At 41.2% G+C, this 69360-nt stretch overlaps 6 protein-coding genes and 1 pseudogene across 6 annotated transcripts; 1 reads left to right on the plus strand and 6 right to left on the minus strand.

Annotated features, from left to right (window-relative positions):
- Window positions 1–3116: 3116 nt before the first annotated feature.
- LOC102701412 lies at window positions 3117–5913 on the minus strand (annotated as a pseudogene).
- A 12553-nt stretch (window positions 5914–18466) lies between these two features.
- On the plus strand, window positions 18467–20033 carry LOC102707075 (probable WRKY transcription factor 70). The gene is made up of 2 exons (XM_006644853.3): window positions 18467–18753; window positions 18864–20033. The coding sequence occupies exons 1-2, from the start codon at window positions 18467–18469 to the stop codon at window positions 19414–19416; spliced, it is 840 nt and encodes a 279-aa protein (XP_006644916.1). The 3' UTR covers window positions 19417–20033.
- Window positions 20034–20146: 113 nt separating this feature from the next.
- Window positions 20147–23601, minus strand: LOC102707353 (protein FATTY ACID EXPORT 3, chloroplastic). Its single transcript, XM_006644854.3, has 7 exons — window positions 23204–23601; window positions 22378–22765; window positions 22033–22203; window positions 21704–21750; window positions 21582–21619; window positions 20713–20799; window positions 20147–20536 (listed from the first exon to the last, which is right to left on the minus strand). Exons 1-6 carry the CDS (start codon window positions 23459–23461, stop codon window positions 20715–20717), a joined length of 987 nt encoding a protein of 328 aa, XP_006644917.3. The 5' UTR covers window positions 23462–23601; the 3' UTR covers window positions 20147–20536; window positions 20713–20714.
- Window positions 23602–26912: 3311 nt separating this feature from the next.
- Window positions 26913–32530, minus strand: LOC102707628 (methionine--tRNA ligase, cytoplasmic). The gene is made up of 12 exons (XM_006644855.3): window positions 32389–32530; window positions 31158–31238; window positions 30906–31076; window positions 30751–30816; window positions 30374–30442; window positions 29864–29980; window positions 29343–29557; window positions 29158–29248; window positions 28968–29036; window positions 28299–28390; window positions 27559–27622; window positions 26913–27292 (listed from the first exon to the last, which is right to left on the minus strand). Exons 1-12 carry the CDS (start codon window positions 32470–32472, stop codon window positions 27188–27190), a joined length of 1224 nt encoding a protein of 407 aa, XP_006644918.1. The 5' UTR covers window positions 32473–32530; the 3' UTR covers window positions 26913–27187.
- Window positions 32531–38895: 6365 nt separating this feature from the next.
- LOC102707912 (probable LRR receptor-like serine/threonine-protein kinase IRK) lies at window positions 38896–42577 on the minus strand. The gene is made up of 2 exons (XM_006644856.2): window positions 41019–42577; window positions 38896–40569 (listed from the first exon to the last, which is right to left on the minus strand). The coding sequence occupies exons 1-2, from the start codon at window positions 42395–42397 to the stop codon at window positions 39108–39110; spliced, it is 2841 nt and encodes a 946-aa protein (XP_006644919.2). The 5' UTR covers window positions 42398–42577; the 3' UTR covers window positions 38896–39107.
- A 10323-nt stretch (window positions 42578–52900) lies between these two features.
- Window positions 52901–57199, minus strand: LOC102708195 (probable serine/threonine-protein kinase PBL1). The gene is made up of 5 exons (XM_006644857.3): window positions 56937–57199; window positions 55230–55893; window positions 54198–54455; window positions 53952–54071; window positions 52901–53739 (listed from the first exon to the last, which is right to left on the minus strand). Exons 2-5 carry the CDS (start codon window positions 55863–55865, stop codon window positions 53122–53124), a joined length of 1632 nt encoding a protein of 543 aa, XP_006644920.1. The 5' UTR covers window positions 55866–55893; window positions 56937–57199; the 3' UTR covers window positions 52901–53121.
- An 8737-nt stretch (window positions 57200–65936) lies between these two features.
- On the minus strand, window positions 65937–67225 carry LOC121055351 (RING-H2 finger protein ATL74-like). Its single transcript, XM_040527734.1, is given in 2 exon segments — window positions 65937–66579; window positions 66581–67225. Coding segments are annotated over 2 exon segments (639 nt in total). The 5' UTR covers window positions 66872–67225; the 3' UTR covers window positions 65937–66231.
- Between the last annotated feature and the right edge of the window lie 2135 nt (window positions 67226–69360).

Raw genomic sequence — 69360 nt, forward strand, 5'->3', positions numbered from 1 at the left:
GGACGACGGTGGCGGCAGTCCCCAGCACTTGCGGTAGCTAGGGCGGCCTGTCCCCAACCCGAGTGGCGGCAACGGCGGCCCCCAGCACGGGCGGCAGCGGCGGCGGCAGTCCCCAAGGCCCCAACATGGGCAACGGCGGTGGTCCCTAGCCCGGGCGGCTAGCGTCCTCTCCCCAGCCCAGGCGGTGGTCCCCAGCACGGGAGACGGCGACGGCAGTCCCCAGCACTAGTGCTGCCTCTCCCAACCCGGGTGGCGGCGGCGGCGCCCCCAGGCGGCCGCGGTAGCCTCTCCCCAGCCTTGGCGGTGGCGGCAGCAGTTGTTCCCAGCCCAGGAGGCCTCTCCCCACACCACGGTTGCACCATTTCTTCAGAAGAACGATCCCTTTATAGCAGCACTAAAAAAGGTCTGTAATTGTATGCCTTCTATCAAATATTGCATCTAGTTTGCCTACTTCATACTAGTTTTCTTGCAAGCCAGGACATTGCATGCTCTGTTGCAGGAACTGACTAATGAATATAGATTTGTTTCCATACAACAAAAAATCTGCCACCTCTGCACTTATTTTCATATTCTCCCTTCTCAATGGGCACAATGGACATTTCAAAGCAAAGTAACACTAAAACTAAGGGAGACCTGACAGGAGGGGTATGCAAGAGTTCGAAATAAAATTTTGAGGACACATAAGGAATTGGACATTTTGAGGTACATATAAGGGATTGGCTGAGTTTGGAGGTGCACACAAGGAATTTTCCCTTCATTTAGTGTTGCTTTAGATTTATACCGTCCGTATACCGTGCATGGTACAATGTAGTATAACATTTTCAAATTTTTATTTATAAGTTATTTTCCATTTTTAAATATATCATTTGGTTTTTTTAAAAAGCCCAAAAGAATGAAATTTTGAGTAAAAGTGAAAAGACGAGAGTGTACATAGATGTAAATTTACCCATCAGTCCATACTCATATGACTATTCGGCGATGAGCCGATCGCTGAATTGCCTGACCGGCCGGTCGGCGGCGCGATAGACCGATTTGCTTACAGTAGAATTTTCAAAAGCGCATTCATAACCTTTCATAAATAAAAAATACATCCTTGACATCCAACATAAGTACCAAGGAACAAGGCTGAAGGGGAGTACCATTGTACAATTGGTTCAAAATTAGTTACCACCTCCGTCATATAATAATTATATGGGATCTTACTATTAACTTATAACTTTTCACTATTCGTCTTATTTAAAAATTTAGTGTAAATATAAAATTTTATTAGTAATACTTAAACTACTTTTAATAATAATAAATAATAAATAAAATAAATAATATTTTTATTTTTTTAATAAAACGAGTAGTCAAATCTAGTACAATCGGTCACGTGCGATTCACGCGTTGTTCTCACGCCCTCCAACATGGAATCTGAGCCGACGGGGCGACGCCCTCACGCCCATGGCCGGCATCCGCCGCGCGCAGGTCGACTTTTTTAGCGGCTCGGGACGGAAGCGGAAGCGGAACATGCACCAGCCGATCGCCTCCTCGCCCCCGTCATCCGTCGTCGCTTCGGGCGCGCGGTGCGATCCGCGGACTTCGCCATCGGCAAAGCTCCAGCGCGGCACGGCAGGTGGGGAACTCGCCCCCCGACGCACACACGGGTGACGTAATTGCCCACAGCGGCGCAGCGTGACGTGCGCGTCCTGATGTCACCGTCAAGGCCAATCCCAGCCACAGCACAGCCACGCAGGCGGCGGTAATAATGGCGGCACGGAAAGGACGTGTACCCCGGCTCATTGAGATCGGGAATCTGGCATACGCTGTTTACTCATAGACATGATAAGTATATATTTTATATATATATCATGAATTCATTATTAAATTAACTATAGGTAAATTAGATTTATTAGTTGCCTATACTATTGAACTTGCTCTTCGATCGTACTAAAATCAAAATAAAAGATGATATGTGTAGCACTTTTCATTCACCTCTCTGGTTAGTTAGGTTACTCCGCAAATACACTAAACTTAGTGAAAAAATATTTTTCGTTATTTTAATAATTAATTTAAAGCTGTTTAGATTTCTCCCTCAATCATATATTCTTTAATAATGAGAATGTTTGGCATCTTCGGTCTCTATCATAACACCCACCACCGATAAGCATCCCATTATTATTAGCTATGGTACGATTAAAATGATAAAGATAATGAAAACTAGGTTAGATTGTGATATAAAAGTTGTTTATATTTTCTTGGGATGGAGGTATTACTGGCGAGCAGTTTTGCCCAGCTTTTGGGAGGTTTCCGCTAGCATTTTGTTGGTTAGTGCTAGTAGTACTATTAGCGAGATACATTAGTACGTGTACTGTATTCCGGCATCCCGGGGAGTGATTGAAGCGTGGGTTCACACACATTGATCACACCTATCCGTGTCGCGTTTCCTGCCCGCTTCGGTCCACCCTCCCCTTTTTTTTTTCCTTTTGGCGTAGTAACGACTAGCTCCAGTAGAGGTTTTTTAGTAGTGCGATCTGCGATGCTAGCGAAATTACTCTCGGTCAAACCGATAAGGGGCACTGTGGCAATCGTCGCGGTCGTTGTCATCGGGGGAAATTCTGTCTTCAGGCCATGCATCTGTAGTTACAATCTGACCCGTCAACCTATCATGTCAGAAGACACTCTGGTTTTGGTGGTGGACTGGTTTTCCTGCTTTTGCTTTCAAGTAGTACTATTTTGATGAAACACAGGTCTGGATCCAAAACACCTTTTTTTTTTCTCAGGATAGAAAAGAGAGTTTTATTTTGGTGCACTGGTTTTACTGCTTTGCTTTCTAGTAGTACTATTTTTCTCAGGAATTAAACTTGTTTTTTCTGAAATTTCTATAAAATTTTTTAGAAACGAAGAGACTCTCAGAGTTGATGTTTGCTGAACAAATATGGAAAGCTAGCCTTAGTTGGTAACGTTGATTTTCTTTATACATTTGATTATTCATTTTATTTTAAAAACTTACATAAATTATTTGTAATTAGATTTATCAGTAAATGTATTTTAATTATAATTTATAATTTCTCGTATTTGCATTTTTTAGAACTGATGATAATACAACATTGGGGCATTTTGTTAATTGTGCACGAATCACTGAGCAAGCCGTATATATGGTGTGTGCATACAAAATTCACGACGATCGGGCCAAACTTAATTTTAACCACAGAACGCAACCGATAGTCTAGTGCAAACAGGGTTGATTAATTTTACAACACACAAGGTACGTACGTGGTACGTATGTATACTCGCTCATACGCAGTACGTACTCATGTACGTATATATGATTCGTAGTAGTAATAATATATCCGAATCCAACCTATATGGAGTATAGAGAGGGCCGTACGTGGACACATGCACCACGATTACTCATGTACGTATATATGGTTAGTATACGTACGTACGTACGTTTGCGTCCGGTTTGGTCTCCTCTGATCATCTCAACACAGGCGCGCGGTCGGTCTCACGCGAGACCTCAAAACAGCGTGTCGACGTCAGGTGCTGTCCCGTACGAGTTGCTGTCGACTGTGCCGCCGAAAGGCCCCCAAAGCAGCGCGTCCGTCACGTCGTAGTCCTTGACGTCCAGCTCCTCGCCGTGGTCGGGCCGCACCGGCAGCTCGGACGACGACGCGGAGACCGGCGCCGCAACAGGGGCGTGTACCACCGCAGCGACGACGACGCCGTGGGACTCGTCGTCGTAGCACTGCTGCCCCTGCAGCACGCGGGCGAGGGACGAGACGAGCACCTGGCGCTCGCGCTCCTCCATGGCGGCGCGCTCGTCCACCAGCTGGGGCGGCGGCCGGCCGACCAGTACTTGCGCGGCGCCCCAGCGCCGCAGCGACGACGGCGACGTCTCCCCTGCCGGGAAGTAGCCCGGCGCGGCGGCGCCTCCTCCGCTGCTGTTCGCCGCGTCGGGCAGCTCGCCGAGCGCCGCCTGGCACGTGTGCTCGTGGATGTAGACGACGACGTACATCGCCGGCACGTCGTCGCCGTTGCGCTGCTGCACATGCTTCTGGGCCGGGCATCTGCGCTCACGGTAGTAACTGCACCTGTAGTAGCTCCTGCACGTGTACGAATCAAACAGTAAATAATGGTATAGACTAGCAACTAGCCATTAAAATTTAACGAGCAACTAAGATTTAATAAGATTCTCCGCGCAAAAACAAGATTTAATAAGATTACTAGTGTACTGTACATAATTAGGTAACCTAATCCAAGAACATGGCGGCTAGCTCGCTGCTGACGTCACTTCACTGGAAATAATTAATAGATGATGACGTAGGAAGATGCTTCTGATATAATATATATAACCGGATATTACCCAAACTCCAGCAGTTTCAACTTACTGCTTCGCAAAGTTCATAGTGATTACATACATACAGTGATACAGATAATCAGAGGAGTATTCACTCGCGCTACACAACGTGACACCCAAGCATAAAAGGATTACGTGAAGATAACAAAACAGTTTTCCACGTGACAGAGAAAAAAAAGCCATTAGCGAGTGCAATAACTTTGGTTTTCCCATCCGATAAGGTTTAACTTTATGGGTGATTTCAAACATGTGGCGATCAGTTCGCCCGTGAAGCTGCTCAAAAGAATCTATAAAGTTGCACACGTTGGGTGCGTGCCAAGCGACATTTTCCATTTGTCCCTTCCCGTCCCCCCAGTGCCACGCCTTCGCTATCCAACCAATTCCAATCAAATACATCACGAATAACACCTTTTCCCCTTGTACGCTGTCTCTAGCTAGCTGCTACCCTTTCCCAAAATAACATTATTTTTTAGTTTTTAGATATAATGTTTTGATTCTTCGTCTTATTTAATTTTTTTGCGATTAATATTTTTATTATTATTAGATGATAAAATATGAATAGTATTTTATGTGTGACTAATTTTTTAAAGTTTTTTTACATATTTTTCAAATAAGACAAATGATCAAAGTATTAGGCATAAAAATCGAAAAATGACGTTATCATGGGACGGAGGTAGTAGAAGCGTCACGGTCCGAAAGTACTCACATTTGGTTTTTGATTTACAACGACATGGTAACTTATTACCTCACCTGTTCTATATAATATTATAAAACATTTTTATATGTGTCTAAATTTATTGTTATACATATAGCTTTCTTGCTTTAAGAAAGGTGGTTAGAAAATCTTATAATTTAAAACAGTGGTAATACTTTTTTTGTCGAATTTTAGAATGAGCTGGGTTGCTAATTAATTAATCACAATGATTAAGGTATATCTAGACAGGCACATGTGAGGGAAATTAAATTGAACCTTGGGAAGTTGGTGTTGTTGATCTTTTTCTGGCCGTACTTCCTCCACTGGTACCCGTCGTCGAGAGGAGAGGGTGTCAGTATTTTCCTGTGGGAACAATGCACGGGGGTGAATCAGATCAACCGCACTTGATTCTCTGGCCAATTTAGCCATTTGATTAACGAAATTGATCAGCGAGTTATGTGGCTGGAAGCTATAGGCATTTATGTATGCTTCTGGCCAGTACGTGGACAACTCACTTTCTTGGGACGCTGTCCTCTCTCGCGCGCAGTGGCGGCGGCGGCGGTAGCGCCGGCGCTGTGCCCTGCGAGTCCGGCGGCGTGTCCGGCCGCGGCGAGGGCGACGCGGGGGCGGGCGCGGAGGCCATGATATTGAGGCAGACCGTGAAGGCGCGGGACACCTCCCCGAGGATGAACGTGGCCGTGGCCTCGGCCTGGCCCTGCCCGCGCAGCGCGCGCAGCGCCTCCGCCTGCAGCCGCGCGGTCAGCTGGTGGCCGCGCGTCAGCTCCCGCACCACCGCCTCGCGCTCCTCCGCGGGGGCCGCGGCCGCGGGCGCGGCACCAATGCCGCCGCTCGCGGCGAGCCGGGACGGCTGCGCCTGCATGGCCGGTGGTCGATCGAATCGTGGCCGCGCGCACGTACGGCCGAATCGAAGTTGCGTTGCTGGGTAGCGTGGCGTCCGGTCGGGTTCGATTGGCGCGATGGAGGCGGGAGGAGTTGGTGGCGCGGCAGAAGTGGATGTGCTGGTGTTGGGGCGGGCTCTTATATATAGCGGAGCGCAGCGCGCGGATGGATGGGCCGGGGGACCGGGATGAAGGCTCGTGGGAGCTGCACAGCTCAGCCCGTGCTGTTAAACGGCTTTAACGCGGGATGGTGGACTTAGCTATGGCCGTACAGCGAGTCCTTTCTTAATGCTGCTGGCAGCGCTAGCTACGTGAGGCGACTGAAACCCAAGGTGTATTTGCATCTATGCACTCCCAACTCGAAAATAATCGCATTAATCTCTCTTGACGTACAGTTGTTTTTACCGGCAATTGCATTTCTGGTGCAATTGTTTTAAGAGCAAGTTCAATACTACAGCCAACTACTAGCTCTAATTCATCTATAGTCAATTCATACAATAGTTAGCAACAAAACATCAATACTTAGTCACACATGTCATACACACATTTTGTATTAGAGTCCGTATACAGCTGGCTATAAATTAGTAGTCCACCTTTCTTCTGTCTTTTCTCTCCCCTCTTATCTCTTTAAAATATGCTTATAACTGGCTTATAGTCTGCTATGGTACCTGCTCTAATGGTTTTTTTATTCGCTACAAAATTCGAGCAAAATGCTGGTGTACCTTTACGATCGAGTGATATTTACCGAACAAACAAATTAATCTGTATGGCTGTGTCAATGGACAAAATTACCTTTCTATATAAATAAAAATAATATATATTGGTCGAACATGTTATGCTCACTAACAGTGGTGGATCCAAAAACACACGCACAAAAAAAATCCTAGTTGGATGGGGCCAGTAATGCTATTTTTCTTAATACTTTCTTAGAGCTGCAATAATTCGTGTGTGAAATTTGAAGCCATGGTGGGCCAAGCCACTCCTCGCCTCTCCCTGTCTCCTCCCGTGCCCACTAAATACTTTCAACGGTTCTCTCCTTTCGAATGTTACGTGTGTGTAAAGATGTCATAGCAACAAAAATCATGCAATCTTTACAGCTGAAATGGAATAAACTCTGCAGTTCAATTGGTTAAAAGATTGCCAACGGTCTGCCTTTTGAATTCTTTGTTCACAATTAGAGCATGTTGATCATATCCAATTTTGTGGTCTTGTGGAACAAATTTTGTTATGGTGCGTGTGTTTGACAGGACTTACATATTTCATCTAATTTTATTCAATTTTTCACTGAAACAGTTGAAAAACTGGGTTGTAATACATATAGAGTTTTCATTTCTCTACGAACAGTCACAGATGGGACCATAGGCTTGCAAATAAATGACATGATTTTTGGGGATAAATTGTTGTCAATGGCATTAGTTTTGGCTCTTTGTTTCATGTCTTTCGTAGTACTTCTCTTATTTTTTTTATTTGGTGTCATTAACTTTTGGGTATTTGTTTGATCATTTATTTTATTAAAAAAATTACATAATTATTAATTATTTTATTATGATTTTATTTATCCCTAAAAGTACTTTAAAATGACATATAATCTTATATGTTTGCCAAAAAAAAATTAAGAAGAACGGTTAAACATAGAAAAAATAAACTGCTTCAAATAAAAAAAATATAAAGGAAGTAACATTTTCATGCTATGTCTTCCTTGCACAAGTAGTGGGACCCTTTTTGCGGGGAAGTGGTGGTCATTCCGGAAGCCTATTGACGAGCCTACATGTTCAGAAGCAGGACAGTACATAATTCGGTTAGAGCACTCCCGATGCACATCAAGAATAGTTTCTATCTGTATTTATTGCTATGTCATATAAGCAATTTGCTGATGTGATAACTTATTTACTGAAAAGAGAGACATAGAAATAAAGAAACTGGTTCTAAATTAAGACACAATATCTTCACGTAAAACATGACTGACTGTGAGAGAGACAAGTGGGTCATATGATAACAAGATACAAAAGTCGTATTGTGTAAGATAGTTTCTTGATACGATATCCTAGAGTATAGAAACTACCATGACCTCTATATTCTAGGACATCGTCTCAAGAACCTATATATCTTTCATAATGTAACTTTTGTATCTTGTTATCATATGACCAACCTATCTCTCTCACAATCAGTCTTGTTTTACGTGAAGACACTAGTTTTTAATCTAAACTAGTTGATTTATTTTTGCTTCTTTCTTTAATAAATAACCTGTCATATCACCAAATTGCTTATGTGGTATAGCAATAAATACAGATAGAGACTACCCATCGGTCGTTGGAGGCTGTGTTTTTGGCTGACTTTTTCATCTCTGTAATGAACTTTATAGTTTGTTGCAGTTTTTGCAAGATCCTTGCTTGGTCATTTTCCGTGCCTTGTGAGAAATGTTAGGGCAATAACTTGTTGTTTCATATATTCTAGCTGGTAACCACAGTATTAGCTCTATTATATTTACCTTGACTTTCAACATAAGCTCTTCCATCTTGGGAGGGGGGGGGGGGGGGGGGAGGATAAAATGCGTGTGCGACAGGAGTAACGTGGGAAGGGGGTTACGATGAAAAGCCACGAGATTTTTGAGCATTTTCAAAATACGATTACAATGGCAAAAATACACTACTTGCATCATTTTGTGATTAGGGCTTTTTTGCCATGCTTGAAAAGTATCTTGAGATACCAAAAGTTTTATTATCTCAAGCTACTTGGTACCTCGATGTACTCATTTTTACGCTAAAATATATGGTATCTTAGATGTATTTTTTTTAGAATGTTAAAAAGCTCTTGGGATTATGCTGTAGACATTTTGTGGTATTTATGGATCTGTTCCCTATTTTTACTCCTTGGATCATAGCATTGATTAACTACACTGGGTGTGCTGCATGGAATGGAGAAGTTTGTTTCTGGATTTAGCTATGTACCAACTACTTGGTTGGACAAACCATTGTTGAGTAACCAATATTCCTTCCATTTCATACTATAAATTATTTTAGGTTATCCTAATTTGAACATCTTTAAGATTAATAAAGTTTATATAAAATGCACTCACATCCACAACACCAAATTAATTTAATTAAATCCGCCGTTGAATATATTGTGTAGCATATTTATTTTGCGTGAGAAATGTTGTTATTTTTTTTACTTTAAACTTGGTCAAACTTAAAAGACATTTGACTTAGAACACAACCACCTGTCACAAATTGTTAACATTCTAGATTTGTTGAGAAATATTTTGGGAATTTATAATTTGACGAGCTTTAAAAAGATTCCATGATAACAATTAGCTGTCAGAACTCAAATAGTTACAAAGAAAATTTGAAACTACATAGAGCACATCTGTACAATATTTATATTAATTGGTTACTCCGAAAGAGCTCTCACGTAAACTAGAAAGATCCGAGCATAAATTTAGTAGATTGTATTATCATTGTACATATGTTGACTGATATGAAGGTGTAAAAGATAGGGCAAGAGCCAAGGACGCATAGATTTTTGTACAAGTTCTAGTCAAAGGTTGGTGCTTTCTAGTATATCAATAGCATAATCAACATATGAGTTCAATATAAAATTATAATTTTACTTTCTTTATATTTAATGATAAGATCATTAACTTTTTTGACACAGGTTTAACCATTTGTCTTATTCAAAATATTTAATTATCATTTATTTTGTTGTTGTTGGATTTATTACTATGTATATTTTAATTATAAAATACACTTTTGCATATTAGCATAAAATTTTTAAATAAGATGAATTATCAAATATATAGCAAAAGTCAACTGCATCATTTATTAAAATACCGAGGAAGAAATATTTACAGAATCAGAAACACAGTGCGACGCAATTGAGATAGCATAGGACCATAATTGAGACACCGTGCACCTAGCCACATATGTCTCCTGGTTACAAAATAGACCCCCTAACCATCTTATTATTATTTGAAGACTTGCTGCTCCCTGCCCAGTACTGTGAATAATACTACTCACTCCATTTCTTTCTTTTTATTTGAAGACCTTGCTGCATGCTCCCCTGCCTTGCGTTGGCCGACTCCCTACAGGTTGCGTTGAGATTTGACCAAGACTACCCCTTTCTCCTCGAAGTAATTTGAAGTGTTCAACGTACGAACGCAATCTTTTATATCCCAAAGTACCAAACAAGACATCACTCCACACATCCTGCTACGTGTAATCGGTTAATTTGTCACGTCTCCACCATTCTCCCAGTAAAGCTAGCCTGATGATTGCCTGCCCTGTCCAGCTAGTGGGAGAGAATTTGCTGAACCGGTCCCCCGTCGAACGAAACCATACGTGCAGCAACAGCTATTTCGTAACTCGGCTAATCGTGCTACACGTGCCGATCGGTGCACGCTGGTGGCCGTGCCCGCGAAACGGACCACCCGACAGTTCAGCGACAGGTGCATGCATTCCTCGCCCCACACACACACACGTTTTGCTTTCAATTCCTTGCAAAATGTGTGCTGCTGCTGCCGCCGCCTCCTGCTAATAACCAATTCATCTCTCTCGTCTCTTATCTCTTTAAAATATATTTATAGCTTGCTCATAGCCTACTATTGTACCTGCTCTTGAACGAAGGGTACGATTATTTGGTTTTCTCATAAAAAACTAGATTATGTGTTTACGAATAAAAATAATTTTTTATATATGTGTTCATAACGATCTGAAAGTAAAGGTCAGAAGATAAGCTACGATAAAATAAAGATCACATAATGAACTATAAATTTAAATTTAAAATTTAAAATTATAAACCAGAGCGAAAAATACGAGGGTGGAATTGTCCCTTCAGTTACTGCAGCGCCGGGCGCCGGCCAAGGCTGAGAATGGCCACTGGTTGAGTTTCCATGTTTGTGATGGAGATATCTGGTGGCCGTACCCGTACGTGGTGTGATGCATGCACCCGGGATGAATCGTGCAGCCATTTCATTTCACTAATCAAGAGAGGTGTCCAAAAGTTCCCTTGAGAGAATCTCTCGAGTTACCAGGCTGGTTACACCTCCATATTTCGCGTCGTCGCCCCGTCTACCTCCATGGGCCATGGGCGGGCATGTGTCGAAACTGAAACCGAACGCACGCTAGATCCATTGGTCTGGTCACAAGAAGAACTCACCAAGTTGGCGTTTGATTAAGAAAGAGAGGGAATTTTGCCCAAATCAATGACTTGCCGACCACGATTGCAGTTTCTTTTTCCGTACATGCTCGTGGCTCGTTCGCTAATTAAGTCGGCATCCATTTGGACAATTTGGACGAATTCAAAGACGCTACATTTGACATAAGTACAGAATGGTATATATACAAACAGCAGAAACAGCACCATGTGTCCTTGAGTAACATCATTTTTTTTTGTCCGGTAATTACCAAGTGCTTGATTTTAGTGACCAAAGCGCGTGCTTAAAAAAACACATTAAGCTATGCCATGCCAGGCCAGGCCAATTATGATCATCTGGGAGTCGCTAAATTTCCGCGTGCCATTGCGCAAGCATCACTAGCAACTCTGAGAATGCCGCACCGTCCATGGAAGCCATTTTTTCCAGGTAAAAATCAACAGATCCAAGGATCTGCGTCAGATTATTGATAAGGAGGAGAAATTCTGATTGGCCAGTAGAACGTCGTCAGTGCGTGTTTGCAGTTTTTTTATAATCCCAGAAGGGAGATTTAATTTCTTCGTTTGGATTTCGGTCAAACACACGTAGGTGTGTAACAGAACAAATTTTCTCGCAGAGACCTCCAGCTACAGCGACTTGCAAAAACAGTTTATAAAAAAGCAGAGATTTTGAGCGTACTTTTGTATCCTTGCGTGAAAGTAACCGCACGCATGCGTGGATTTATGGAACGTTCTAAAATATGATGAGCTCGTCATGCAATCTGCTCGAGATGTCAGAGAAAGAAACTGGCGGGTCAAATGCGTTTGCCGGTCTAGGCCGTAGAAAAATTAAAAAACAGAGCGTGCACGGGTCTTTATTTATTCAGCTTGGCTATGCATATGCGTCGTCTTCTACGATCAGACGGAGCCAGCCGGGCCGTCAGATACTTCAGAGCACGAATCGTGGTCGGCAAGTCATTGATTTGGGCATTTGATCGAGTAAGACCCTTATTTAGCTCAGTCACATTTGTAGCAAAATTCGTAATCAATTATCGTGATCCCACATGCCATCAAGAAATTTAAGATTTTGTCATTGCTTAATGTTGATTTTAATATTATGTCATTTTATAAATGAGCTTCGATAAATAGTCGCGCTTAACTGGGTGGGTTTCGATATTTTGTTATTTTAGTCCATTTATAAAATTTAAATATATTCTCAGTGAAATTAATTGATTTTGTGACCGTTTTGCCCCTGTCTCCTTTTTTATAACATGCGGGCTGCTGGTAATGTTTCAATCTATACAGGTAATGTTTCAATCTGTAAACTAATTCCAGTGGCCACAAAGACAAATTATTACGTTGCTAAGGAGTACTAAGTACTAATACTCCAGCACATTTAAAGAGACAGGCCATAAGATTAGTTCTCGTTCTTTAAGTCTCATTTTCTGAAAATCATTTTGACATGTTTTCATATATCCATGTCTGAGAACCATATTTCTCTCTAGTCTAGTCTAAGTACTTATCTAATGCAGGCATGCAGCCACGCTCTCTAAATTCTCAGTTTTTTTTCATGCTAGCCCACCCAAAATATCGAAGACAGGCGCAAAACGGTCACAAAATCAATTAATTTCACCGAGAATATATCTAAATTGTATAAATAGGCTAAAATGATAAAATATCGAAACCAACCCAGTTAAGCGCGACTTTTTATCAAAACTCATTTGTGGGATGGCATAACATCAAAACCAACATTAAGCAGTGCAAAATCTCAAATTTCTCCATGCCATCAACCGAAAAAAGGTGACACTATTTTCTTCTGGTGGCTGAAATATGATTTACTCTTTGTTAGCCGCAACTTAATTAGTTAAAGGTAGCACAAAATTATGGTAAATTATGATAACTTTAGTATAGCATCCAAACAGCCTCTAGGAGCCAATACAATAAGTGACGTAAATAAGTTCTAAAAATTATCACATTATATTTATACTTATATGAAGGGAGAGGAGAGAGAAGAATTACATGCTATATATTTATATAGTCAGTTATAGTACCAACTTCAAATGATCGTATGCATAAGAAGTGTGACATATATTGATAATGTATTATATAAGAAGCAATTTTATAATCCTTGAGAAGGTATCGAGAAGTACCAAATTTTAAAATAATGTAAAATTCCTCTTATATAATATGTGCCAGTATTATATAAGTTGGCTTTTATGTTATCTTTTGATAATATTAAAATAAATGAAACTAGCAGCTAACAGCTAGCTCTTACATTAGCCTTGCTCTAACTATGCTAGGGGAAAAAAGGACTATATTAACCCTGAGTAATTAGCCGAACTTGATGCATTGTTGTTATAGTTTCGTGTATACATCCGGGGTAACGTGTGGTGTGGGAGAGCATCAAGTTATCATCAGCATCACTGCATCAGCAACTTGTTAGGCGCGTTAGAGTGATCGTTTGGTTGAATCGAATCTAATAAACCTGAATTCAAGTTGCGCAGATGCCCAACCCCTGCCATTATTCCAAGGTCAACATGGAGATCCAACATGTAGAATATATTTCACCAGCTACATGCCAAAAAAGAGGTACTGATCATTCAAGTTGTTTACTCACTAGTACTACTAACCAGTAGCTTGCTAATCCAGCCCCTTCAACGGAAGAACAGGATGCTAACTATAATTCCAGAAGAATAATCAGGTTAGCGTTGCCGCACATGTCCGTAGACCGTAATCCTTGATTCCTTGTGAGAAAGCATCGTTATCTCTATAGCTATTTTATAGAAGGATTTTTTAAAGGTATCTACGTTACCTTTTGATTCACCGATCTAATTCTGTTATACTATACCGCTATTATACGAGTAGAAATTCTATAAGAATAAAAGTTGGAACTAAAATATATAACTCTGCGATAAAATTTTGTATCATATATCATTTTAAAATAGATAAATTGATAAATATATTTTATCAAAGTTTGGAATATAATATTTAATATACTTATAAAAATAAATAGCTAGGTATAAATTCTACTATACTACTGCCACTATACCACTATAAGTAAAACTACCGTAACATTGTCTTTATAGAATGGGAGTTATTGTTTGGCTTTTCAAGGTATTAAGCCAAATAACATATTTATAAATAGAAAATAATTTATGAATAAAAATTTTATATGCGTGTATTTACTGACCTAAAAAACAAATCTGAAAAAATAAACTACGATAAAAAACTCTAAAATCTATATTAAATTTAAAATTAAATATTTAAATTTTGTCATATAAACATAAGCATGAGCGAAAACATAGCGATAAGCCAAAATTTAAATTTTTAATCTTAAATTTAAGACTGATTTTTAGTTTTTTTTATCGTAATTTATTTTTTCAGCTTTAGTTTTTAGATGATTATGAACACGCATATCAAAAACTTTGTTTAGAAATTATTTTTTTATTTACAACTATATCATTTGAATTTTTTTCACCCACGAGGTAAGAGATGACCCACTGGGCGAAAGTTTTTTTTAAGACCTTCCAAGTCATTGTTCTCGCGTCCCAACGAGAGTCGTCACCTTACGTTACGAAACAGGGCCTGTCAACTCGGCGAGCAAAAGAGATTAGACGACCCCAATCACTCCGGATCGACCTGTAAATTAGCATGCCAATGCAAGACATAAAGCTGAAATTAAGAAGAGTTTTTTCTATCAAAGAGGTATCGCTGTTTTTTATATAAAATTTGGTATCTCTTAATGCTTTAGGTACCAGAAGATATTAAACATTTTTTAAAAAAAGAGATACCTCTTTTAAGGATGGGAAAATTGAAACATCCCCTCGTAATCGCACGAACGACGACTGAAATGACAAATGAGATGCAGTGTACCTGGCACAAAGATTTGCATACTGGGAGACAGAGGTGCATCGAATGATTAAATTTTGAGGTTTATGAGGTTATGTACGTTGAATGGTTCCAGTTTTTGGGAGGAGACGACCCCCAAAAAAAACCAAAACTCATCTGCCTAAAAGTTCATCGCAGCAAATTAAGTTAGCTAAAAAGGTTAAGCATCTTGGTACACTGAACTCGAATCTGAATCATTTTTGGAGCCACGCTGACCGGATCGAATCTGAATCATTACTCGCGTTGTTATTTCGGCCGTGTTGTCTCCTAATCTGCACGCCTGTGCATGTGATTGATCGGTCGTAATAAGCTCTGCTACCGGCTGTGTGATCGTAATCTTTCGGTTAGTAAAGAAGGAGATTTAGGCTTTGAACATAATGTAGAAAAATGGATTTAGGAGGTTGATCATATCTTAAAAAGGTTAGGCGTTGCCAACGACGAATCGTGGAATGGATCGCCCGTGTCTCTCCCAAGAAAGATTTCAAAGATTTTTTTAGACTTGTTTAGATATATGGCATCCATCTCTTAGAGCAGGTACAATAGTAGGCTATAAGCCAGCTATAAACATATTTTAAAAAGACAAGAGGAGAAAAAAAAAGAGAGATGGACTACTAATTTATAGCCAGCTGCACACGGGCTCCAAAACAAAATGTATGTATGACATACGGAACCATGTATTAATATTTTTAGCTAACTATTATATACATTAGCTATTAAAATTGGAACTAGTAATTGGTTATGCTATTGAATTTGCTCTTACGTACGGATACGGATCTGGATGCTCTGCCTTCTAGGACATTCTAGGACAAGTCAGAGATGCACAGTAAAATACGTGTAGAGCTGCTGCTGTCATTTCCCGTGCCTAATCACTACTAATTATTTACAGTAGTTTACTGTAACAAACAATCTCGTTTGTGTTTAATGTAAACCAGACGATTGAAAATACCCTAAAGCCACGGCATTGTGTGTCTCTGCCTTCAGAGGCCACAGGTAGAGGATTCAGACCTTAGAGGCCTAAGTGTTGTTTCAACAATTGCAACCAATGTTTCATGTGTTCTGTACAAACGTTTTAATTAGAAATATATATATTTCATCCGTTCTCTATTATAAAACCTTTTAGCATTCTCTATATTTATATCTATACTAATAAATCTAGACACATATATACAAATGGTTTTTTTACCATCCTTGAAAAGTATTTCAAGGTACCAAGAATTTTAGTATAAATTTTTGGTACCTCGAGTTACAATGTACGTCAGTATATCACACCTTTTATACTAAAGAGTATGGTACCTTGAGGTACTATTTTAAGGATGATAAAAAAAATTATACATAAAACATATATATTGATATATTGATGAATTTAGACAAACATAAAAAGTCTTATAATATGAAATAGAGGAGTATTGGTTATTTGAAATATAATCATATAAGAACTTACAGTAAAGATTTAATTATAAAGAATACACCGATATAACTGGATGATCATAGATTAAATAAGCACTACTTCATTCCACCACGTAATATTTTATAGCATTACTTATATTTACGTAGATGTTAGTAATTTTTATATAAATATAAATAATATGTATTGATTAATAAATAAATCTATATATATTTAAAATATCTTACAATATAAAACGAAAGTAGTACTTCGGATAAATAATTAAAATTTACAGATGAACCTCATGTCTACATTCATGTACAGCCGCGGGGAGAGAAAATGTACACATCATATAGACAAAAGAGAAGGGCAGGTGCGTACTCCGTAGTGTTTGTGTAGGGCGTCCGATTTTCGCCGTTTTATCAGACGCCTGATCCCTAGTTGATACAGTTTCCTCCTTAACCCGTTTGAATTAGAGGGTGTGCAGCAGAGCTTATTACCGGAACATAAAATTGATGCCAGTCATTAGTGTAGATTAACTAAGTGTTTAACTATTATAAAAATCATAAATCAATTCACTTGATTTCTAAAGAAATTATAACATATATTTTTCTAAATACATACCATTTAGCGGTTCAAAGTACCTGCTTATAATAAACCAACAAGTAGCTCTCCGTCACGTTGAGATTCAGTATAGTACCCTTCTTTTTTAAGGACACTTCGATCAGTGAGATCCATATAACCCCGAGCTGACATATACTGGACCGAACCGAACCCATGTGATGATGCAGCGACAAGGCGCGTGATTAAACAACAGGGGCGTGACACGTTTTGGCAACGTGACTCTTGCCATAGTTTCATCAGTCATCAGGGGAACGAGTAGCCGAGTAGAGTGGCTCCTCGCTCCTTTGATGGGCTGGTCAGTCTGATGGTGATGATGGTAGTAGCAGGAGACAAGTGCCACAACGGCGACACCCAACATACACTTGATGCCGTACTTCACTCGGTAGGAGCAGTAGCGGAAGCGGAAATCACGTTTCGCCCGGCGGTTTCTTTTAACCAGATTATTCTCGGGTTTTTATTCTTCTTCTTATTTTTTTTCACGTACACTTTGTAAATATGTTTCTTATGATTTTTAACTTTGTAATGATTAATTTTATTGTTTACGACATTCGATAGCTGTCATAAAAAAACAGATACTATTTTACTCTCCCATTGTCTCATATAAGTATAGTACTATCTCCGTTTCATAACGTAAGATGTTTAACTTTTTTTTTAACATTTGACCATTCGTTTTATTTAAAAATTTAGTACAAATATAAAAAATGACAAGTCATACTTAAAGTTCTTTCATAATAAAGCAAGTCACGAGTAAAATAAATGATATTTCTATAATTATTTAAATAAGACAAATGATCAAACATTATAAGAAAAAAAAGTCAAACATCTTACGTTATGAAACGGAGGGAGTAACGGAGAGAGTACTACCCTTATTGAGGCAAATTATTTGCAAGAAAAAAGAATTAAATGTCTCTTATGAAATAAAGAAATTGTATAGATGGAGAGACAGGTAGAGATAAAATTGATAGATGTTTGAATATAAACTGATTGATGAGGGAGAGTGTTTGTTTGGTTTATTAAGCGAAAAACTGACTTTTTTTTTAATGTTTGATCATTTATCTTATTTAGAAAATTATGAAAATATAATTTATTTTGCTTGTGACTTACTTTATTATCAAAAGAACTTTAAACACGACTTGTCATATATATATATATATATATATATATATGTGTGTTTCTCGCTCTAAACTTAAAGTTCAATATTTAAATTTTGGTCATAAGTATCAGAGTAAGCCAAAAGATGGCTCAGATATCGTCAGCCGAGCGGCAGTGGTGGGGGCGGAGATCACGTTGTCGCGTAGCAAAGCGGGGGAGGCAGGAGGCTCGGTCGCTGACTGGGACTGCCCGTTGCTCGTTGCTGCAACGCTGCTTCGCGCCGGCCGGGGCTCCTCCCGCGTGATTGGCCTCTATAAATAGCCGCCGCGACGCGATGCGGCCGCTTTACTGCACTGCGCTGCAACTGCACCCAACGCGGACCAGGCGAGCTCGGCGTCGCGGTCCAGGTGCAGCGGCGGGACATGGCGCTGGGGAGCCCGACCGCGGTGGTGCTGGAGCTGATGACGATGGGGTACCAGTCGGCGGCTTACCTCGGGGAGCTGCTCCGGGCTGCGTCCCCGACGCCGGCGAGCGAACAGCAGGAGCTCGCCGCGGAGATCCTCCGCTGCTGCGACCGCGTCATCGCCCGGCTGAGCGCGGGAGCCAACGGCGGCAGGAGCAAGAAGAGGAAGGCGGTGGAGCCGGCGGCGCTCGGTGTTGCGGCCGGAACCTCCTCCTCCCCTGACCCCGTCACGCCGACCAAACGGAGGTGAGCTGCTACTACTAGCTTCTGGTACTGACGTTCTTGGGAGAAAATTGATGCACGGAGACGGAGAGGAAGGCTTGGTTGTAACGCGGGCGATCTCTTCGATTTCGCAGGGCGCGCGGCGCGGAGGCGGTGAGGGAGATCACGAGCGGCACGACGGCGGACGGGTTCATCTGGAGGAAGTACGGGCAGAAGGAGATCAATGGGTGCAGGCACCCGAGGCTCTACTACCGCTGCGCGTTCAGGGCTCAGGGCTGCGCCGCGACGCGGCGGGTGCAGCAGTCGCAGGAGGAGCCGGCGGCGTTCGTGATCGCCTACTACGGCGAGCACACCTGCGGGGGCGACGCCGCCGCCGCCGCGTGGCAGGAACGGGAAATGCCACCGGCCGTCATCAACTCCGGCGCATCGAACACCTCAGCCGCCGCCGCCGCAGACAGGAACATGGGCTGGCGTACGCCGGCGTTGCTCGGCGTCGAGCAGAGGAGCTGCGGCGGCGACGCTCCCAGCGAGACGTCGCAGGGGTGGTCGCCATCCTTCTCGTCGGAGGTGGAGCTGGACGTGGCGGGGTTCGACCTCGATGTCGCCGGAGCCGAGGCCTACTCTTCGCCGGTGTGGGAGTTCTTGAATGGCAGTTTCGACTGGGAATCCGTCATCAACTCCCTCTGATTTACATGCTTCGTCAGTAGAGCATACCAGCTGCCCCCAGTGTGCAGTACACGTTGCACAAACGCATAATTTCGCGGGAACCAACGAATTCCCCGGGTCTTAAGAAGAGGATTAGTTTTAAGAGCTTCCGTAGTTCGGTCAGATAATCGCACGCGATATTTGAATTCGGAGAGGTAGTTAGATTGACAACATATTAGGTGAGAGTTAATATGAGACAATATGTAATGAAGAGTTGAGCATGTTGACTTCTCAGGAAAAACATATGTTACTTGCAAAAGAGAAAACTAGGTTGAAAAAGGAGAAAATTAGGTTGAAAAGGAGAAAGAAATGGCGTAAATGTGCAACAGAGAAGGTGATCACAGAGAATTGCTAGGTGAACACAAGACGAGAAGCAGGTGATCACAAAGAAAATTGCAACCTGCAACTGTTCTCAGACCAAAAAAAAAAAACGGCCAAAAGAACCCAAGACGTGAGCATGACACATATCTGACGGCATATCATGACAGTAACAAAAGACTGGCGACCATATGTCCAGCGTTGACTGAATTAATTCATCCCAGGCAGCTAAATGCTCCCTTCGTCCCAAAATCAACTTATTTTGGGACACGGGGAGTACCAGGCGACACAGTAGTGACACTCAACTGCACAAGCATGCTTGGCACTACAAGGTTAAGAATCAAATGGTTGGTTTAATCAATTTGCAGGGCCACCAACGAAGCCAAATGTAACATGCTGAAACGAATTCTGGTTTTGACCGATTTCACTGGATGTTGTTGAATGTGTCACAAGCTTTGAGCACAGCAACGTAGCATCAAATAAACAACATAAACAGAAAACAGCTAGATACATCTAATGACCTTGGAGGACCATTTCTTATTGTTGTTCGAGGCGGGTGTGTATATTACATGAGTAAAAGAACAAAGGAGTGCAACTGCGATGGGCAAGTATGCAGGCAAGTCGTCTTCTGAACCCAAGCGTCGAAGTCCACAGTCACATAGGACTAAGACAAACTAGTAGGGTTGCTTGAGTTTGATGGGGATGGAAATGGAAAGCAAATGGGGCAGTCAATCTTCAAACCCAAGTTCCTGTCATCATCCGGTTCGTACTGGCCCTGTATAACCTACAGAAATGCTATGCGGTGAGTTCAACAACAATCGTTTTCGATCATTTATGGAGTACCATCATTAAACTAGTTCAGTTATCATTTATCAAAGCACATTGGCGGAGTTTATAGACTTATTTGTCTACTGTACATGAATGGGGAAAAGAATGAAACCCAACAAACAAAGTGTGTACCATTAGTTATCTGCGGTACTCTCGGAGCTTGGACCTTTGTAGCCACCAGTCATAATACGTTGAATGTAAAAGCCTGCCACCGCCCCACTGCAGCACAATTCAAAACTAATTAAAAACAAAAAAAAATCATACGTGCAACAAACGAATTTCTTCTCTGTAAGTTCAAAATGAACATAGTGGCTAGGACCCCAACTGCAAAAACTACAATGGGTAGCATGCCCCCAAAGAGAAAAAAAGGCGCAACAGTTAATGAAGATAACTGCTGAAGGAACAACTTCAAAATGAAATCCAGTACCAGTTTAAGTTAGTGGAGATTGGAATAATCATTGACAATACCATTTAATATAGTGTTTGCCATCATCTTACTTTAAAGAAACATTAGTCATATTTGGGTTGACAAGTCTAGTATCAAAAGCAGTATGCAATGTATGAATTATCCAAAAATAACACAAGTATTAACTTTGGCAACAAGAAAACACTATTAAGGTGTATTTGGCACAAAGTAGTATTTGTAATAGATGTAACAGACTGACAGACTGTCACATTGGATGGCAGTGTAGGTAATTGGTATGGTTTTGGAACTGTATATGTGCAGTAAATGAGAAGAAATCTACCATAAAAATCACAGGTTAATACAAACACCAAAGGCACAGGAAAATTGTTATATCCATCAAGGCAAATTCTGTATAAGGAATTGACAATTTAGAGCATAGAAACACGCCCCCTTTTTTATGAAATCTTGAAGATAAAAGCACACAGGCACAGATAGTCAAAAAATATGCAAGGAGCACCACATTCCATAGTAACACATTGCTAGATGTCTGTGAGTCGATACTCAGAGCAAGTAAAACAGTTAAAAGTGGACTCACCTGAGAAGGACCACGAAAATATTTGGAAACCACCCATACTACACCACATAACAAATAAAAAATGTTAAAAATAAATTATGGTGGTGAGAATTACGATTTAGTGGCAAAGTTAAAAATCATACGTGGAAGAAAATTAATAATTCCCTGAAGAAGATGATACTTGCAATTGCTGCATGGAAGTAAAATATGTCAATAAACTTGCAAGGTGAAAGAATGATGATCTAGTGACTTAGTTGAACAAGCTAAATCTTGGGTTCAATTTTCAATTTAGAATGATGGTAAGTTCTTATTTTCCAATCAGATAATAACTAGAAGTCTGAAATGTTCATATTTCTCGTCCCTGTTTGATTTATTTTGAACTAATCTAGATGTATCTAACTAGGGATGTCACAAGGAACAGAAAACATGAGATATAATCTGAAGCAAAGAAAGACAGAAGAAATAAACTAACCAGCTTGGCCTTTCAGCAGAAGTCGAGGACGACGTCCACCTGCTCTTTGAGATCTCAAACTTGAGATGCCCATAGCTAACAGGGCAAAGCCAAGAACAATACCAAAACGAATTGCAGATGTGCTTCCAGTAAGCATGAAGTTTAGGAAACCCCCTACAGTAAGAAAGGTACCTACAAGAAACAGGGCATGTCCATGAACTAAAGCTGAGACCCTACATAACAAGGCAGCATAAAAGTCCCTATACAATGAATAACACACTTTCTCGGTTTATCATGTGTTTGTCAATTCCCAGTATAGAATCAAGCAACAGAAATTCTACCAAGTACATAATGCATTTTAGTTACCAAAGGAAATGCCCACGTGATAATCCTGGTACTCTGATATCTTCAACTTGCCGAGAGAATTGAATGTCTCACTGATATCCTTAATTGAGTCTGGTGAGTTTTGAGCTGCGATTTTTAGATATTCCTGTCCCTCCTCACCGACCTCTGTGGCAATCACGCTGAGGTCCTTCTGTGCTTTGTCTGCGTGGATCTTCAGCTTCTCCGAGGCTTCTAATAGCACCTCCCTCGCCTTCTGGGAGTAGACACCATACGCCTCCAACGTCAGTACGTGCATTCTTTGAGCCTCCTCCTTGAACTGCCTGAGCATTTCCTTCCAAACTTCTTGAGCCTCCTCAGGTTTCATCTCACCCTTCTCATTTTCCTTGTCATCACCCAATTCTGAACCCACCTAAATTCAGCAGCAAAATCAATCACATTAGTTGTGAACTCTAAGCAGATAATTTGATCACCACATTACGAACTCGATTAAAAAAACTGAAGAAATGCCGGCATTAGTCAAACATGGGATCTAGCACAATGAACTGATCAAGACATCTAATATCTCAAAAAGCACAACATTAGGCAACATCATCATAATGTGACGATACAGCACATTTGCTACGCATTACGCTTCGAAATAGTCAGACAGATCGCTTGGCGCAGCAAAATCATAAGAGCACACCGAGGTTATCTCATCCGCGCGTCACGCACAGGAAATGGGAGGAAGAAGAAGAAGAAGAAGAAAATTACTAGGCAACCAAATAAAACCACACAGATCGGATTGGCAGGAACAAGAGGAGTACGATAGAAGCAGCAACGAAAGGATCTCGGGAGGGCGACTACTCACGGATTCCTCCCCGGCGAAGGTGGCGACGACGCGGCGAGTCCGCGGGCCGCCCCATCCGGCGGCGAGGCGCGGTCCGGCCGAGAGCGCCCGCAGCGGGGTGTCGAGGCGGAGGCGGCGGGAGGAGGAAGCGGCGGCGCACGACAGGCGCAGGAACGGGGAGGAGGCGAGCGGGTGGAAGGAGGGCCCCGGGCGGGCCGGCGCGGGGGAGGAGGAGGGCAGCGGAGACGAGGCCGCGGCGTGGACGAGCGAGGCGGCCATGGGGACGGATGCTCCGCCGGCTGCGGCCCTCGGGGAAGGTGGAGGCGGCGGCGGAGACGGCGGAAGGCAGGAAGGGGGAGGAAGGAAAATGGGGAAGAGTTTGGTGGAGGGGTTTTCGTGGGGTCTCTCTCTCGGGTTTTTGCTTGGGAATTTGTTTCGTTTTCAGCGTTTCGACCAGGTTTTTCGAGTTGGGGTTGTCCTGTCAACCTTGGCCTATGCTCGCGGCAAGGAAATATGCGCCGTCCATTCGTCTACCAAGGACAAGGAGGCAACAGTATATTTATGTTAAGGGCTTATTAAGGAGAAATATACATTACATATTTACATATTGATTAGAAATTATTATGCGTACGTCTTAATCATCTAAAATCTAACGGTTGTAGTATCATTCACTTGATCCTGTTTATCTAATCAATAGTTGCAATGTTTCATTCGCAGGTAGTGCAATTGGGTCGTACGTATAACAAAACTCTTATTTATTCATAGAAAAATGATTTCAAGCAATTTGAGTAGGTGAAAAATTATATGTACTCTCTCTACAATTTATAAGAAAAGAAATTTCTTTTAGATTTTTTTCTACAAACCGAATAACGTTCATAGCAATTATTTTTTAGAAATCAAAATCCGTAAGTAATATGTGTTTGTCATTTAATTTACATCAAACATTTTCTCCAAAACAAATGAGACCTAAGCGATGTTTATTTGCCATTCAAATTTACATCAATCATTTCCTCCTAAACAAATGAGCCCTAAGCAATGTTTATTTGCCATTTAATTTAGGAATAAGTCTACATAACCCCCTAACGTTTTAGCACCTGATCACTTAACCCCCTCACCTAACAAACCAGGTATTTAACCCCCTAAACTATGTAATACCGTTTAGATTACCCCCTCACGGTGGTTTTGGTGGTTTTGCTTCTTGTTTTGCCATGCTAGCAGATTTTTTTTAACATGATTTTTTAATGTCTTATATTTTGCACTAATTTAGGTGAACATAATTGTATATGGACTAATTCGGATAGTCTGTACATAGCATACTGAGAGTTGAATGTGAGAGTTGCTAGCTACTCTATGATTTGTTAGACCTGAATGTTGTGTACGATACTTTTTTTTATACTCTGTTTCATGAATGATTGTGGAGCATCCTATTTGTGTCATGTTTAATGGGTTTTCTCTAAATTTATGTTTCTTAGTGCTACTGAAGTACTGGACATGTGACTTATTTCTTGCACAAGTATGCAATTCAAGCTTTAATGGTAACGTCGATAAAGAAAAAAATTGGTTAAATAGTACTGTTAATTTTTAGTTTTCGAAGATCTAACCAAAAAGCTTTCAGTTTTCTAGTGCAAATGAAACTGTTAGCTTTCAGTTTTTCTAGTTCATATGCAATCATGTTCCGCATGACATCAAAAAAATTAGTGTAATATACAAACTATCTAAATTAGCCCATATACAATCATGTTCACCGAAATTAGTGTAACATACAAGACATCAAAAAATCATGTTAAAAAAAATCTATCAGCATGACAAAACAAGAAGCAAAAACACCAAAACCACTTTGAGGGAGTAATCTAAACGGTATTCGATAGTTTAGAGGGTTAAATACTTGGTATGTTAGGTGAGGGGTTAAGTGATCAGTGGTAAAACGTTGGGAGTTATGTAGACTTATTCCTTCAATTTACATCAAGCATTCCTCCGAAACAAATGAACCCTAATCAATGTTTATTTGCTATTCAATTTACATCAAACAGTCAAGGTGATACTCTACCGTATATTACTAATTACTAAATAGTTAAAAGTGTATGGCATTTCGTCAAACGACCACGGTAGAATGACTTTTTTTTTGTACTGCACTGTTGCGTTTTATGTGGTGCCAGTAAACAAATTTTCACACGATGACTCTCTGCATTCACACATGTATATCGTTTATCCAATGTAGCGGCGCATATCTTGGCTCATTGTTCTGAGCCGTCTAACTGTAAAGTCTATTGCACTATAATTCCGGAATGTATTTGAGAGAATCTCTGTTACGGTGTTCGATACCACATTCGTCCCAAAATATACGTGTTTCTAAGCTATTTGGCAGGGATTAAGTTTGAAAAGAAAAAACTATAGTGTCCTATAATCACCCTATCTTTTCGCTTTGGATTGTGTTTACAAGTCAAAATTAAACTTTTAACCTTAAATTTAGAGGTAATTATGAGATTTTCACATAACTTTATTTTTAGACTTTTTTAGATCGCTAAGAGAATATATATATAAGGTTTATTCATAAATTAGTTTTTTTTACAAATATGTTATTTAACCACCACTATTGAGGAATAAATAAGGGTAAGTGAGAGATAAAATAAAAAAATGTTAAATAAGAAGTGATTAATGGAAGCAGTACTGAAATAATAGAAATGTTTATATTTTAGGACAAGATTCCCCTTCATTCCATATAATAAGACTTTTTAGATTTATCTAAATTTATTCATGTATCAATATATATTTTGCATATGTATCTTGATTTATTAATTATTAGCATATAAATGAATTTAGGCCAGGACGGAAAGTAGTATAATATGGAATGGGGGGAATAATAGAAATGAAACTGATGGAGTAATCAAATAAGTATCGTAATTATATCCAAAAATGAAAAACAAGATATGAAACAATCGTAAGTCCTAACCAAATTATAAACAGTCCGCTATAAGAATTAACCCAATCCTCCATGTGATTCTTTGCTAGATGCTAATACATGTTTGTATTTGAAAGTGGAGTTACATAGGCAGAATGCAGTACAGCTCAGCCAAAATACTTTTTAAGCTGACGTGGACACGTGGCGCACGACATGAGGACAAATGAATCTTTATTAATATCAAAGGGAAAATTAACATGGCGCAAATGGATGGTTGCTTGAAAACACCAAAAGAACACGGTTAATAAATGTATTCCACCTCGTTGCCCAAAGGGTATAAAGGTGACCATGTCCATTGTTGATTGCTTCAACATGGCAAAAGATCACATAAGCATAAGCTAGCACACTTCTCAGTTCAACGTCTGTAAACAAAACCGTAAGAACCTCTGCAGATCTCAAATATCACCCTTTTTACCGCTGAATCTGAAATTTCAAATTACCGAACCGACCGAATCTCAAATATGTGCCCTAAGCCTGAACCTTCTTTTTCAGACACATCAAAGTTTCTCCAGCATGGAGCAATGTCAGTACGATGGCCAGAAAGACGTGCTATCGTGCTACAAAGAAAAAGACTCGAGACATACATTGCTTATGCCAAGCTGTTGCATGCAGAGACATAAGACGCAAGGCAGGCAAAAGGAACTCCACAAGAAAGAAATCGATACTCATAGCCTCATGCAAACCCTCGAAAGAAGCAAGGTATTGCCCCTGAGAACAGCTAACACTACCAGCAATTACGCTGATTTTGCCCATTACGATAGTACATATTAATTTCAGTAAATGTAAAAAAGAATTGATTCATACCAGTAGTCCAGCCTAACTCAACTGTGTTCACGAAGAATCTTTGCATTGCACAAGGTAATACAGGCGTTCTTCACATTGGCTAGTCAAAATTTTCTTTTAAGATATAAAACTGGATTGACTCAAGCTCAGCTGACATTTAGCAACAGTTGATAGAGCATGTAATAAGATGCAAGATGAAATGGTACATCCACCTAGCATGTGTTAAAAGCACAACGATGTTTGAAATCTGTTGAAATAACTGCTCACTTAATGCTCGCATTAGGAACTGAAGATCTACATGGACCTGCAGATGTAGTGAAGGGTATCCCTCGGAATGTTGCAATTCCATTAACATCAGTATGGAGATCCTGGTCAGCACAATAAATTTTAGTTATTGGTTGATTCATGCTATAACACATGGATACACAACAGCCTTCAACAGCGCTCAGTGCATAACAATTTGTGAATACTCTGTACTTAATTATTGAGTATGTTAAGGTAATATGTGCAAAGCAAATGATAGAACTGATTGAAATTACTTAGATTGTGCTGAAAGGCCAGACTAATGATTTGATCGGCAAAGGGGAAAAAAGAACTGAGCTTTACAGGAAAATAGGACATTGATTAATCATACCGGTGTGATCTTGTCAAGCTGTTTCTTCTTTGGATTTAGAACATCTTCTGGCTTCCCATCAAACCTATATGTGAAGGACAATTAATTAACTGAACAACTGAAAAGTCGATAAATTAGAAATATTTTTTTCACAATGATGCAAGACACCAAATACAAATCAAATAATTCCAAAACAAAGGAACAAAATCATATATGTTACTCCCTCCGTTTCATAATGTAAGATGTAACTTTTTTGCTTACAATGTTTGATCATTTGTCTTATTCAAAAAATTATGAAAATATCATTTATTTTGCTTGTGACTTACTTTATTATCAAAAAAACTTTAAGCACGACTTGTCATTTTTTATATTTGTACTAAATTTTTTAATAAGACAAATGATCAAACGTTGCAACCAAAAAAGTCAAACATCTTACATTATGAACATTATGAAACGGATGTAGTACAAGACAACAGTGGTAACAATTGAAATGCCAACCATGCAAAAAAATCCTTTTTTTTTCCAAGAAAGATAGTAGAAAGACCATCACGAGTTCATTCAAATTTAACTTGAAAATATTGTCCTTCTGAACAACATATTGGGGACAGTTTGCATAAAAATCTCAAAAACAGTATTGGCATGTAAGGTTGTACATGTTGACTTATAGACAGGAGCTAACATGTCAAATTGAACAGAACATGCTCCAGAAAACTGCATAAATATGTATTTTAATACTTGAATATATACGATATCCTTCTTACCCTTCAAATGAAATTCGCTCTCCAAGCTTAGCTCCTTCTGGAGGAATCAAAGGCTCCACAACCGTGTGGTCTTGATTGGAAGCACACAGGACCTGGCAAATATGTACAATATGAAAACAATATTTGGAAATTAGATCCTTAAAATTTGCGGCAGCATCTTTTTGCTTAAAATAATTATAGATAAAACTTTTATGTACATGTTCTTAGTGATCTAAAAGCAAATGCTGAAAAATAAATTATGATGAAAACCCTGAAATTAACTCCAAACATAAGTTTTAAAATTCAAATTTTGGCTTATAAGCATAAGAATAAGCAAAAATATGGGGGGCTTTGATTTCCTACCATTTCTAAAATGTAAAAAAATGTAAATGACTAAATCAGCGATAGTAAGCACATGGTGCGGCTTCACATTAAAGTTCACTTCTAAAATAGTTTAATATTTCCTTCAGTGAGAAGTGTCAAATTGCATATTTTTAGATGCTTCTTCTGTATATACTTCACTAGCATAAACATGGCTTATGATTCAGGGCCTACAGCAATGCCTGTTTAAGCTTGTATTCCATCATGTCTGTACACTGGAAGTAGTTTATAAATCAACTACTTTACACCTTTCAAGATGCTTTGGTGAGGTAAGCGAACACAAATATAATTCATGGAATAGAAACATACCAATCCAGCAGACATTACATCACGCAGCTTCCCAGGTTTCACATTTGTGATTAATACAACACTGCGATTCTGTGAAGGAAATGGCAGTTGTTTATAGCAGAAGACAACATATTGGATAAGACAACTTCACTTCAGGGTGATAAAAATGAACAAGAATAAGTCAAGTTCCTTATTGCTCTTATATACTCACAACAAGTTCCTCTGGGCTGAAGTACTTGGCAAGACCACTGACAACTTGACGCACATTGCCATCTCCCAAATATATCTCCTCCACCAAAAGGCTGAAATAGAGACCATTTAGACTGTTTGTACAAAGAGCATAATACAACTGATGGACCATTTAGAATTACTGAATAGGTAGAAAGTTATGCGTACCTATCAGCAGATGGGTGCTTCCACGCTTTGCGAATAAGGCCAACCTGAATGTTCAGGATACTGACATTGCATTCAGAGTCCTTTTCTGAAGTTTTCTGTGGAGCTTTGTCCGCAACTACCTCATTTGGTTTTCCTGCAGATTTGTCCTGGGTTTTCTTCTTATCACCAGAAGGTTTTGCTGAAGTAGGATTTACCTTGCTCTCAGGAGCTTTATTCTGATTCAACCAAAAAAAGGAATAAATCAACCAACTTGGGAAAAAACCACCTTCTGCAACAAAGAGCTGAACATCATAAAGATTTTAATTTTATGCCAATTAAAGAGATTATAGGACAGTTGACATTTTTGTTGTCATTTCACATGAGGCTAGAGGAATTGTTAAATTTAACATTAATCTAAGTACAAACTACAACTTGAGAAAAGTTGAAAATGAAGTAACATCAATTACAATCAATCTTCAAATCATATCAGTCCAGAACTGCAAATTACTAATGATAATCGGCATAATTCCATAATGAACTACCTCTACTGCAGCCTTTTTGGAATCAACACTTGCATCCAACTTGCCCGCATTCTTCTGTCCTGAAACAACTTTCTTTGAACTTGAATCAGCATCTCCTTTATCTGCTTTCTTTGGATGCTGTCGCACAGAAATAAAAAATTGTAAAATTACTTTTGTGAACTAAACATATCGTTTGTCCAAACAACAAACTAAATAATTGCCAAGGAAACACTGTATGATTATTTTGCAATTTTTGTTGATATTTCTTCCCAGCACTTTGACACTTCCAAAAATTATGTTAGTGGTTCCCAAACATAACTAATATGAGCATGCATTCGAATTTTCACACGAAACACATAAGTGTATGTAAACTCAGTAGATAGCAACATCAAGTTGATAGAAATTTTCTTCAACTCTGTTTTCTTATATCATCAGAAAGTACATACAACAAATAAATTCAAGAATATGTGTAACCCCAAAATGTAATGGTTCCAGGCTTCCAGACCACTCCGGAAAAAAATCTTTACTTACAGCAGGCGGTTTGAAGACAGACTTGTTCACATTAATCTTTTGTACCGTTGTACCAAAATCAACGATGTTCTGTGTCAATTAGTAAAAATTCATCACATAGGACAATGGAAAAATGAGCTTCATTAGGGTATAAATAAACAAGTAATATGACCGAGCAAGAAACAAGTTAAAAACATGGGGCGTGTGTTCACCTCTGTGTTGGATACCACAGAATAACACATCAGGGAGTGTGAAGGAAAATGGAAAAAAAAAACTATATGCATTTGATAGTTTTATTCAGAATAAAGAGCACATGCAGTTCATGTTGACAACAGATAGGAAAAAATTACAAAAACAGATACTAATAATCTTACAATATACATGTGGAAATTTCAAACCTGAAGATAGTCCATCCACCGCAATATGTGTGGATATTTCTGCAACTCATTTTCACCAAGATGACCCTGAAACAAGCAATACAAATTCTCAGCTTTTTTCATTGATAAATGAAAACTGATGGGGATCATACACATAGTAATTACATCACACTTACCACAAAAAAATGTACAGTTGCAAAAACAACAATATCAGCGACTGATGGTTTAAAACCATTACCCAACAGAACTGATTTCTGGGACAAGTCTTGATTCAGATTACTAAGTAATACATGCTGTTCTCCACATTTTCCAACAAAATTGCTGGAAAATTCAACCCATTTCTTTACCTATCAGTGAATAAATATGTCAATATATAATTAGTGGTACTACTATGCGGTATTAGTGTACCTGCATGGAAAGACGGTTACCTCATCTTGAGTTGATTTCACAATATGTGAGAACAGGGTGGCAATATCACTCTCCTCAATACCTGTACTGGATATTGTACTCTGTAACATTCAGTAGCAGCATAAGTCACACCGATTTGTTTTTGAATTGGAAATGGTTCATGTGGTGGTTTGAAGTTTCTGGCTAGAACTCAATTGTGGAATTGGAGATTTAAAAGAGTGTGCCAGACAAAGATTGTCCAAATGAATTAGTAAAGAATGGTAAGCTGTGCATTGCATGTAAGTGTGGTAACAGTGCTGAAATACACCAAAGGTTGTGCACTTATGTGTCATACACCAGTCTAGTCATGACCAGGCACCAGTTAAAGAAATGGAGTAGGCATTATGTGAACCAGTGGCGGAACCTGGTGGCCCACGCTCGTCGACGGACGCACAGTAGAAATTCAATGTAATTATAGGAATTGATAATACAATTTTTCGTAGTAAAAATTTTACCTAGTTGGATTTGCCCAGGGAAAATTTCCTCACTCCACCACTGGTGTGGACTAAGCTAGCGTGCTACTTGACTAACAGCTGACTATAACAAAGGAATATGTGGTATTTGGTTAAGGCATTTGCAAATCCAATTCTACTGGAGCATTGATGTGACTGTTACAAGCTATTATTCTGTGTCACTGTACTGCGAGGTACACCAATTTGTAGCCGTATGGAAGGCATCAGCTAAAAAACATGAAAGCTAACTAGATTAATCATCTAACTGCACGGCTTAGAGTAATTAAGAGAACAATAGTATAAATCTGATCAATAATATCAATCGACAGCAGGGCCACTAGCATTTAACCCTGATTAGGTTTATTGTTAGTATATGATTCAGTATGATGCAAATTTTCCACTACCGCTCCCGTCAATTCACGCCCTGTGATAAATCGAATAATTATACAGAAAGTAACTATACATCCTTCCAATGCCAACTAAGTGCTACGCAGTAAAGATACCCTAAATCCGATAGCGCAATACAATTGCATTATGAGATTCCTATCACGAGACAATCAAAAACTAGTACTAAATACTACCACTAGTGGACGAATCCCTCCAAAAAAAATTCGTTCAGGATCTCAACACGGAAACATAAGGAAACCGGCCTTAGCCAGCACAACGACAGCACTAAACAGAAATAGCTAGAGAACGCTTCCGCTTCGAAGCAACCAGAACAGAAACCCACGGTTTTCCGACTTGATAGGTCAGGGGATACCGGATCGAGGCCGAGGTGCTTGCAGAGCGCGTAGGCCATGGCCCGCTTGGCCCCCGCGGAGTCCTCCGCCGCCGCCGCCGCCATTAGCACGTCGAGAGAGGAGAGTCTGCGGCGAGCTGGGTTGAGTTGGGGGAAGTGGAGATTGGAGAAGAGGGCAGAGATGGTTTAGGCTAGGGTCTAGTTGCAGTTGGAGTGGCCAGAGGCCCAATGGGCTACTACTGGTTTTCTACGAATGTTGGGCTGAGGCAGCGTTTGGTTGCCAAAAATTTTTGGGGCATATCATATATGGTCACACATTTAAAATATTAAACGTAGTCTAATTATAAAATAAATAAGTTTTAGATTTCGTCTGAAAACCACGAGACGAATATTTTGAGTCTAATTAATCTATTATTAGCATATGTTGGTTATTATAGCACTTATGGCTAATCATGTACAAAGATTCGTCTCACAATTTTCCCCATAACTACGTAATTAGTTTTAATGTTCATGAATATTTAATGCTTTATTGAGATGTTCAAATATTCGATATGATGTGTTTGGGAAAAGATTTTAGAAACTAAACATTACCTGAATTGACTTCATATTCCCTATGATTCAGTCTGTAGTGTACTACTAGCATTCTGGTAGATACATAGGAAAAGGTCCCTCAACTACAGCCTCAGTCTAAATTCTGGTCCCAACACCACATAGCCAAACAAAAATGCTCGCTCGTCTTCTAGAGCATCTCTAAGAGAATGGCTAAATTTTGGCTCTCCAAATCAAAATTTAGCTATTTATTTTAGTTTTGGCAACTCGAGTTCTGAGAGCATCTCCAATAGACTATCCATCTCCACTCTTCAAATTCTGGCAAGGAGAGGATAACAAAGAGGTCCCATCCACGTGAGACCCACGGATAGCAATTTTGCTAGATTTGGTCATTAAAGACTCAAGTTTAGTCATTCAAATGATACGGTAAGTCAAATAGTCACTCATTTGGAGGATTTTTTTTTTTGCAAAATTGCTAAATAGATGCTTTTAACACCGGCTTAATTTATGTTCATAGGTGGTTTAGATGCTGGTTTTGAGCTTTTTGATCTACGTGGCATGTTGACTAGGTCATTCATGCTAATGTGGCTTCTGTGCTAGCGCTTATGTGGAATTACTCATGAATATAAAATCAAAATCATTAATTACACCCACATGCCACTCACGTCCTCCTCTCCCTCACCTTATCTTTCCTTCACTCCTCCATTCTCCCTGATGATCGTCTATCAGGAAGGGTGCAATGACTCGGCTGTCATTACCGCCTCGTCAATCTGCCTGACTGATTTCGCCATGCTAGAGCTTTGATGCCTCACATTGCCACAGAGCCCTACATCGCCAACGATAAAATGATGTTGTTCCACACCATAACTGCCAAGATATACCACATGTGCCCCCAAAGAATTTTTTTTTATTTTCCATATCTCATAAAAGTAAGTAGGCTATAATACTATACGCTACATCAATTCTTAATATAATTGTCTCCTGCCTTATCTCGTTACAGTGCATTTGTTTCTTATTTGATTCCTCGAGAATAAATTTATCTGTGATTGATAAAATCGGTTAAAATTGATCTCATGTTGGAACGGAGAAACGGTCGGGTAATTGATTGATAGACAGATTAACCCGCCTTGTACTAGCATGTGAAGTAATTAGCATGTGAAGACTGCGTACCTACGGGTAAGTAACGTACCGAGGTCAGGTGCTCCTCCCCGTTTGCCTCGCAAGACCGGAGATGCGAAGCGAAGCTAGTCAAAACGCAGGGACGAACACACGGCGGACCCCCACTCTCCCGGCCCACACTAGCGGTACTGTTGTTGCTGTCGGGTCGACGGCTGGCACGATCTATACTCGCGGAGAGGAATCTAAGGCTCTTTTAATCGCAGCAACGAAAAAACGGAGAATAGAAAAAACATAGTATTCTTATAGAAATATAGCTGTAAAACTGAGGGTTGCAAAACACAGAAAAACATAGAAACGACCGTTTGAATGGACCATAGGAAAAACACAAGAATTTGAGGAGAGATATAGACTCAAAGGATTTTTTCCATGAGGTTAAACCTCTTGTTAAATTTCCTCCAAAACTTATATAGGAATATGCATTTCTTAGGAATTTCATAGAATTTTATAGGATTCATTCCTTTGATTCAAAGGGCTTTGTAGGAAAAATTCCTATAGGAATAAAATTCTTTAAAATTCCTATGAAATTCCTTTGAATCAAAGGGGGCCTAAGGGGTTGTTTAGTTCCTAAAAACTTTTTTCAAAAACATCACATCAAATTTTTGGACATTTAAATAAAACATTAAATATATATAAACATTAAAACTAATTACACAGTTATGGAGAAAATGGTGAGACGAATTTTTTGAGCCTAATTAGGACGTGATTAGCCATAAATGCTATAGTAACCAGCATGTACTAATGATGAATTAATTAGACTCAAAAGATACGTCTCGTGGTTTTTAGACGAAATCTAAAATTTGTTTTGTAATTAAACTATACTTTAAGTATGTGTTTAAAGTTTTGATGTGATGTTTTTGTAAATATTAACTAGCGGCTCGTTGGGTGAAGCACGAGACGACGGAGACGGCCGGGCTTACGGACGGACCCAGTCTCCTGTTTTGTTTCCGCGGGCGCACGACGGTCGTCCGTCGTCGGTCGCCTTCGCCTCGCACCGTCACACGGGCTGCTGGCTCTGGCAGGTTGGCACACCCGGCACCCCCACTGATGAAGACGTCGACGAGAGCCGGGGGGGGGGGGGGGGGAATCCGGACTCGATACGACAACGCCGGGGGGGTCAGCGTGGCGCATGGTACGGCACAAGAGATGAGATCCCATCCGTGGCGGCCGCTGCTGCCACCGGTGGGTGGCCAGAGAGGCCTGGCGCGACTGCTACACCGCGCGGGCATGTGGTAGGGCAGGCGGGGCCATTAAACTCGCGCGCCCACCACCGCGTGCCCTCCCCTCCCCTCCCCCAGAGCCCCGGGTCGGAGGAGCGGTGTGCGGGGGTGCCCTCCCTTTCCTCTGCCTCGCCATTCGCCCACTCGGCGCGTAGGGGAAGTAGGCGAACGTTCACGGCACGGGAGGGACAGCGTCGTCCACGGAACATTTCGGGATACGGGATTTCTTCGTACCAGGAGAAAACCCGTAGGAGTAGCGTTTTCTCGTGGTCAAACCACAACGTTTCGGTCTCTAGGTCATTGGTGCGTGTGCGTGAGGAATCGAGGTTTCCTCTCCGAATCTTCACAACAGCAAAGCGACAAAACCGGCCCGGCGACCGCTGGCGATAACCACGACCGTCTTGTTGTGCGGACAGATGGTTTTTGGTACTAGTACTAGTACCATGCATGGTTGGCCGTTATTCAGGACGAATCCAAGTATACAACGGTGAGAAAATAGTCCTAGATTAATTATTTTACGTGATATTATTAATTAAAAAATATAGATCTTATCACTTTGTTTTTCTACTCGGCCACATGCTCCTAAGATGCATGTAACATTTTTTTTCAAAAAACATCATGTATTGTTGCATGCAATAAATACAAGACATACAAATAATATATTAAATATTATATAGATAACTAAGTAGATAATCTTTTGTAGAATGTATTTGTCTAACTGTTTATGTATATCAAATACTATACAATAATTATCTATACTATTGTACATGTCCTTAGTATTCTCTTCTCTCACGCATGGCATACTTCATTTGTTTCACATGAAGTTTTTGGAATTCAAATTCTCTATTAAAATATAATCATATTATTTATGGTAACACTTATCCTACGAAGAACCTCTTATTTAAATTTCTTCTTATTTTATAATTAATTATTCTCCCACCATAATATATTTCTCATTTATTAAAAAAACATTATAATCTTTTTAACTTTAATCTTAGCTAAACAACGTAGAAATAATTATATTTTGGACAAAAGTGGTATTATTTTTTTTAGAGTTGATTTACACATGGTACGTGTCTCTTCGATTTTATCGACGCATTGAATCTATATTGGTATACATGCAACTTCATATCGAAACTATAGATACAAGGAATAATTCAATGCAACACAATTCATGTAATTTTGAGTTGGTTTTGGTGCAAATTTGAAAACATATATCATTTCTTGAAGAAGAGACTATATTACAGATTTAATATGATGCATAATTTAATCTTCGTTTGTTAGACACGACTCGTTCCATCGTTTACTCGAAGGCTGATCCATGGCCGCATGCACGCTTGTGTCGACGACAAACAATCGATATCATGCTTGTGTATGGACGTTCCTTCTGAGTGAATCAAAAGCAAAAGCCCTACTACGTTAGAGTGATTAAAGGTGATCGAAACCTTTGTCCTCCGGATAATGAATTCCATTTGCTAATACTGCACTCAAAGAACATTAGTACTGCTGTACTGGTGCCTTTTCTACTCGATTCACCGTGATTAAAGGTTCGTAATGTGAGCACATATATGTCCAGTGGGTTTTATGCTGTCTTATGTACGATTTACACTCGGCACGTTATATTTGAATCCTCATCATCACAGCCTGAGCAATCTGTTCATTGCATAGATTTTCATTCTGTCGGTCCTTTTCTTTCTTATACGTGGCAGTTTTTTCCCTCTACAATTGACAACGAAACAAAGTGCTCCACTCCAAGCAATGAGTAATTGAATTATGGGTTGCGGTGGTATCTTTCAAACCTTACTCATGTTCTTTTCCTGAGAATGAGGTGTAGTTATCAAAATCTATCAAGAATTTGAAACATAACGCTACGTTATACTCTGTTATACTCTTGTCTATTATCTTTGTTCTAAAATAAATGCTCCGGTATAATCGTAACGGCGCTACAAAAATAACGCGTACTTATTTTACACCCTTCTTTTTTTCCTTATAATGCTTATAAACCAAAATTTAAACTTCTAATCTTAAATTTAAAGTTTATTTTAAGATCTTTTCACCACAGTTTAGTTTTCATACTTACTTATACACACATATACATGCATGTATGTATATATCTATAGATGTATATATATACATGTATATACATATGTATATATATACATGTATATACATATGTATATATATACATGTATATACATATGTATATATATACATGTATATACATATATATGTATATGTGTGTGTTTTTATTTACAAATTATTTTTCATTTATAAATACATCGATGGATCGTCATCCTGTTAGAGGAGGAAATAAGATAAGTGAAGAGAAAAGAGTAGTGGGCTACTAAGTTGTAGTCAGCTGCACGCTGGCTCCAAGCCGTAACGTGTATATGATATGTGGGACCATATATTAATATTTTGTAGATAACTATTATATAAATTGACTATCAAATTGACTATATATGAATTAGAGCTAGCAGGGCCATACATCGTTGCTATGCATACGATTTTCGTACGATAACAGACGGTTCAGCGCCACGATCGTTGATACGTACGACCTCATGCCGTCTGATTGTATGCATACGTACGACCTCGCATCGTCTTCCATACGATCAAGCTCATACGTATAGCATTTTTAGTTGGCTATGCTATTCAACTTGCTCTTAGAAGCGAGATAATATCAAACTTTTAAAATTTGAAAGATTCCGAGCTATCACGACCGAAACGGCATCCTCACGGCATCACCACAACACGCCACAGTTTGCCGTGACCGAAGCCTTTGCCCGGTACTGGCTCCTATGCAAGCTACTACTAGCAGATCAGGGAGCAACAACAGCAGAAGCAGCAGGAGCGAGTAAATGCAGCCTGCCACGCACTCTCCTCTCCATCCACAGCGTTTTAACTGCACGAGGTGGAGGAGGAGCAAAAGGCAGTAGTAGTAGGTAGGTGCTGCAATTAATAAGGCCATCCAGGAGTATTCAATTCCGGTGGTGGTGGTGGTGGTGCGGCAGCACCGCAGCAGGAAGCAGCCAGCCATTTTTTTTGCTCATGTTTTTGGAAGCTTCAAAGGACAGGTGAGTCCATGGATCCATGCGCGACTGGGGCCATGGGCACCCTCTGTCTGGGGGGAGAACAGAGGGCTACTGTTCCCATTTCACAGGGTCAATGGCTGCCAAATTCTAACCGATACTGATGATTGATCCAATGCGCAGCTTCAAGTGATGGTTCAATAGTGGAGTACCAGTACAACAATAGCATCTCTCGACTAATTACTGTGCATAGCATTGGTGATTTACTACTCGTTGATGAAGTGATTTGGTGTACTCGTAGTACCAACACCCTGGTTTGGCTTCGGCTTGTTGGTAATGACACTCACTAGTAGAGCCAAATGTATCACACATTTCAAAGCAAAAATGTTCATGTGAGCAATATATTATTATGAGTTATCTGCAAGAGTCACATTATCAGCAGAGCTAGCTAAGAACTTCATCATTCATTCAGTTGTGTCACGGTGTGAGATGTCATCCGCGGCACTGAGGGAATGCCTGCATGAGCTGATGCGCAGCAAAAAAATAGTTCTTCCAAGAAATGGACCAAAGAATTGCAGAGAAGCAACAAAATAGGCTTGCATCCCCCCTAAAACTTCAAGCAAACTACAACCATTTCACAATCCATACCACTCTTTGCTTTCTCTGATTTCTTCCCAGCTAGCATTACACTATATGCATCTCATTAAAACAAAAGGAGAAAAAAAATGGCCTAGGACCGTTCAGAATAGAGTTGGTATAAGAGACCTTAAACCAGCTCATCCTCTAGACTATCCTGAGGACTCCTCACCAGCTCAAGTATGTTCACCACCTCGCCCATGTCTGGCCGGTTCGATGGCACCTGCGAGGTGCAGACAAGGCCCAGCTTGATGATTGGCAAGGCCTCTTCCATGGGGAATTCACCGCATAGCCTTGGATCCATGCAGTCCTCCAGCCTACCTTCCTCCAGTGCGCTTCTCACCAAATCACATAGCACAACTACATCATCTTCCAAGTACTCAACCGGCCTCCTGCCCGTCAAGACCTCCAGCACAAGCACTCCAAAGCCATAGACGTCGCACTTCTCTGTGATCTTCACAGTCTTGCAAGCAAATTCTGGTGCCATGTACCCCAGTGCACTCTGGATCTTACTGCTCAGCACATACCGGTCTAGCATCGGCAACAGCTTGGCAAGACCATAGTCACCTATCCTGGGTTCACCGTTGCTGTCCAGCAGCACATTGCTGGACTTGAGATTATAATGGATGATCCCACGCTGGTGCAGATATGTCAGGCCCCTAGCAACTCCAATGATAATGTCAAACCTCTCCATCCAAGAGAGCGAGTTGTCCTCCATGCACTCATGTAGGTGTTTATGCAAATTTCCTCCAGGCAGGTAATCATAGATGAGGAGTTGCAACGACGAAGTCCAGTAGAAGCCTCTGAGCGCAACAACATTGTGGTGTCGCACCTTGCTGAGCAACTTCACCTGTCTCTCAAAGTCATCCTTTGATTTGACCAAGCTAGAAACAGTGAGCTTCTTGATGGCCACTGGTTGGCCATCTCTCAACACTGTCTTGTAGACTGCACCGAATCCTCCTCGACCAAGCTCGCAATCCTTGTTCAATAAGGCATGCCCACCAGCACTGAACTCGGGGCTACCTTTTCCAAACATAACAAGCTTCCCTGAGCTTGCATCATTCTCTGGGGATTGGCTAAGATAGTCATCAGATAATGCAGTAGCAGGAGCTGACCGAGAGGTGGTTGCACGGGCACGACGGTTGAGCACAGATATGATGATCACCCCGATTATAATAGTCCCTCCACCAGCGATGGCAATGAGGGTGGATACACTTAATATGATCTTCTTGTGGTGCATATTGCTAGGGGCAGTTGGTGTGGACTGCGACAATGGGTTTGTAGAGGAGTTGGGGTTAAGCACTATTGGCTTTGGCATGCCAGCAATGCAGGAGTTGTTCTTCCGCGAACTACAGAGACCTGCATTGTCAGTCAAGAAGTTTTCAGGGATGTTGTCGAAGAAACGACTATTTGGGAGGTCCCCTGATAGTAAGTTGTGGGAGACATCGAAGATGCGCAAGCTGGGCAGATTAGATAGCTCCAATGGTAAGGTCCCACTCAGCTTGTTCTTTGATAGATCAACCACCTGAAGACTTGTCAGATTACCTACGGTTCTAGGAATTGACCCTGTGAGATTGTTATGTGACAAATCCCTGCATTTAAAGCAAAAGAACACTGATTAAAATGATTCATAGAATGTTAAATTGTCGTAACCTAATAACATGCCGGTCGGATCGAATTGATCAATATAATATATTTAAACAAACGCTCAAGCTCCTATTCATGTAAATTTGACTTCAGTTTTGAGTGTATCGAAGAAAATGAGGGCCCAGGTTACACTGGGATACGAGCAAAAAAAACATGACATAGACCCATATTTTGCGGTTTGGGGGTCCAAACAGAAAATAAAGACATCAGTATCTCTTGTCTCCTATCACTTTCTACAACGTCTCTGCACAACCTACGAAACTGAAAGCCAAAAAGCATGCAGGAAGCAATACATAAACAAGTAGAACTAGTCAACTTCACTAACAGGCAACGGCACTGACGTCAAATTTGATTTAATTCGACTAAAGAAATGCTAAAACAAGCAAGAACTCACAGTGCAACGAGGGAACTGCAATTCCCAATCTGAGGCGGAATGTGGCCGGTGAATGAATTCCGCCCCACCCGCAGCTCCCGGAGCGCCACCGCACCGCCAATCTCCGGCGGCACGCTGCCGTCGAGATGGCTGGCGCTCACATCGATCACCTCGAGCAGCCTCATCCCGCCAATGCCGGGCGGTAGCTGCCCCGAGAACGAATTCGAGGACAGGTTCAGATACTGCAAACCCCCAAAGGTGGTGATCTGCGGCGGGATCCCGCCAGAAAACCCGTTGCTCGACAGGTCCAGCGCACGCAGCGCCAGCGCGGCATCGACAGGGACCTTGACCCAGCCGTACAGCTTGTTTCCGGCGACCGAGACGCGCTGCAGCGGCAGGCCGAACACCCACCAGGGGAGCTCGCCGGTGAGCGCATTCCGGCTGAGGTCTGCCTCCACCAGGTTCTTGCATTTCGCGATAGAGTCGGGGATGGCGCCAGAGAAGCGGTTCTCCGACAAGTCCAGCCGCTCCAGCGCCCACATCTCCCCGATCCACGCCGGCACCTCACCGGCGAGCGCATTGCCGCCGACGCCGAGGAACCGCAGCCCGGACAGCCTACGGAGCGAGTCCGGCAACCCGCCGGTGAACAGATTACGCCCGAAATCCAGCGACTTGAGGAGCGCCGCCTGCCCAACGTCCGCCGGTATCTCACCGGCGAGAAGGTTGCGGCTCAAATCCACCGCCCGCAACGAGCTGCTCCCGGGGAAGCCTCCAGGGACACTCCCGGAGAGCTCATTGCCGGAGAGGTCAAGCGAACGGAGCGAAGGCAACGACCAGAGACCGTCAGGGATGGGGCCAGCGAGGCGGTTGGAGGAGAGGTTGAGGGACACGAGCGACGAGCATGACGTGACGGCGGGAGGGATGTAGCCGGAGAGCTCGTTGTGAGCGAGGGAGAGCGTGCGGATGGAGCGGCATTGGGCGAAGAGCTCGGCGGGGACGGGGTCGGCGAGGCGGTTGGAGGAGAGGTCGAGGGAGCGGAGGCGAGGGAGCGTGGCGAGGAGGCCGGGGAGCACGGGGCCGGAGAGGTTGTTCCGCGGCAGGGAGAGGGACGCCAGTGCGTCGAGGCGGAGCAGCGCGCGCGGGAGGCGGCCCGAGAGCGCCGCCGCGGGGAGCGAGAGCGAGGTCACCCGCCCCGTGCGCGCGTCGCAGCCGACCCCCGGCCACGAGCACGGCCTGTCGTCGTCCTCCGTCCACGCGGCGAGCCTCCCCAGCGGGTCGGCCACGCCCGTCTTGAAGACCACCAGCGCGAGCACGTCGTCGGTCAGCCCCTCCGCGGCCGCCACCACGGCGAGGAGCGCCGCGAGGAGCCACACGAGCGGCGAGGCGGCGGCGGCGGCCATCGCAGCGCGGAGCAGGAGGCAGAGCTGGAGAAGAAGGGCAAACGGGGGGAGAGATCACTGCGGCGCCTTGTCCATTTGCGACGGCGAGGCAGCGTTTTTTGGAGGGGTTTCGGGGGCTCTTCGCTTCGAGCGGTGGAGGGAGGTGAGGGAAGCAATGGAGAGGGAGAGGGAGGCCCCGCTTGTGCTATTAAGGGGGTGTTTTAGATGGGACTAGCGACATGTCATATGGAAGGTTTAATACTAATTTAAAATATTAAATATAGATTAATAAAAAAACTAATTTTATAAATGAGAGTTAATCCGTGAGATGAATTTTTAAGCCTAATTAATTCATAATTTGTAAATGTTTACTGTAGTATCTCATAGGTTAATCATGGATTAATTAGGCTCATTAGATTCGTCTCGTAAATTAGTCTAAGATTATGGACGAATTTTATTAATAGTCTACGTTTAATACTTTAAATTAATGTTAAACATCCGATGTGACATTAACTTAAAAAAACTTTAGTCTTTCCCAAACACCACCTAAATGTGCTACGAGTAAAACAAATACGAATCGACAAAATGATTTCATTTTGGGCGTTCTGAATTTCTATGGTTTTTTTCTGTCGAGAAAAATGGTAAGCACTTTAATTTTGGCTTAGCTCATATTGTCGACTCCTTTCTGGTATTATTTTTTAAAATCTTGGAACAGTCTGAATTTCACGTTGTTATTGATCTTAAGATGCACTTTTAATTGCATGTTTGAAGCTATGATTCTGTCATGCTTATGTTTTATTTATACCATTGCAAACCCGGAGGTGATGGTTTGGTTTTTTCACGGTATATTTGTAAATAAAAAAAATTATATATACGCATTCTTAGCGATTTAAAAGCTAATAGTAAAAAATAAACTTTGATAAAATACTATAAAATCAACACGGTAAAAATTTAAATTTTAGATTGCAAGCCGACATAAAAGCGAAAAAATGTGGGTGCCGGTTTTCTTCGGTCTTGGTTCACAAAGAGGATGTTACCAAGATGTCCACAGATTCATCCGTTGAAATGACATTCTTGTAAAAGCTACTGCCATTATAGAGTTTCCTAAATTACTCTCCAAAAATCATTTGATAAGGATGGCGTTATGCAAATATCATCTCTGGTATCACCTTCAAGGTTACGTGTAATCTGGATAAATGTATGTTTATATTCATATAGAAAAATAAACTTTCTATGAAACATAGATGGTACCATAAAGATATGATGTGCCACGGTTACTAGTAGCCTAAACAGACGATGTGCTACAGTTTCTAGTAGCCTCAAGATATGATATTATAAGCATATATCTTTAATTAGTGCTCTCCTCGCCTTTAAATAGATATCGTGCACAAAATATTGTGTGAAAACACAATCAAAAACCAACCATTACATTTCGAGGATACATACTCCTACTAATACTCTACTAACTGAACAGTTTCGTATAGTTTTAACAAAAGCAGGAATTCTGCATGATAAGGTAAGTCCTAGTTTAGTTACTAAAAATATCCCATCATATTTTTAGACACCTAAATAGAGCAATAAATATAGATAAAAAAACTAATTGCATAGTTAAGAGGGAAATGGCAGGATGACTCTTTAAGCCTAATTAGTCCATAATTATACCTTACCACATATGCTAATGACAGATTAATTAGGTTTAAAAGATTCGCTTCACGGCTTACATACGAGCTATAAAATTTATTTTTTCATTTATGTCCAAATACCCCTTTAACATTCGGTCAAATATGTGACACTTAAATATTTTCTTTTTTAAAAATAAACGGGGCTAAATAACCCGGTTCCAAACCCTCTGGAAATTCACCACAAAGGAGAAGAGAGTCAGAGGTTTTAAAAGCTCCTGGTTCCTGGCCTACGGCTGTCTGCACTCTGCAGTGTCTGAAGGTTGCTTGTATTCAATGCGTCGCAACAACCTTCATTTACACTGGCCGCTCCGAATGGCAGCATTTATGGGGAACTTATTGCGATCCGGAGCAGCCAGGCAAAGAGTGGCGCCGCAGCACAGCAAACAGGTACAACCACATAATAATCTTAGGCCCTGGTTAGTTTTAAATTTTTTTTCTAAAAATATCACATCAAATTTTTGGACACCTAAATAAAGAATTAAACATAGATAAACCAAAAAACTAATTACACAGTTATGGAAGAAATCTTGAGACGAATCTTTTGAGCCTAATTAGCCCATGATTAGCCATAAGGGCTACGGTAATCAATATGTGCTAATGATGGATTAATTAGGCCCAAAAGATTCGTCTCGCGGTTTCTAGGCTAGCCGTGAAATTCGTTTTTTCATTCGTGTCCGAAAACCCCTTCCGACATCCGGTCAAATATTTGACGTGACACTTCTCCCAAAAATTTTCTCAATCTAAACACCACCTTATTTTTCATTTTTCCATGTCTAATATTTAACCGTTTGTCTTATTTAAAATTTTTTTGTGATTAATATTTTTATTGTTACTAGATAATAAAATATGAATAGTACTTTATACCTGACTAATTTATTTAAGTTTTTTATAAATTTTTTAAATAAGATGAATGATTAAACATTGGATATGGAAAAACGAAAAATAAGGTTATTATGGGATGTGATGGACTTAGTACAACCCTCACGGTCCGGTTGGTGAGCAATGTTCAGTGCAACTGTTTGAAAATTTAAAATTTACCGCCACGCTAGCTCAGGTGACATTTTTGCTGGTAAAGTAGAATTCTACTTAACTAACTCCAGTACTTATCCAGTTCTTTGCTAACCACCTAAAGATCCAATCAGATTGACTTTTTTTAATCGCGACTTAAAAATATGGAGGTGAGATCAGACGACACCAGATTCCTTGTCAGCCCATTCACGCCATTGTCATTGTGAATTCCCAGTAGTAAAGCATTTCTAAATGCGTTGTTGCTTAAGCCAATGACACTTAATTAGCAGACAGCCAGTGTACAGATAGCATGTATACTAATGTTATTTTAGTAACGTGGATCCCAGACACAGCGACGAGAATGCTGGGGTCAAGATGCAGGGAAGAGGAGAAAAGTGAGATTTGGGTAAGCGAAGCAGGAGAGCAAACCTCAATGCTTTGTGGTGGGGGGAAGAAATGAATCATGCAGGCTTTTGCTGTCTCGCTGATGGTGTCCCCCACAGGTTGCTTGTGTTACTGCTGTCTTTCATAATGCAATCTCAATTAGTCTTTCTGCGCAAGTTACCTTCTGAGATCCACAGCCACATGGAGATGCCTGTAGCTTTGCCCCAAACAATCATATTCTTGCACTAGTATAATCTGCAACCTTGCATAAACAATGAATGTAATTCTTAATGCCACCAACAGATTTTCTACCAATTGACTTTACAGATCACTCACTGTAGCTGCTGCTTCCTGTGAGGATATGAGATGAATAAATTTGTTTCAGCAGTTTGTTGATTCAACTTGTGTAGACTCAGTCAAGAACTGTTTCAGGAAATTTGTTACTAAAGGGAGCAGTTATCATCTTTTGCTTTCTTTTCACAAAGAATTAAACCACACACTGGAAAGATCTGAAAAGGCCGGACTTCTTTGCTACCACAAAATAAAGGTATTGTGTTGCAGAATTCAGCTAGTATGTGTTTCTACAGTATATGAGAGAACAAGCAGGAGACAGAACAGGCAAGAGAAACAAGTATATGGATAATTGTAAGAATATTATGGTAGTTCTGCAAAGAAAAATAATCAGGGCGAAATTCTTAGAAAATTTTCCAGGGCAATATCAACGTGCGACTGCATTCCTACCCCTAGAACTTCCAGGTGTTGAATTCCCTTTCTGGTCACATGGTTTACCTGCCCCAAAGTTCCTCCACATGACACACAAAAGTAGAACACAATGATTTCTTGTAGCTTAGATAGCAAAATTATCCATTCCTGCCATTCTTACCATGATTAGATAAGGAATGAAAGCAAATCACAGTATAAGCCCACCTGGCAATGCGTTGAATTCCCTTTGGCGTCTTCTTTCTTCACCAAAACCAAGGTCATTACCACAGAATTTCAACCAGAAGCCTCTTCCAGGAGAGGTCTCGTACTTGTCCTGAAGAAAACATGTAACAGAGATATCTGACATATTTGATACATCCTATCACCTTTCAGGTCACACTGTGAAGAGCAAATGTAGGGACAAGGGAGTATTTTTTTGCTGTTGTGAATCAGCACCAAGCAGGTCAATGCAGGAACTACAAGCCAGGCAGGCAACTATATGAGCATTGATAACTGTACAACTAACTTTTCTTTAACTGAAGAACATGCTAGTCGCAAGGAGACTACCCACTATACAGAAGGGTCATGCCCTTCACCATTTTATGATACAGCAGCACCACTGATGATGTGAAAATGTCCATAGGAAATATAACATGCATATAGATCGTCCAGGAGAAATTGATGCCCAAAATATTATTGCTGCACAGTTGTTATTTGTCCCCAATCTGCCCAAAGATCATGCCTAATACAGTGCTCTGAAGGGTAGAATGGCTAAGACCAATGCTGACAGTAAAACTTCAACAAAAGAAACAATACATGAATAACTCGGTGATAATGAATAATTCTTGGCTTTTATATATTCAACATAAGACAAAAAAGTTGACAAATAAGTGTGGCAAATCTCTATAAAAAATTAAATACATATAATTCATATAAAAATATATTGTGGTTTGTGCAAAAAAGAAATAATTACATGAGGTGGTGAACGTAACACTAACCTTGGCATTGTATACATCTTTGTCATGCCAACAAGCTACTAACATTAAGGAACAAAAAGGCGAAAAGCAACAGAAGAGGAATCATACAAAGAGGAAACAGACATTAAGAAAAAAAAGGAAAAAGGAATATGTGGACCTGTGGTGGCCTACAGAGAGCAAGGGCCAGCAGGGCTTCCCTTCATCCCTTCACCTCTCAAGTCTCAAGTGACAGTATCATGTGCAGACTCTCAAGCTTTATCAAGCACATGGGACTCGGGGAACACATATATAACATCAAATTATAACAGTAGTGAGCACTGTGAGCTCAATGCCATAATAACTGGTATGATACCATCAGTGTCCAAGGCTTTCACAAGAGACCTGCTTAGCCATAAGTATCGTATTCTAGGAGACTGACCAGCCCAGAAAAAATCCTGTTTGATATAGCAAGTGTACTTGCTACATCAAGGTTAGTAAGGCCTGGTTTGGTGTCTTGGTGCTAGGTATGAAGACATCATGAAGAACTATGAGATCTAGTGTATGGAAGTCGATCAAATATGAAAACAATGCCAAGCACGAGTTTTGTTCCATTTTCAAGAAATGAGGGTAACGCTTTTTCTCTTTTACATGTTCTAGGGACAACGAAGGATTAGGCGATGCTTTTTCACATGTAGGTGAGCAACTGGCAACTGTGCTGCTGTATTTGCAGCTTATCAACTCTTACAATTTGCTTGAGACAACATCAATAATATGCTATTGTAAACCTCATGATAAGAGCAGCATCTATGGACTATTCCAGGATATCAACTCCCAATAGTAAATACAAAAAAGAACATAATGTTTCATAGTTTGCTGCAACCTAACTATTCCAGTAACACAATGTACATCAGTACATCCTGACAATTTCTAATATATTGCAGAAATAATATTTGCTGAAAAACCTGTGCAGCTTATGCCTGATCATCTGGACACTTCTAAAGTTCCATTGATATGGGTCATGAGCGCCCACGTCCAGCTGCAGATACTGGAAGTACCGCATCATCCTTGTCTTCAAAGTTGAAAGCCTCACACATTCCCCATCAAAAAAATAACGAAAACAAAAAATATGTGAAGCATAGATTTGATTTAGTCATCAGAGACATTCAGAAAAGGGGGACAATGTGCTCATACTTCAGAACCAAATCCTAAACCCACAAGAAAAGGCTTCACAGATTGAATAAACTAGTGAATTTCTGTTATGGATATAGCCCTCTAACTCCAATATATGACAAAGACCTATACACATGGTACTTTCAACTTACATGCTGACATTGGTCGTCATCACAATCAATATTCAAAAACCAGATACTGCACATAACAATAAATATTAAAAAACCGGATACCCAAATTCTGACTTCACAGTGGACGCCCATAAGCCAAACTCATAGTGTAGCTCTTGAGCACACAAAGAAAAGCCACCCAGGAAATACATGGAATGATGTTGCTTGATTAGGTTTATGGGCATGTTCAAAATGCTCATCATCACTCCAATCAGAGAATGCATGACAAACATTTTAGAAGAAATTTCCGTAAGATCTGATTTGAATCCCTTCTTATAATCACCTTGAAATCTTCTTGCCTTATGTTGGAGCCTATGTAAGTTATGTTAGATGATAGGTTGGCATAAACGGATATTTCGTCATACCCCAAATTATGGACTGAAAAAAGAATTATTCCAATTTCAGTTCCAACAGCCAAACAAACATTTCCAGGCTCACAAAATGCATGCTGGATAACACATGTTTTGCATAAGATAATAATTGTTTAGCAGCACGAAGCCAGATCATCAGTCAATATATTTGTTGCTCCCTAGAAACTATAAACCTATGCACCATTGTTCTTTGCAATACATAGTGATCACTGAGGCCGGAAAAAAATTCTCAGGAGTGTACGCTTGTGTTATATATATAGCGCAACTGCGCAAACAAATTAAAAATCGTGGCAGTTTTGGTTAACACAGTAAAAGGCAGCTGATACTATGATTGCAGAACGAGCCTTAACAAGTACGACCCAAAATTAAGTAATTGCAGAGTCAATTAGTATTTTGCAGACGATTACCACTCTATAAACCTGAGTATAGTCGATCAGGAATCCGAAGAGATCGAACCAGAACCAAAACCTCAGCTTCTCAAAAACTTTAGTGACCGATATGAGACGAGACCCAAACCTAAGATTGTCTTAAACCCTAGGGACTGAGATGAGCCGAATCCAATCGATACTGCAAAAGCGTGAGCCGCACCAACCTTGTGGGAACGAACTGGCCGCTCGTCTTCTCATCCCCACAGACTCTGCGGAGCAGCGCGATCAGCTCGGCGACTAGCGAGAAGCCATCGATTTGGGACAAAATCGGTAGGGGGGGTAGAGGATCGCTGAACTCCTCGCCAATCGGTCGATTCGGGTGGCGAGGAGACTTGGGGGAGGAAGCGGCAACCGCCAATTTGAAAGTTTGGACGACGGCGGCGTTAATTTGGTCTGAGATGAGAAGTCTCTGGTTGGGTTTTGGGTGAAAATTTTCCCTCAAAACTGTTTATTAGGCCGTTGCATACTTGCATGGGCTTCTCAATTCCCATGGGCTACCTCATCAATGTAACGGATTAAAACCATGCCCACTCTTGGTCCAACATGGATCAAGCCGACACCAATTTGTGGGTTGTGTGATAAATTATATTGAAACGGTGAAATTAATTGAATTAAAGTTACTTTTGAAATAGCGCGTGGATTTACATCGATGATGAACTGCTGGCTGTGTTAGGGCCCGTTTGACACAACTCTAGCTCCCAACTCCAACTTATTTAGAGCCAGAATTGTACCAAACGGCAGATTCTACTTTTTTTTAGAGCGGAGTTGGCGGAGCTACTTCTTAAAAAATGAACTACAGGGGTGGAGTTGGGTTTTTCTGCTCCACAGCTCCACTCCACGCCAAAAGACCCACTACACTTTACTATTTTATTATAATTACTCGAAATTGCCACTCATGTAGGATTATATATTATTACTAAACATTTATATTATAGGTTAACTGTCGTATAGGATTTTGTAACCATATAGTTGTGTTGTTCAAATTAAAAAATAATCGATATTTAATTATATGAAAAAGAAATATAATTAAATTATGGCTTAATCATGACTTCATATAATCTACAAGGGTATTATTGTCAATATACTCTGTATTATCTCTTTTAGGAGTTCTGGAGCATACCAAGCTAGCCAAATAGTTTTGATCTACTCTTCAGCTCTTACAGAAGCAACTCTCACTGAAGTTGGAGTTTGGAGCTAGGATCTGGAGTTCAGAGCTCTACCAAACGAACCCTTATTGTTCTTAGTTTTTTTATGTGCACCATTAAACCTTACCCTTTTTTAGAAAAAAGTTTCTATATAAAATTTTATTGTCTATTTTTTCAAAATTGTTTTTAATTTCACTATTTATTATTAAATAGTTACCGTAAAAATCAAATAATCTTTATTCGTCGTACTATCTCAGACAGACAGACAGTCCGAAAGATTGTCAAAGAGACGTACCCTAGCAATGTTGGGTGCAAGTGTGCAACAAACGAACCTCGCAAAGCTCGTACAGGCTCGATGCTATGCTTTCCCCACTCTCCACGTAAAATCCCCCTCACAAGTCACGGCTTTTGATTTTTGAACGGGAACAATGGCGTTATAGCATCAGCACCGGCGGCGCCATGGCCACGTTGGCCGCTGCTCACCGGAAGCGACACAGTGAGCACCACCGCCACGTCTGCCCCCGCGCTGCCTAACACGAGCGGTCGCCAGCAGTGTCACTGGAGCCGGCGCAACTGCTAAACGGCGGCGGCGGTATTGGCATGGAGCGAGACGGAGTAGAAGCCCGCGCCAGCACGGTGGGGCGGCTCAGCCTCGACCTGACCGACGGCGGCGGCGGCGGCGCCTTCCGCCCCAGCACGCTGCTCGACGAGTACGAGCGGCTGGCCATCGAGGCCCAGCTCGACCGGGCCGTCCTGCGGCGCAGCTACTCCGAGCCGAGCCCGTCCCGTCTCGTCGCCCCGCCGGCTGCTGCCACTCCCGGCCGACGCGCCGAAGAGGAGAAGTCTGGAGCGAGGCGGACGACGCCGGCGAGGAGGTCTTGGCTGCTGGAGGCGTTGAGGCGGCTACTCTGCTGGCTCGGCATCGGCGCCGCGTGGGGCGGGCGGCGCCAGCGGGAGGAGCAGCGGGCCGTGCCACCGCGCCCGCCCGCGCCCGCGTCCCCGGCGCCACCGAGGGTGCAGCTTCTCGATTACCTGTCCAAGTCCACCTCTGCCGCTAACTGACGTCATGTAATTATCATCTCACTTGGTATTGTAAGCCTTTTTAACTATAATAATATTCATGAATTGATTGATTATATATATATCGCTGGCATCTTTTAGCTTTTACATTATGCTTATAAACCAAAATTTAAATTTTTAACTTTAAATTTAAAGTTAATTTTAAGATTATTTTATTGTAGTTTATTTTTCAGCATTAACTTTTATATTGCTATAAACACGTATATAGGAGTTTTATTTATAAATTATTTTTTAATTATAAATATGTCATTTAGATTTAAAAAACAAATAAAATATGACCCCTATGTCTAGATTCATTAGTATTATCATGAATCTTGCCAATAAAAATTATGAAACGAATGGAGCAAGTAATTAGGCATGGCAGTGACCATGTGTTTAGCTTCGGTAGCAATTGCATTTCTTCGTAGGATCTGGTAAAATCCGTATTGCCTCCTGGTTCTGATCTTGCTGATAGTAGTAGATCATATCCGATCAGGTTAGGTTAGGCTGGATCCAATCATGGCATTCTAGGACGGGGACGGGGACCTTTGCCATGCTCAGAACTTTACAACCATGGAGAGAGAAAAGAGAGGAAAAAGTGAGTAGTGTGTGTCTCAGGACAAAGCAAAACTGTGCAAGATTTCGGTTGAATAATCGAGCCATGATTCACTGCCGGTTCATTGGATTAGGCCATTGCGCTCACCGTAACATCAGATTCAGAGAGTCACAGGTAGCTCGATCCGGTCAAATAGAGCAGCTTACCCACCGGCACCATGGCGACGACCGACGAACAAGAAGCACAAGCAAACAGTGTCTGGTACACCAATTCTTCTGACTATGGAAGAAACATAACAATACCTGGAGCTAGTAATAGTACTCTATCTAATAAAGATCATTGTATTATTCCAGTCGCCGAAAAGAAAGCTACTCATACAAACACACAAAAAAGCAGATTGTGGATGTGACATTCAGTTCGAACTACGTACAGATGATGACAAAAAAAAGTTACTGCAGTACTTTTTACATCATCATAACTAGACGTCACTGAATGTTCCAATTAAGAACACGCGTATATAAAACACTTTCATAAGAAATTAAAGACGCAAAGTTACTCTAAGATTGAGATAAGTTTGGCCGGCGATCGACAAACTTTGGACAAATAAGAAAAGCAGGCAGGGCCACAGTCAACAACTGCAACGATGGAATGAGCTTTCCACAGGCAAGGATTCAATCATCTCTAACTGCTGCAGCAAATATTATTGATGGAACCTTGCAACTTCAGCGACATGATCTCATCACGTGGATATAACATTGGACAATCTAGTATGTGCCGACAAGCAACAACACCGCTTGGCACTTTGGCAGTTGGCACCCAAACGAAATACTAGATGAAATGTTTGACTCCCCAAAAAAATGAATTGAGTGACACACGTTTATTGCATAATGGAGTTTACAAGGCGCACTCAACACGCTGCTGCCATCCAATTAGAAAACGAAAAGTATCTACAACCTGGTTCTATCTACAATTCACCCTGCCCTTCTTAGCTACTACTGAAGGGAGTCCATAAGGCCATTTTGTCTTGCAATATATCAGATTACACTAAAACCACTAGTCTAGAAAAATAACAAACAAATCAGAGTGAAGAGAAGAGGCAAAATAATATGGACAATCAAAAACCCTCAACACCAGATCTCCGTAGAACAGGGGAAGGCAATTTCTTGATAGAGCTTACTTTGGGGTCATCCAAACCACAGCTGGTCCTTGGAGGAAGCAGTGCAGATGTGGATGATCTTGGCGAGAGCAAATGTTGGTTTCGGGAAGGAGGCGATGGTGAGAATGTTATGGCTGGATGCTGATGAACGATGCCATTGAGACTTGTTGATTTTAACATCACCTTTCTTGGGGCAGCAGATGGCTCTTGCAAAGGATATCGACATGGAACCTTTATGTCTTGGACGCTTGCTAGGGACTCCACGACGGCCCTCATGGTAGGCCTCTCTGATGGATCTATATTAAGGCATCTCAGTATAATATCTGCTACAATCCGAGCAGCCTTAGTAGGGAAGCGTCCTTTTATACGGGAGTCCATGATTAGGGATAGGCGACTATCATCAGTGAGGAAAGGCCTACTCCACTTGACAATATTGCGTTCTTCTTTTGAGGAACGGACATCAAGGTTCTTCCTTCCTGTTATTAGCTCCAGGAGGACAACTCCAAAACACCATACATTGCTCTTGGGAGTCAGTACACCTTTCTCCAAGGTTTCTACTGAGAGGTTTGCAGCAGCCTAAAAAAGAATAACATCCACGGTAAACAATGGCATTTAAAGCAGCCTCTAGGGAAAACGAACAGAGCATAAGCCATGCTAAAACACACTACTTGAGTTTACAGAAAGTGATCAGGAGCTTTGCTCTTGATAGAAGGATGCGACACGGCTTGATTCGTCGGGCAAATCACTATAACAGAATAACTTCTAAAATGTTTTCAAAATGAACTTACCACAGATGCATTTGATATCTCCTCCTCGGTATTGAATCCAACACATCCATATCCTGATAGCTTTGCAGTGAAATCTTTGTCAATTTGGATGTTTGAAGTTGAGAAGTCATTATACATGGCCTGTAGAAAAAATATAACAGATAAGAGTTTAATCCACAAGGCCAAAAACCATCAACCAATGTACTATATAATTAGGTAGAAAAATATACATTAACTTATGCCAAAAACAAGTTTAGGAGCAGTCACCTGAAAAGGCCCTTCATCATGTAGGAAAGCCAGACCTCTAGCAGCACCAAGAGCAACCTTCAAACGTGCTGACCAGTCCATGAAACGACCATCCGATCTTCCAAAGAGTAGTTTATCTAAGCTGCCATGATGGAGTCGCTCATAGACCAACATCCTTACATTTGATTCTTCTCTCGCATGAAAGCCAATTAGCTTACATAAGTTGGGATGCTGAAGTGATGCCAATGTATTCACTTGTGTTTTAAACTCCTTCAAACTCTGCATATTAGTAAAATGTGTGTTGCATCAATACCCTAACCAGTTCAATTGCAAATGATAAATCAGGATGGTTCAAGAAATTGTCCTGCAACATTAGGCAACGCTAAAGGGGAAAGTGTCCGATTTACACACACACACACACAGTGGAATCTCTAACAAACCACTGAATTCCCAGAACTACATAATAACACTACAGTGATTTGTTAGATTCCTTCAATACTGACTTTCAGTGAGGGAATACCAAAACACTGCCCATAAACCACATAAAATGGAGAGCATGAGATATCAGATATCAAACAAACTTAAAAGAAAACTTCGCTAGTCACTGGATATGATTAGGAAAGTGTGGAGAAAGCATCTATGAGTAAAGTGAAGAAAGAAGATCAAACACATGGACTGCCCTCAAAGTTCAGAGCATGTTACCTAACCCCACCAATGGTGTGGTCCTCGTTTGCATTCACAAAAACAGAATGAGTTATTTCTGCTGGAGACAGCATAGCTGTAACATTAACAGCATAGATCACATGCCTACAAAATCAGTCTGCCCTCTAGCCTAAGTTCAGCTTCTTAACAGAATAAATGCTGCAAAATTGTTAAAGCCTTAAAAAAAGTCGTTGCCGAGAGAGAACTAAAAGTGCGCCATAACATGCCAACCATCTGCTTGCCAAGCCGATCAACCAGTCAAAATGGCAAAGCTACCGCTTTACATCCAATACAACCACCTTCCAGGAAAAATAGATGAAATATATAAACTGACAGTATGGAGAACAGTACCTGAGTGGAGGGGAGCAGTCGAGCTACTATTGCTTCAATGGTCTTTAGGTCAGTAAAATCATCACTAAAGGACGCCTTGTATGATGTTGATGTCAAAGTTTCAGAGACACAATTGTCACCAGAAAACCATTGGCATGCTGATGAAACCTCCTCATATGAGAAATTCTTAAGCCCGTCACACTTCTTTGGAGGAAGTGGGAGAGGGCCTGAAGCATCGAGTGGCCCACTTGCATTAATGGCTTTGAAGCTACCAAAGTTCCTGAATGATCTTTCTTCCGGTGACGGGAGAGGAAGGGGCAGTGGATTAGAGAAACGGTGGCCCTTTATAGAACTTCCCTTGCCCCTGGAGTCATCTTGATCATCGAACTCGTCATATGGAAGGCCATCCTGATCAACCACAACTAGGCTGGAAGGAGCAGACAGCACACGTGCTCTGCTGTAAGAAACTTTCTTTGCCGATTGGTGGATTTTGGCCTTGTTCCTAAAACTAGGAGGAGCAGATTGTAACGATGGCACATGAGCTTCTGGGTCTGGGAGCCTTGAGGACGTGCTTTCCCTTGCATCAGCCGATTTCTTGGTCGGAACAAGAGGACTCTTCTTCTTCTTTGATCTGAGAACAGTGAAGCAACCCATCATCTGCACAATGAGGGAAGCTGCTGCTGTGCTGCAGAATTTCAAATAGGATCCTGAGTTAAGCACGTATCACAAAAGTAGCTCACACATCACATTACAGCAGCTAGTCGTCCGCAACAATAAAAAGTTGTCATGTATTACATCTGCTAAAGCTAAATGCAGTACAACAGAAGGTGCGAAAGTTACCAAACCTTGCATCAGCAAAAAAAAAAAAAGAGAAGTAAATATGATTACTCTCCTTCAGTACAACACCTCTCAAAAGTGTTCTGGACTTGTACTGGAGAAGAAGAGACAGCTAAACTGCCTCATTTCCACAACCAGTTCACTGATCTATCAATTCAAGCTACAAACTCAGACGACGGCTATAGCTATCAGGTGGTGTGATGCATTGGTCCACAGGCGCAACGTTGGATGTTCAAACACACTAGTCCATCAAGTTTTGGTTTTTTCCAATGCAACTTCACAGAAACTGCGTGTGCCTGCAACTACTTCCATATTAAGAGACGGAATCAAATTGTCGAATTCATTTTCTCACCTAACCAAACCAAATTAACAATTCTGGGTCAAAGGTCCAACTTAAGTAAGCAATCTATTGCAGCCAAGTTGTTGAGCCCAACAACCAACACCACATTTACTGGAAAATTTTCACCGTTATGCGATCGCAATGGAACTGCGGCTGCAGTCTCCATGGCCGTCAAAGAGTAATCCCCCTAAAACTCTCACGGCATTATTTCCCCTCTCATCAGTTACACCATTCCGAGCACCCACGGAATCCAACTTCTGAAACGGTGGGGGTAAATTTGAGGGTTTCAAAAACCGAGCCTCCTATCCATAGTCCTACCCTCCCCATTCCGCGAAATCTACAGAGGCAAGAGTGCATGGTAAAAAGAAAAAAACGCACCTCCTTTGAGCAAACAGGCAAACGATAAGCCAGAGAAGGAGATCCAGGTAGAGTCGTAGAGACGGGAAAAGAAAAAAAACATCACAAAGTACTAGCCATGAAATAACCAAGAATAAAAAAAATCCAGCAGCCAACAACAGCAGCAACAGATGGGAAGCAAGAGGCCGCCGCACCTTGGCGCTCCGGGAAGGCACACCCCCGCGGCAGCGAAGAACGGGAGACGGGGAGGGGCGTGGAGACGGTGACTCAGGTCAGGCCGCGGCTGGCAGCATCTAGGAGGAGGGGAGGGGGAGGGGATAGGGCTATGAGGGAGAGGAGAGGAAAGCGGGCGGAGGATATAACAGCAGCTCGGAGGCGAGACGGGAGAAAAGTAAAATAAACGGAGCGAGCGAGGCGAGGCTATGGTGATGGGCGAGAGGGGAAGAGAACAGGGCGGCACTGGTCAAAGCCGAATGCCGTAGCGGCCTCCGAGGCGGGATTTTATATTCCGCCCCCCGCTAATCCCGCTTTTCCCCAAACCTCCCGGCCCGGGTTTGCAACTAATCCACGTAATTAACGAGGATATCCGTTTCAAGATATTGCTTACCTCTGTAACAGCGTCAGTCAAGATTACGCTTTGACTATTAATAAAAAAATATTTTCACTGTTATAAGACTTTTTGATATTATCTAGATATATTTATGTGCTAATAATCACATTTATGCATGCATAAGTCTTAGCTGATCTAAAAGGTCTTATAATATTGATGAACTGCAGGAGTATTAGAAAGATCGATTATGGAAGAACGATGTCGTTAGATTTATCATTAAACAAAACGTAATAATATAAAATTATTTTATAACTAAAAAGATATTTTTATAGATATAATTGGTTGAAATGGTATCTCACGCATTGTGGTAAGATATAAAATTAGCTATATTTTGGAACCATTGTAAGAGCAAGGATAATAGCATACTATAAACCAGTCATATTATATTTTAAGAGATAAGAGGAGAGAGAAGAGAGGTAGACTATTAATTTGTAGTCAGCTGCACACGGACTCTAAAACACAGTGTGTGTATGATATGTGGACCATGTACTAATGTTTTATAGATAATTATTGTATGAATTGACTATTGGATTGACTATAAATAAATTAAAGCTAGTAGTTGGCAATGGGATTGAACTTGCTCTAAAGGTAGGCCATGAGAGGTGGGCCATCCTGCACATGACAGAGTGTTGGTAATGGTACCCATCACAATCACAAGGTGATTTTCTAAGCAGTAAAAATCAAAAGCTGTTATTTTGATATTTTCACAATCCGACAAGCATTTTTGCTCATGAACATTCAGCTGCTCCAGTTTTCAGAAACATGTTTCAGGCTTTTTATTTTTTTTTCCTGGATATTGTGTGTCAACTGTCAAGGTGACGCGGTCATTTGTTCATAGGGGTACATTTTGATTCCAAGGTTAATTATAACCACTGGTCGCGTCGCTTTAAAGGGTTTGTTGTGCAATCCTTCTCGTCTACAGAACTCCTCTGTTCAAATTAGAAGCACAAAGAGTTTTGTGGAAGTGTCCATCGGTTATGCTTAGGAAGAAATCAACTTAACCATGTACTCTTGGTTGGTTTGGTTATGGTTAGACGAAACCGACAGTTTCTTCACCGTTGTTACGGCAGTTATTGCAGCCGGCGGTCGTAAACCACGGCTATTAGCTGTGTAACTGGAAAAATGGAAGGTATTTGAGGCGATGTTACCTCTTCTCGGGGCATATAATTTTTTTATCATTCTTACTAATAAATTTGTCACGGGACCTATATATGATATATATATGATAGAGTCGGAAGAATAACACACTGCATATGCAGTATTCTAACATGATAAAAGCATATCATTCTCCTCCTCCAGTTATTTTTCTCTCTAGCTACATTTCTTTTGATTTTTTCAGAGGGAGAAAAAGGCAAAAAAGAACAGCAACCGGGATGGCTTTGAATGTTTGACAAGTTGCCACTGTTTGTTCGCAAATTCTGCCATCTGAAGAACCCAGGACGAAAAGAATACAGCAACGAACGAAGGATACTGTTTTTCTTTTCCTTGCCGTCTGCATTTCAGAGTTTTTTATTCTTGTTCAAATGGAAGAAGGTAGAGATAAAAAAAAACTACGAACTATTGACGATGGAACACAGGAGATTACTTCGCCATCGACGAAACGGATTGGCATCTCTTGCTTTGAAGTCACTGTGTTGGCTTTTGGCTCTTTGTTGAATTGAACAAGAAAAAAAATCCTTGGAACACACAGTTCTTTTCGTCTAGAAATAGCCTCAGAATGACCTGGGCATTGCTACACTAAAATACTTGTGCTACATGACAAGGGCATGAAAACGAGTTTATTCAAAGATCGGTGGTTCCTATGTTCAATGTTCTCAGTCTTTGAATCAGCGATGCAAGATCGACAGTCCGACAATTTGACGCTGCAGTTTGATTAAGAGTGAGCTCCAGGGACAATTATTAAGCTTGACAAGCTGTCTAGTGGTTAGTTTTGCACTAGTAGTACTGTACATTGCTAAATTATGACAACTAACCGTACAGGTAGAGTGATAGACGAAAGAATAGGTGAGAGTTCACAATTCAGACGACTGGCACAGATGATGTGCTCGTATTTTTTGTTTATATTAATGCTTATAAGTTAAATTTTAAAACTTAATTTTAAGTCCATTTTAGGTTTTTAATCATAGTTTATTTTTTAATATTTGTTTATATATATATATATATTAGTCACAAATTACATTATTCTTTATTAGTAAATAAGCCAACTTGGAAAGAACGAAACAATAAAGGGCCAATGATTCTTGTACTTATGAATTGGTTTCCTGGGAGTCCAAGACCAAGATAGGATAATAGGATAGAGAAGGTAACTTGGATATTGCATTGTACTGTATGTAAGAGTTACCATATTCGTTCTAAAATATAATTTTTTAAGTTTATTTAGCATGTATTAGGATTGAAAATAAAAGATTTTATTTTAATAAATAAGAAATGGATGGAGGATGGGAGGATAAGTGGAGATAAATAAGAACAATTTTAAATATGGATTGATTTATGAGATAAGCAGTACCACAAATATTACTAGAAATGTATATATTTCATGACAAGATTAAAATATTATAATACTTACGTTTGGGATGTAAGGAATAGAAGCAAATCCGGAGTTAAATTTGGTTGGTATAAAGTCATGTTGAATAGTGGAATAGTTTCTATAAAAGAAAAAACTGACTGCAGGGAGGTAGCTTATGCGCTGATGCGCTGATGCAGAAGAAATTTCAGAACCAGTCCTTTTGACTAAGCAGTAAAGAAAAGTATTATTGAAGGGGGCGAGCTGCAAAATGTGCAGATTTAGAACTAGAAGGCTCTCTCATTAGTCAAAGAGAATGGCCAAGCAAGGGAGAATATCCAATTCCAAGCAAGCGCAATCGTGGTCATAGATATGCATATGGCGCCGTGGTGGCAGCGGGGCCCACCCCGACGCTGACAGCCCGGTCAAAGACGAGGAAAAAAAAATCGGCGAGGGAGGGCGCCCGGTTTTCTAAGGGCCCCCCGGCCGCGAGGTGGGTGGAGTCAAACGAGGGCGAGGGACGAACCGGATCGGCCTTTGACCGCATCGCGACCGTCCGCTGGCGCAGCGGACGGCCCAGATCTGGTCCAGCGCCGGGACCCGCCGGTTGGTCGGGAGTAAAGCTCCGCGAGAGGACCACGCACGCGGGCATTGATGGAGCTGCTAGCCTGATGGGGGGCCATGATTGGGCAATCATCGGCCGTTCCCCCGCGGCGCACGAATCTCGAGGCGGAGGAGCAGCGAGCGAGGACGGGGGAGAACAGTGGCCGCTCTAGGAGATGGTTGGGGTAGGCTCCCTGTTTGGTGCGTAATCCCTGCAGCAGCCTGAACGGGTGATGGTGGTACATCGAAAGATCATTTTTCCGATTCCTCCTAAGGAGTGTCGGGAGGTAACACTATTTTTTTACATTAAAATTTAGTACTTTATAGCATTAAGATGTACTGAATTTTACGTAGAAAACAGTGATATCTCATGTTATTTTTTTAAGGACGAGAAAAATACTCATATCAAAAAGTCTGGAGAGAGCTATAATTCACCTTGGACATGTTTAGGGGGTTTCTTTGTGTTGTAGCTTTTTCTAAAAGTTGTTTAAGCTATTCGGTTCACAACTTTTGAGAATTTGTAGTTACAAATTCTATAAAATAAACTAATAAGTCAGAAGCCGAAGAAGCTGGGTTTCAAAGTTTTTTCTAAATTCTCAGAAACTGACTACCAAACAACGATTTCTTGTAATCTAAAGCTCGATACAGGCCCCTTGTTTTCTCCAACTTTACAGCTCAATCATGCTCTCTCCGTTACATATTATACCTTCTTCATTTCATTTTAATTGTCACGGTTAACGGGTATTGCTACAACTTTGATCGATAATAAATTAATAATTTGTAGACAATTAGATTATAATAGAAATAGTTTAGTATTTCTGGTTAGTATGTAATACGCTTTGATAATATGATACCTACATAAATATTCACGAAAGTTTTTCAAAAAAAAAAGGAGTCAAAGTTTAAATATGCACAATTTGCGGTGACAAGTATATAGAAACTGAGGGAGCAATTTACTTTGATATGCCGTAGGACAAATCTATTCAAAGTTTAATTATATGTGGAAAAAAAGAAAAAAAATGCACATCATATATATCCATGTGGTCATTAAATCTTATCCATAATTATGAATAATATAGATTGGTATTTCTTTTCACTTTATACTTTTAGATATACAAAATTAATACATAGTAAATATATCACTATTTTAAACATAAAAATATGAGTTTTAGCCACGTTTTTAAAACAATGTATGATCCCCGCTCTAAGCTACTCACTCAATACCCGTTAGTACGTTTTTAAACTGTCAAACAGTGCGGGTCATGCGAAAATTTGTTATATAGAAGTTCTTTCATTAAATTCAATCAAACCTATATCTCAATCTTTAATATTTATTTCTTAATTAATCATACGCAAATCACATCACATTTTAGGCTAGGACTGTCGGCTAACTCTATCAGCTCAAAACAACGTGGCCGAAACTAAACCGGAAAAAGATTCGCGAGAGAAAAAAAAAGGGCGGGAGAATGCGTCGTCGTCATGGGGGCGGCACAGTAATAACACTGTTCATCTCTAGCCCGTCTCGGCCGTGGTTTCTCGATCCAGATCGTTTTCTCTGTCGCTGTCGGCTGCCGGCGCCTGGATTCGCCGCCGGTGGCTGGTGATCGGCGAGGAGGGGAGGGGCGGCGGCCCGCGGCCGGTCGTCGCGATGAGACGGGAGAGTTCTTTCGCGGGGGAAGTGGAGCCGTCAGGCGCCATCGGCTGACGCGAGTGCCCTGGGCGCGACGCTACCGGTCCACATAAGATTATTATGAGTACGGTGTAATACAAGTATGATCGATCAAGCAAGCGTGGTTCACATGCTTCGCGAAATTCGTGGTCAGACGATGGTGGTTGATCGATGGTATCTGTATGCGTGATATGCTCGATTTCAAGTCAAGAGATGGGGGATAGGGTGCGTTTGCAAACGCCCGTGCTGATCTATTTTTATTTATTTATTTTCACATGTTTATCTTACTATTAAACGATATATTTTTATTGAAAAAATTGTATGCAAGCTATTTTGAAAAATCATATTAACGTATTTTTCAAGTTTATAACAGTTAATTCTTAATTAATTATATGATAATGTCTATTTTTCTTTTGATCAGCCATATGTTTTTTTTTGTTTTGTTTTTTGTTTTTTTACAAACGGGGCCTAGAGTGGTGATGCCAATGCGTTGAAACACGAGTAGGATGAGGTGTAATACCGTTCTAATTTGAGATTGAGGATACTGTTCGTACTTGGTACTCTGTAGTAGTACTTTTTTGTTTGGGGGAAAATATTACTACTATTCGAACAACCTAAAACTAGTCAAGCTAAACTTTTCAGAATCTGCATGATCAGCAGCACGTTGTTCTCGTAATCAGGCATACTGCATACATGTTGATGCTGGTAGCCTGATGGCACTTATCACAGGGCGATTTACCTTCTTGTCAGTATTGCTCGTTGAACCATTCCTTGGAAAAAATCCCGTAAGGTAACTTTGATTGTCTCGATCGTTTTCGTCCGTGCTGCAGTAACATTCCAATAAGGTCATTTTCTCCAGTAACATTCCGTAAGGAAAATATTACACGTCTTGTTGGTCTTATTTAATTACGTTTCACAATCTCTACCACAAATAAATCTTTTTTTTCTTTGCCTCGATTTCGCATTGTATTGTTTCACGGTCATGGCCTTCTAGTAACCAAGAAAAGAGAAAGAAAAAGGCCTGACGACTGTTTGAATCTACAGAAAACAACCCCAAATTCCCAACTGCCCATGCTGAGACGTCCCCTAGCCTGTACTGGAGTAAACAAAACGCTGCTCCTTGTTTCTTCAGAGAAGACGACGACAAAAACCTTGTTCAGATTTTCTACAGTAGTACGCAACTATGACAGTCTGACGTGCTTGCAGGCCATTCAGCTCGCACCACGTTTTCATGAAAGGTTTCACATATGTAAATTAGGCGGTACTCCTACCAAATGCTGAACCAGAACAGAAGGCCACAGCCACATACAAATAGTACCTTGATGAGAAGATGCAAGAGAAACATGCAGGGATATTGTTTGACTTATTTAGAAAAAAAACAAACAATATATTTATAAATAAAAATAATTTATTAATAAAACTTATATACATGTCTTATTAGCGATCTAAAAGATAATACAGAAAAATATACTACGATAAAAAAACACTCAAAATCTATCTAAAGTTAAAGTTAAAAATTGAAAATTCAGTTTATAATGATAAGTAGAAGCGGAAAATGATACCATACCAAACTAGTCCAAGATCCAGACCCTGGTCATTGGGTTCAGTAGACAGCAAAAGCAAACTGCCCAAAAGAAACCAGACGAAAACTTTGAACTGGAGACTCCGATCAGGTGATCACCTCACTAGCTCGGACACTCTTACATTACAGGTGTTCAAATCACTAACCTACTCGTGTGATCATTAAATAATACTGTGACAGGTTCACCATCTGTCCATGGAGACGCAATTAGCAGATGTTTCACACAGATTGAGCAGTGTGAAACTGAGACTGAAACTAGCCAATGTAATGCTATGGAGTACTACTATCTTTCGTTGCAGGTCTTCTGGATCAGGAGACCCGCTAAAGTGTTTAGATTAGTCACATGCAGGAAGTTGGAACACTTGGAGTCGATATGCAATTCTGCGTAATAGACCAGGACTGCTGATCCAGAAGGATATAAACAAGCAGCCTGGTACTGGTAGTAGTATTTTCTTTCCTCGCACATAGGAGAGACACCACCATCTTTTTTTAATTACGTTTATAAGCTAAAGTTTAAATTTTCAATATTAAATTAAAGTTGGTTTTGTGATTTTTTTATCATAGTTATTTTTCATCTTATTAACTTTTAGATAACTAACCACACATACATATAAATTTTTTAATTTATAAGTTATTATTCATTTATAAATATATTGTTTGACTTTTTTATTTAAAAAGTGAAAAGATCGCCCACTGTCTGACCAGAAGACGACTACATTTTTGAAAACTACGAATCTTAAGTGGAGTAAATTCGAAAGTTTTTGGCTCGATTTAATTTCGGGAGGGTGTCGCCCAAAACAGCGCCGGTTATGACAAGGAAAAATGAAGCTAGACCAAGTTTAGTTCTCGTCTTGGCTCGGGCAACTTATGTGCCGTGGTTTCGTTACTTTCGTACTGCGACATGTTTCCGTGGGCCGTCAACTCTGTGCTGGACTGTTGAATCCAAGTTCTTGCAAGGCCTTCTGTTCAGCCCATGTGAAGTAGAGAAATTGATCTCTCTGGGCCCAGCGTAATATGTTTATACAGAGCGTGGAACACAGTGATGGCCCAAATCAAAGTGTATACACACATACATGGAGCTTTGCGAATTTTTTTTTATTTTAAAACCTTTTTAATAAATAATTTTATTACTAAACCTACGGAGAAAATATTTCCACCATATGAACCTTTTGATTACACAATCAATATTGACGTGGCAAAACGGCTTGCCATGCCATTGTCGGTGACGTGACAGTATTGTCTTGGCCATGCTGACTAGGTTGCATGGCAGCGTTCTCTTACCATGACACCAACACTGGCGTGACCAAAAGGTTCGTTTTTTTAAAAAAATTGCTCGGTAGTTTAATAATAAAATTACTTGCTAAAAAAGTTTATTTAATAAAAAAATTTCGAGCTTTGCTTCGTGACAATGCTCAGATTACCTAGCGTATCTCCTTGATGTACCCCCTCCGTTCCAAATTTCTATTTACATTTTCTTCCAAAACACTATTATAAAATACAATGATTTCTAGCATTAAAACTTATTTTAAAATATAATAACTTCTATATATACATTTTCTTTTTTACCAATCACGAGCTTCGAGCTTCCAACAATTAATTTTTTTCACTTACTTTATCTCATCAATCATTTACAACTTTTCTCCATTCAATTTGACAAACTTGCTTATTAACACTCATGGCTAACTCCAAAACTTTTCCCAATATATTTTGATAAGGATGTTGTATAAATATTTGTAACACTATTTATAGTTTTACATTTGTCGTTAACCACTTCTTATTTAAATTTGTTCACATTTTTATCTCCACCAACATTTCCATTCTCCATCTATCCTTTGTTTATTTTGAGGTATTAAAGTCGTCTGTTGTCAACCTTAATATATACTAACTAATATAAAAATACTTCTATCTTAAAACGAACCAAGAGAGGAGAGTACTTGTTCCATTGTGCTGCTATGTCTGGTCATGGGGCTATGGGCATATGGCCCTTCTCAGAGCAGTGATAGTCCTGATGTCCAATACTCCTACAATAGCAATTTACATACTTTATCTTTTCATTTACATTTATGTTTATAAGCTAAAATTTAATTTTTTAACCTGAGATTTTAAGTTGATTTTAGGATTTTTTAATAAAGTTTATTTTCAGCATTGACTTTTAAATAATACGTATATAAAATTTTTAGTCATAAATTATTTATAATTTACAAATAAATACGTAGTAGTATTTCATCCCAAAGAAAACACGGTATATATATATATATCTCTCCACAGCGGATGCCCCTGCTAGCAAGACCGAAAATCGAATGGACGGTTGACCGTGACCTACAAACTGGAGAGACGAGCGGGGCCCACCCGTCCTCCTCTCCACAGCAACCCGTCGAAAATATCTCACGGCCATGGCCCATAGCATGGCCCAGCAGATTTTTTTACATAGTCCAAAACAAGGAAGGAGATTTTTTACAATGGATATGCTACGCTTACACGGGGCCCACAGGCATCGGGGGATGCGGGGCCCAGCTGCCCCGTCATGCGATGACCACCGTGACGGCGTCGCCCTCGCTCCCCGGCCGCCGGCTGCCCTCGGGGGCGGCGGCGGCCGCGGCCGCGGCGGTGGTTTTGTGTTTGGTGGTGGCGCCGTGGAGGACGGAGCCCCGGCACGTGGGGCAGGAGTCGTGGGAGACGAGCCACGTGTCGACGCAGCGGACGTGGAAGCCGTGGCCGCAGCGCGGCAGCACGCGCACCTTCTCGCCGTCCGCGAACTCGCCGAGGCAGATGGCGCACACCTCCGCGGCGGCGGTGGGGCCTTCCCCGCCGCCGTACACCTCGATGGGGATGCTCCTGAGCGCGCGCTTCTTCAGCCCGCCGGCTCCTCCCCCCCGCCCCCTCCTCGCCGCCGCCCCCTCCCCCACGCGCCGACGCCGCCCGCCGCGCCCACCGGATGACGAGCCGCGCCAGCGAGTTGAGCCCGAGCGCGAACAGCAGCGCGAAGAGCAGTGCCGCGAGGATGATCACCATGTTGGTGTCGAAGCTCGCGTCGCTGCCGCCTCCCGCGCCGCCGCTGCTGCTCAGCGCGTGCTGCGCCTCCCCGGTGCTGCTGCCGCTCCCCGTCCCCGGCGAGCTCGGCGTGCCCATGTACCAGCTCATCGACCTGGTGTGCGCTCCCATGTCCCGCCGCCGCCGCCGCCGACGACGACGTCGTCTCCCCCCTCCACAACACTTAACCCAGCTAAAGACTAGCAGCACGCGTTCCCGGCAATTATGCGCCGGATGTACAGCTACAGGTCAGTGGAAAAAAAAAGAAAAGCTACCACCAATCTTGTAACAACAAAAAGGATGTGGACGTAGTAGCGACTGCCACTACCAGTATTCTGGTAGTGTCACGCTCCCCTCCACGCAACGCAAAAGGTGAAGCTTAACTGTACCGATCGATCGATCGATAGAGCTTTTGCGATCTCCCGCACGAACTGGATTAATTACTTGGCCCGAGAGAGAGAGAGAAGAGAATCAGCAAGTGGAGTGGAGCTGTAGAGAGCAGAGAGTGATCCCTCGCGAGATGCCACGAGGGCTTTTATATAATGGCTGTCTCTCTCCTCCTCGGCGAGGGGGAGAGACGATAAGTTCTGACGGTGACGGATACATGATTCGAAGCTTAGAACTGATTATATTTTTTCTCCTTCGGCCTCTCTTTTTTCTCCTCGTCTTTTTTCCTATTTTCTATAGGGGATAGGAGAGCTCGAGCCCTAGGAGCACCTCCGTAGGATCTACTCTTGCGTTGGATGGTAAGGGTTCTATAAGCCAATTAGTTAAAGGAAAACGGTACTCGTGATTAGTATAGACTAATTAAGTATTAGTTATTACAATTAATTTAACTTTTAAAATGATTTCTATAAAGAAAATTATACAAAATATTTAAACAATTCGAAAAACAATGATTAGTTTAACCGAACAGGGTGAAAAGAATGCAGCCTGCACGGCGGCGCGCCGGTGGGGCATCGCGGGCGGGCGGGCGGGCAGAAGACGGTGGTTCCGGGTCACTTTTGCGGTGGGCCATCGAAAAGGCGAGGCCTCACACGAGAAATATCTCCAACTTGCGCTTTGCTGCCGATGCGCGCCGCCGTCGCTCGCCAGCTGGCAGTGGTTCGTCACGGCCACGCGGTTGCTGGCTAGCTGCTGTTCGGGTGGGCGGCAGGTGCAAACGGACGGGGAGGAGAGCTCGCAGCTCGGTGTTGCAGGTATGCTTTGGAGGAGGCAGAAAGGCTCGGTGTTGCACACGGCAGTGCTGGTAGGGCGTCACGTTCGCAAGCTTTGAGTTGTATAGAAGCCCAAGGTTTCCGGTGGTTCCAGATGCATGATCAGATGATGCTAGGGTGATTGTTTAGTTTTTTAATAAAAAAATTAATATATATTCGTAAGTAAAAAGATTATCTATATGTACTTAGCGATAAAAAATAAGCTATGTGAAAAATCTTAAAGGTTAAAATTTAAATTTTAATTTAAAATTATAAATATAAATAAAAAGATATGGATGTTTGTTGTCGGTCAGACAGGACAAGTTTTCATAGTCATTGTGTTAGTTCTTTTCTGTGGAAAGAAAAGCCCCCTGAAAAGATGCTGCTACGTATAAAACCTTAGAAGCCACTAGAAGTGTCCTTCACCAAAACTTAATTACTACTCCTTTTAGTGTTTGTTAAGCACATCACATCGATATCGAGACAGCACAAAAGAAAGAACATATTTTAGTATTCCTTTTTCAAAACAACATCAATATCTCAGGCAACTTTTGCCAACTGCAAGGAGGGAGCGGTGCATTAGCCTAGCTTTATTCATTCTGAGGCTGAAAGAAACGAAAAAAAAGAGAAAGTAACAGATAAGTTCTAGAGTAGCCTGGCCTTTCGACCATACCGCTATCACAGCGGCGGCTGCTTGTGAACGTGCTTGCTTACCAGGACTCCGCTCGCCGCTGTTAATTCGCTCCGTTTTGGGAGCATCTATATATCAATCGCCGGGTTCGTTTTGTCGAAGGTTAATTAGTAGCTAGGTTTGATAGTGCGCATGCATCAGTGTATTAGATCATGACACTAATCAGATATGCAGCCAGATTAGTCTAATCTATCTTGGCTCCCATAAAGATCGATCCACTAGAGAAAAAAAAAAAGGCTCCCCTTTAATCATAAACCAGTACGCCGGTGACAGATCGTCGTGTGTATAGGCTCATGGTTACTTTTCTGCAGGCAGAGATAGCGGACAAATCCAGCACAAGCCTAACTTATCTCCTAATTTAATCCGGCTGTCACAATCTCCCAACTTAAAAAGCATTAATACATAATTGAGAAGCTAAGCAGCAGCTATTTTAGTGCTCATCTAAAACCCTGGATTAAAAACATAAAGCACTACTCATGCATGCACAAAATTTGGCGGTTCTTGCAGATCCTGATCCGCTGTGGGAATGTGGGATTACATCGGAGATAAGGTTTCTGCTGGCTATGTCCGAAATTTGGCGGTTCTCGTCGTACCTATGTCTAGTATACAGATAGTTGCATGTACGCCGATAGTTAATATATGTCCCATAAACTACTAGTTTTTTTTGGAAGGATCACGGATGTAGCACCAATTAAACAATTTTATTGACATGGTATAAACTACTCCCTTTGTAA

This window comes from Oryza brachyantha, chromosome 1, assembly GCF_000231095.2.
Source record: "Oryza brachyantha chromosome 1, ObraRS2, whole genome shotgun sequence".
In the NCBI taxonomy this organism is placed as follows: Eukaryota; Viridiplantae; Streptophyta; class Magnoliopsida; order Poales; family Poaceae; genus Oryza; species Oryza brachyantha.

Coding starts and splice junctions, on each gene's coding strand:
- LOC102707353 (XM_006644854.3), bottom strand. CDS start 23,461: ATGGCCGCCTCGCTCGTCCACGCCGCGGCCTCGTCTCCGCTGCCCTCC. Junction 22,766..23,203: donor CCTTCGCCGGGGAGGAATCC/GTGAGTAGTCGC, acceptor TGCTGAATTTAG/GTGGGTTCAGAATTGGGTGA. Junction 22,204..22,377: donor TCACGTGGGCATTTCCTTTG/GTAACTAAAATG, acceptor TGTTTCTTGTAG/GTACCTTTCTTACTGTAGGG.
- LOC102707628 (XM_006644855.3), bottom strand. CDS start 32,472: ATGGCGGCGGCGGCGGCGGAGGACTCCGCGGGGGCCAAGCGGGCCATG. Junction 29,249..29,342: donor AAGCACCCATCTGCTGATAG/GTACGCATAACT, acceptor TCTCTATTTCAG/CCTTTTGGTGGAGGAGATAT. Junction 27,623..28,298: donor GAGCGAATTTCATTTGAAGG/GTAAGAAGGATA, acceptor CTTCACATATAG/GTTTGATGGGAAGCCAGAAG.
- LOC102707912 (XM_006644856.2), bottom strand. CDS start 42,397: ATGGCCGCCGCCGCCGCCTCGCCGCTCGTGTGGCTCCTCGCGGCGCTC. Junction 40,570..41,018: donor TGCAGTTCCCTCGTTGCACT/GTGAGTTCTTGC, acceptor CTTTAAATGCAG/GGATTTGTCACATAACAATC.
- LOC102707075 (XM_006644853.3), top strand. CDS start 18,467: ATGGCGCTGGGGAGCCCGACCGCGGTGGTGCTGGAGCTGATGACGATG. Junction 18,754..18,863: donor GTCACGCCGACCAAACGGAG/GTGAGCTGCTAC, acceptor TCGATTTCGCAG/GGCGCGCGGCGCGGAGGCGG.
- LOC102708195 (XM_006644857.3), bottom strand. CDS start 55,865: ATGATGGGTTGCTTCACTGTTCTCAGATCAAAGAAGAAGAAGAGTCCT. Junction 54,456..55,229: donor GACTGCTCCCCTCCACTCAG/GTACTGTTCTCC, acceptor ACTAATATGCAG/AGTTTGAAGGAGTTTAAAAC. Junction 53,740..53,951: donor AGATATCAAATGCATCTGTG/GTAAGTTCATTT, acceptor ATTCTTTTTTAG/GCTGCTGCAAACCTCTCAGT.